This window comes from Rosa rugosa, chromosome 2 (assembly GCF_958449725.1).
Source record: "Rosa rugosa chromosome 2, drRosRugo1.1, whole genome shotgun sequence".
Taxonomy (NCBI): domain Eukaryota; kingdom Viridiplantae; phylum Streptophyta; class Magnoliopsida; order Rosales; family Rosaceae; genus Rosa; species Rosa rugosa.
Window position 1 is genome coordinate 32,614,651 of NC_084821.1, and position 66,028 is coordinate 32,680,678.

The window sequence follows — 66,028 nt, forward strand, 5'->3', positions numbered from 1 at the left end:
ACACTGTCTCTTCAAAAGTTGCCACCTTCTCATGGCCAATGCGCTTCCTACTAAAACGGTTATTACCATCTAGCCCCACCTTGTCAATGCTCGTTTGAGAATTCTGACTTTCTTGCCTCGGTAAAGATGAAATTTGAACTTCCTTTCTCAAATCCGCAGAAACTTCAGCAAGTTTGTTCACTATAAAGATACGATGATCGGGCTAAGGAGATTTCTTAGTGAAAGTCTTCGATACCGAAAGCCCTAAATAAGGTATACAAGCTTTCAACCACCACTTGCAATACCACCAAGTGCATTCCCCTTCACGTGTTGATCTCGGGATATAAAAACGAGCAGTTGTACTCCTCCTGGAAAGAATAGTCTGAGCTCTTGCTAAGTCCTCAACAAAACACTGCTTCCTCTTTGACACGCTAAAAGAGAAGCGGTTTGAGGGAACACTCTGATCATTGTCGAATTGACGAGCAAATCTATTGGGATAATACGACTCCAAAATAAGCTGGCCATCTGCTCTCATAGGAAGGCATGTAGAGCGTAGGCCAAAAAGAAACTCAAACCTCTCGTCTGATAGTGTCTCATCGTCTAACAGAAAATAGCCCTTGGTCTCAAGAAAAGCATGGGGACGATAAATTACAGACTTGTTATCCCGGAAGACCATTCTAGCGGAAGTAATGGACAAATCTTTTCTTGCAACATAAGCATACCTCGCTAGACGCGGATAATCTACTGGAAACTCACTATCCGCTCGTCATTTACACAACTGCAGAAAATATTCCCCAAGCCAGCCAACTACATAATGTATGGGTAAGCATACTTTGAGGGGGGGGGGGGGGGCATCCCCTACCGGATGAGAAGCAACCTCTCCAAGACGATGATAAATATACCCTAATGTCATCGGCGCAATGGAAACTTTAACTCCTTTTGCCATCAAACACACCATACAAAATGTCTCTGACCTTATTGTTTTATCCCATGTGGGTAAGACAAATCAAAAAAGAAGTGTCAAGAAAATGTATCCAATACAAACTTGCAAAAGACTGAAATGGAGAGGGGACAAACCTGCACAACCAAAATACAAGAAAAGCAGCAAGCTTCCCTTCCTCAGAAATTCTCAATGGTAGCCTAGGGGTCCTTGGCTTGGGTAGCACTGCCTTGCCTTCGCCAGGTGAAGCATATATGAGTTCCCCTCAGAAGAAATGGGTAAGCCATTGATCCCAGTAAATGTCATCGTACCCATATTCGATACACAATGCAGAATGTATTTGTAAAAGCTCCAAGACTGTGGGAGGATATAGATCTTTATTTCGCAAATCCTTATTAGTTGGAAGAAATTCTTCATAAGGAACACCAGAAATGGGCAGACCTCCGATAACTCAAGTCAGATAAAGAAATGCTCATCTCACCATCGGCAAAATGTAATGTGTTGGACAAAGGGCCCTATAATTCACAAAATGCCCTCCAAACATTCTTTGAAGACTCGTAAGGATAACGAGACACAGCAACAGCTCCATATATTCCTGCTTCATATAAGGTATCCTTGAAGGTCTCCAAGACATTTTCGGTCCATTCTAATACGCCGAAGCCAAAGATGGATCGATCTCGAAAGTTAAAATCGTTCCCCCATTCTTGCTTACTCTGCAACATCCAGTGTAGTGTCGAATAAAAGTTCGCTCCGACCAACATCTTATCATCACCATGCTCATCATTGTTCACCTTTTCCAGAGTATAAGCCTGAAACAGGTTGCCATAACTAGGGCATGGTTTGATGACCTCATCTTCTGCGTGAGGGTCGAATCTAAGAATGCCAAAACGAACATTGGCCTGAGTAGCCCATGTTGGTCGACTCTCAAACGACATGGTAAGTTTGATCAAACTTAAGGGAAGAGATCTCTCGTATTCCCGACCGCTTTTAGACACACGTTCGCCCCTTCCGGGAGCTCGTTCAGTGCAAAGTTCTCCATGTAGGTTCATTCTCTGAAAATAGAAAGCATGACAGAATGGTCAAGCCTCGTACGCATAAAGACATTACATACACGATGCTTGAGGGGGCAACTGTTGAATAATAAAAAAATATCCACTATGAAGCATGTAGTTATCGCAACATTATTAAAAAAAAAAGAAGAAGAAGAGGATAATGGCAACAAAAACAAATGCTTTAGTTACAAATTATCTCTTTCAAATTCAAAAAAAATGAATGTTGACCTACTTTCAACGTGGAAAAGCTACAAAACAGAAAACAAAAGGAAGCTTTCAAATTTTGAATCAAATATCTCAAAACGAGATAAGAATGAGGTGGAAGAAGGCGTCCAAATTCAATTTCGAATGAGGTGGAAGTCCTTGATCAGCAGCTTATCTTCGTGTGCTTCGGGAAATTCAAATTTCTAACAAGCGTTATCTAGCCCTCCAAAATCCTCATTGCCTCCTATATAAAGAACACAAAGCTGCACAAGAAACAGACGGAGGAATAGAGAAGAAAAAGTGAGTCAAGTTTCTGCATCAAAGCAAGGTAGTGTTAGAGAAGAAGAGAGTGAAGAGTTGGTAGTTACCTGGAGACGACAATCCGACGACAGGAGAGCTTTATATTCAGGTATCCTGCTGGTCATATGTTTATGGTCTTCCTTGCTTTTTTTTTTCCTTTACCATTGCTGACGTCTCCATGAGTGCAAAAGACTTGCTTCTTCTTTTCACATGAGCTCTATAACCTTTCTTAAACAGCCCCGAAAGCAAATCCCTCAATACTAAAAGGCTCAAAAGGAACCTGAGACCAAATACACCAACAGCAAAGCCACAAAACCTCAAAAACACTACTGTTGCCCACCAGAAATAAAAAAAAAAAGAACCAACCAAAAACATTGTCGAAACACTTTCGTGTTCACAAAAAGCTGTAGGTCCAAAGAATGGAAGAAGCACACTTACGGAGGAGAGATATTGACAACTTTCTGAAGGGAAAAGAAGTAAGCAGAGGGCTCACCTGTGTATTTTGCTGCACTTGCTTTCGATGCCTATATTGTGCTGCATCCTGTGTATAGGTGGCGGAAGCGAGGTTGAAAAGGTTGAAGGGGGGTTCACTGCACTTGTTTTTTATGCCTGTATCGCGGTGCGTCCTGCATATGGGTGGCAAAACTGGGTGTTAAGTGAAAGCCTGGGGATGCCAGTTCACACCAAGCACGAATCTGCAAAGTTCTTAGGCTTACAAAGTGAAGAAACTCTCCGGAGGGATCTTTGTGCAGCACCAAAGTCAAGATGTTACTCCGCCTGCATCAAAGAAGTCGACAAAATCATGTTTGGAAGCAAAGTGGCTCACAATATGCAAGTTAAGACTGCAGCAGCCAACAAAAAGTACAGAGAAGATGACAATTGTTCAGTACCTGCACAAGATGATTGCAAGGGTGCCCAAGTAATGGAGACAACGAATGCCGAAGCTTATAACCCGCCGTGAATGGAGGGGGCTAGTTGACACAAAGGATTGTACGAACCAGAGTAGTCCCAGAAAAATATGTCAAAGCTTCTGCCTTTTGTGGAGCCACAACTTGTATGGTGTCTGCAAGGCAATACTATAATCAAAGCAAAGAAAAATGAAGCATCTGCAAGTTTACAATATCAGTGGCAAGAAGACCGGCAAGGAAATTCTCTTGGCTTGTCTATTGTGGTACTGTACAAAGCATAGATGAAAAATGAACTTTGGCAAGTCAACATCAAACATACATGGCAGCAAGTCACTTCTCAAGTAGCCACGTTCAAGACTTGCACATAAGAACAAAAGAGTTTAAATATGTATAATTGAATATATTGGTTATGTGATTGCCAACTTTGCTGCAAGCTTTGCTTTGATTACGAGTCAGACAATAAAGAAACCATGCAAGTTTTGTTCTTCTCCCCCACTTTAATCATAAGGCTGTGGCATAGTTTGACATTGCATGAAGACAAAATAATGGTTTGATAAAAGAAGACCAACTAGCAGCCATGCCAAAGTGATAAAGCCTCTTGTTTGACGGTGGAGAACCGATCAGCACACATCAAAGACAAAAAAAATTCATATGCAATTAAGCATAATTGTCAAACCATGTGCTACTGCATCTTTGAGCTAAAGACAAAGGCTTTCAAAAACATGTAATTCAATAAAATTCAGGTACCGTCCCCAAACTATTCTGCCAAGGCTAAAATGATACCCGAACTCTCAAAAGTATCAATGTGATACCCAAAGTCTTATATTGGAATCAACGTGATACTTCCGTCAAAAATCTCTAACATCTCCGTTTGTTTAGTGACGTGGCAAGCACGTGGGCCCCAAAGAAAAGGGCATAATGGACTTTTTACGTAATAGTTAACCCTAATCGAACAAAACCACATTTCGCTCCCATTTCCGTCATTTTCGATACTTCTCTCTTCTCAGTCTTCTGAAATTGATCCAAAACATACCCAATCCCTCCCAAAATCAAGATTTGACCTTTATCTCCAAAAGATTCGAAAAGTGAGAATTCCACAGTAACAGTCTGATCAAAGCAGGTCACGGACTTGATTCTGGAATCTACGACAGTGGAGGATCACTATCATGGCGAAAATGTGGGGGATATTTAGGGAGTATGGACCACCAGGCGAAAGTGAGTCCTCCAATCTATATCTTCTGTTCTATATTCGTATCCTATGTAAACGCACTCTGTCCAAAAGTTGAAAACGAGTTTGTCTCTATTCTGGGTTTCACTGATGAACATATTAAAATGGGTTTCATTGTGCTACTTTAATAAAGAAAAGAGAAGAAAGCTTCCACCGATGAACATATTAAAATGGGTTTCATTGTGCTACTTTAATAAAGAAAAGAGAAGAAAACTTCCACCTGCTTGAAGATATTAAAAGAGAAGAAAGCTTCCACCGATGAACGTATTAAAATGGGTTTCATTGTGCTAGTTTAATAAAGAAAAGAGAAGAAAGCAAATTGATTTGTCTGTTATGAGTTTTTAAACAGTGCTTTGGACTGTAGTTGAATCATCATTGAACATAAACTGGGGTTTTTAAATGTTGAAATCCCCATCTGTTTTCCAGAAAATTAAATGTTGAATATTTTAAGTTATCTGAAATTTGAGTTGAAGGCACATGAAATTGCATCTCCATAGTCTGTTTTGTTGCGTGATGAAGTCATCCTTGAACATGTAACTGATGATTGAACAATGGGTTTCGAAAACTGAAGATAGGTGCTGACTTTTGTTCTTGTTTTTTTTTCTTCCAGTTCCAGAAAACTTGTATACAATGGAGATTTTTCATGGTGGTTATTTTGACAAGAAGTTGGATGGCACATGGAAGTATAAGGTTCCCAAGTTTAACAAGTTGGGGGGGAAGATATACCTTGATGGTCTAGATCTTGATTTGATCTCATGGGTGGAGATGAATAATATTGCTCATGCATTGGGGTACAGGGAGAAGCCAATCTCTTACCACTTCAAGATACCTCGGATACCACCCAATGAAGGATTCATACAGATCAAGAGTGATGGAGATGCCATAGAGATGGTGAAGATGGTACCATTGAAGAAGAGGCAGATAACTGTGTACATTACAGGTGGGGGTCCTAGGAAAAAAGAAGAAGCATATGCTGAGTTTGCATTGCCACCCGATGAAGATTTTGTCAATCCTTTAAACAATCAGACTTTCAGAGAGAAGGAAAGGGCTTTTTTTGAAGCAAACTTGATGGCTAACCAGTTATACAGTGAACGATATGGAGTAAATGCAGTTGGTGGCTCAGCTAGAGTAAATGCAGAAGTAGAGGCAGAAATTATTGATCTTGCAAATGATAGTGGTTCTGCTGGCAATATTGTGGGTGCGGATGGGAGTGGAGTAAATGTGGAAGGTGGACCAAGTCAGTCCACTTTTGCTGGTTTATCTGATATTGTACCAGACATCATGGGTTCACAAGCATGTGTCGGCCAAGGTGAGGTGGGGCAGGGTGGTAATACAGCAATAAGACATGGGCATATGGGTAACTTGCAGCCCCCTAAAGCCAAACCTAGAAGGGTGAAACACACTGCTAAAAGATTGTGGCCTACATCTGCCAGGAATGCTTTGAACAAAAAACTAGAGGATATAGAGAAGAGGGCTAGAGAGGACGGTGAGAAAAGGGAAAGAGAGGAGTTTGAGAGAGCTGAGAGAGAGGCTTCCGAATTCAGAGAGAGTCAAGCTTCTTCTGCAGTTAGTGTTGAAGAAGTTGAGCAAAGGGAAAGAGAAAAAGCAGAAAAAAAAAAGGGAGGCAGCTGAGCAGAAGGCAAGGGAAGAAGCAAAGCTAAGAGAAAGGGAGGCTTCTGAGAAGAGAGCAAGAGATGCATTGGCTGTGAGGCAACAGTTGGCTGCTAAATTAGAGAAGAGGCAAGCAGAGAAGCAAAAATCTAAGGCTGTTGGGAAGCAAACATCTAAGGCTGCACAAAACAAGGGGAAGGAGCCCATTCATCATAAGGCTAAGTCAAACAGAAAGGGGAAGAAGCCTAGAGAGCCAAGATATAACACAAGGCATAAAGGGCAGAAGAAGTTTGAAGCACAAGTTGAGGAGGATGACGATAGCAGTGATGGGTCTGACTTCTATGTTGATTCAGACTATGACATTGAGAATGATGAGTGTGATGATGTTCAATTTGAAGAAAATGTCACAGAGCCGAGAGTTGTACCAGAGTATGAAGAGATGGGTTTCACTGGCTACTGTTCTGAAGAAGCTGTAGATTCAGATGACTTGCAGAGCTTGAGTGGGAGTGAATCAGAAAAGGATGAAGATGGGAATCCAATTCCTAAGAGGAGGAAGAAGGGGTTGAGGGTTAGACCTTGGATTAGGTCAGTAGATCTGAAAAATCCAAAGTTCAGGTTAGGTCTTGCATTTCCAAATTCTGCACAATTAAAGGAAGCTGTTAGGGAGTGTGCCATTAGAAACCAACTTGGGTTGTGGTTTGAGAAAAATTCCAAGAAGAAGATAGAGGTGAACTGTCAATGGGACTGTCCTTTTAGGTTGTATGCTAGCACTTCCAAGGGTGAGGGTGATACACTCATAATCAAGACACTGAACAACAAGCATACCTACTCTCTAGTTGAAACAAGTCATTTCTTGACTTACAGAAGAATAGCTCAAGAGGTTGCTGAGGATCTTATGGTTGATGAGAATTGGTCCAGGAAAGGGATCCACAATCATATTGAAAAGAAGTACAAGTTAGACGTTGGTGTGCAGACGATCACAAGAGCAAAAAGGGCAGCAAAGAGGATGAATGAAGGACACTATATTGATCAATACAACATGTTAGCTGCATACAGGAAGGAATTGCTTAGGAGCAATCCTGGATCCATAATTGACATAAAGACGCAAATGGATGGTCCTGTAAGGAGGTTCCACAGGATGTACATCTGTTTTGCAGCATGCAAGGAGGGCTGGATGAGGGGTTGCAGGCCTATTGTTTGTTTGGATGGTTGTCATGTCAAAGGGCAGCATCCTGAACAGCTTCTAACTGCAGTTGGTATAGATGCAAATAATGGGATGTTCCCAGTTGCATATGCCTTGTGTGAGGTTGAGAACCAAGAGACATGGACCTGGTTCCTTGACTATCTGAAATGTGATCTAAGAATGGAAAGGGATAGTGCCTATGTGTTTATGACAGATAAACAGAAGGGGCTGGGAAATGCAATTGCTAGTAAGTTGGTTTCGAAAAAACTTCTTTCATTCATGTGTTTTACATTATTTCAATAACTTTTTTTTTTTTGGTAAGTTAACTAACTGTTTCTTAATGCATTTGGACAGATTTGTTCCCCAATGCTGAGCATAGGCACTGTGTTAGGCATCTCTACAATAATTTCAAGTCAAAACATCCAGGAGAAGGCCTCAAGCAGTTGGTTTGGAATGCAGCTCGTTCTAGTACTCAAGTTTGGTATAACAAACACATGGATGCCTTGAGGGAGCTAGATGAGGATGCCTGGCTGTGGTTTCAAGACAAGAGTCCAGCACAATGGTCAAGGGCCTTTTTCAGAGATGAATCTAAGTGTGACATTTTGCTGAACAATATGTGTGAGTCTTTTAATTCAGCTATTCTACCTGCTAGGGATAAGCCTATATTGACTATGTTGGAGAAGATTAGGATGGACATGATGGTTAGGAATGCAAATAGAAGGGTGGCATGTGAGAAGTGGAAGGACTTGGTTGGTCCTAAGATAAAGAAGATAATTGATAAGATAGGGCAGAGAGCTACACAATACCGAGCACATAGAAGTGGGGAGTTTATTTTTCAAATAATTGGAACTGGTGAGGGTGGCAGCAAGCATGCTGTGGATTTGGGACTCCACACTTGCACATGCAAGAGGTGGCAGCTTAGTGGGATCCCTTGTGTGCATGCAATTTGTGCAATCAGATTCAAGAAACAGGAAGCAGCCTTGTATTGTGATGATTACCTCATGCCTAGCTCATATATGGAGGCCTATAACCCCATCATCTATCCCATTGCAGGGGAGGATGATTGGGAACTTGTTGACTATCCCATTGCACCTCCACCTTACAAGCAGCAAGCTGGAAGACCTAAGATGAAGAGGCATAAAGAACCAGGAGAGAAAGAAAATCATCCACCACCACCTGCTCCTAAAGAAGGGAAACTCTCTAAAGCTGGGATTAAGATGTCCTGCAAAATATGTGGCCAGCAAGGACACAACAAATTGGGTTGTCCTATAACAAAGGCCAAAAAGGCAGCAGCAATAAGTTGTTTTCATCAACATTCTCTTCTTATTATCATCCAATTCATGTTCACAAGTTATGTTTTGTTATACTAATCCAACCAACTAATTGGAATAGGGAGAAGGAACATCAAGTGGAGCAACTCCAAACAAGAGGCAGAGAAATGAGGTTTGTGTGGTTTGAACTGCTTATGCACATGCCTAGTACTTGGTTGTGTGAATTAGGTGTTTTTGTTGACTGAAATGTTGCAATGGTTGTCTGAAATTGGTATATGTGTCAACTGGTATTGAAATTGGTTGGTTGTGTTGCCTGTGTGAAATTGGTATTAAAATTGGTTGGTTCTGTTGGTTGTGTCAAATTGGTTGGTTGTAATTGGTTGTTTTGGTTGTGTGAATTGGTATTAAAATTGGTTGGTTCTGTTGGTTGTGTCAAATTGGTTGGTTGTAATTGGTTGTGTGCGTCAACTGAACTTGCAGCATTGTTGGTTGTGTTGTTGAAATGAGGCAAAGTAAGTAATTTGGTCCTTTCTTTCATTCATTTGTAGGTCAACAGAGCAGCTGCACCAAAGGGGTCTACTAACGTCAAGGACCAAGTTATCAAGTCTAGGAAAACATGGAAGAAAATCAAGCAAACTGTGGAGAGTATTTCGGGTCCCAATGTTGGTGCCTCAACATCACAATCAAATCAGCAGCCTCCCACTCAAAGTAGCCAGAATCCGGCAGCTGGGAGTGCTCAATGGAAAGCATCAGAGCCTATGCAACCAAGCCAAGCTTCATCTGAATATGCAGCATTTTAATCCAATTTGAACTATTGGTTTTTGTTATTGCTTAACGCTTACCTTTTGCTAAACTATCAGTCAACATTAAGCACTTGTTGCTTATGCATTTTGCTGGATAAATTATGTATGAGTCATTTGTCAATGGATGATTCAATTCTTATGATCTTTTTCATATTAAAGTGATTGATTGAATTAGCTTTTATGTTCATATTTGTTGTTGCTTGTTCAATTTGAATTTATGTATACTGATCTTGATGGACATGGAAATAGATGGTGAATTGAGTTTGTTATAATGGTCAACATCGAGTCAAATTAGGTATAGTCATTTTGCTTCAATTTGGAGGCAAAACGGTTAAGGAACAGCAAAAAAATGGAGGGAAGAGGCGTGGGACCGGTCAAATAGGGAGGCAAAGGTACGGTTGACTGAACTGAGGGTTGTTTCTGGTATTTGCTCTTTTCTTTGGGGCCCACGTGCTTGCCACGTCACTAAACAAACGGAGATGTTAGTGATTTTTGACGGAAGTATCACGTTGATGCCAATATAAGACTTTGGGTATCACATTGATACTTTTGAGAGTTCAGGTATCATTTTGGCCTTGGCAGAATAGTTTAGGGACCGTACCTGAATTTTTCTCTTCAATAAATATGCAACAAGTTTTTTTTTTTTTTGTTTTTTTTTTTTTTTTTGTGTGGATGTAATTCAAACAACAAAGGGCAGACACTAAGAAGCAAAGGCTAGCTACGTGTTTCTTTGTCAATCAAGAGAAAACCATGCAAGAATCAATATTCAAAATGACCTCTGCACATTGCAGAACAGACAAAGCAATTGAGTCATGGTGGACATCGGTTGAAAGTAAAGGGAGCAATCAGTGGTATATTTAAATAAAGCATAAATTGGAGTGCAGTACGATACCCAGTAAATTCAATTGGTTTGAAAGGATGATTTCTCACCAATTTTGGGTTCCACACGAGGAACTCTGCGAGTGGGGGTGTGATGTTAAGGCCTCTGCAAAGAAGGAAACAAGAAAGATTGGTCAGAATGAATGCTTCCAAATCATGGGATAAAAAGGGAGGAATGTAAACTGATACCCAATCTAGTGCGTAAAGAAGAGCGAATGTGGGGATCCAAGCATCTGAGCCAACCCATTTATACTCGCCTCTGTTGTATTTCTCCTTCTCCTAATCTAACTACAAGAGTCGGTCTCCACCGTGAAGAGAGTCTCAATCTTATGCTGATCACGCTACAGATAATCTTCAAGGGAGATGAAGCTTATCAAGTCTGGGGATGATGTCTACGGTCTACCACAGTTTGTCGTCTTTTGGGTTTCAATCTCTTTTCCAAGACGTGAGGTTTGATCCCTTCACAGGGTAAGTAGGCAGTCTGGATTTAAATCTGGATGCAACCGCGACCTTAACCGAATCCCTGGTTTTCTCCAGATCAAATTCACCAAATCCATATGACCACAAAAGTCATCCAAATCCCCAACTCCAAATGACCTTAAAGTCACTCAAACACTTAACCAAATTTCTTTGGTGGGTCATTTATCCATCAAAGCATCCAAACCTTCCCAAAATCTGAACTACGAGTGGCTTGATCCCTTCTGGCGTACGTAGGTAGCCTGACAAACATTCTGGGTGCAGTCGCAAAATCAAACAAACACACTCCTCTCCTTTCGATTTTTGTCTTTGTATTTGGAATCAAAGGGTCTTCCCTTGAAGCAAGGGATTTTAATTAAGGGATACTTTTCATCTCGAATCGGTCTGAACTTAACATAATAAAAACTCTATTTCCGTTAATGAAATAGAGTGAGATTGTGTTGAGTACATTTATTTACTATTTTTGCTCAAAATTTAGTCCTATTGTTTACTTATCTGAACAATTATTTCTGCTCATGACTAAGTGGTGTTAGTTCAGTGGTTAGAGCACCCACTACCTAATGACGAAGTCATAGGTTCGAGTCACCATGGGGGTAAGAGTGAAATCCTTTGATCGTCTTTTTGAAAATAAAGAAAAAAAAAAGACTATAGAAAAAAAGGGAGGAAAAGAAGGTAGCAACAAATGCATTAAGTGCTAGAGTTGCAACCAACAAGAGTAAAGCTGCTGCTGGAACCAGCAAGGTTAAAGCAACTGCTTCTGCAACTGGATCAACATGGTCATCTGTCAGAATCAGGAAGAATGCAAAGGATGGAAAATAGAGGAATTAGATTATGTGATTAGCATCTAAGGTCAGGATATTAGAGATGCATATTGCCCACTTTTGTGCAACCTTGTGCAGTGTCACAAGGTTGCTAGTTCTAATCTTTTGCAAAGATGATTAGGGCTAATCTTTTGTGGACCTTCTTCCAAACTGAGATTTTTTGGGTAGTTTGGATGTAAAACAGATTTATGCATCTATAGGGGTGCTAATTATGAACATGATTTCCATTTCTATTGAAGATCTTATTTTGGTACAAATGTGATATTTTCCAGGTTTTTGGCATACCCATTTAATTTTTGGTTTTGGGCATACCCTTTTTGGTGGATGCATGCTGATTTTTTGGATTCATCAAACCATTGGGATAATTATAAAATTTGGAGGGAAAGTCCTTCAAATGTCCATTGTGCCCCTTCTTTTGAGTTTCAGCAGCCAAAGGTGGGGCCATGTGTCGGTGCCACGTCATGAGTTAATGTCTGAAATGGATGGAGGCCTCGGGATTGGACACGGAAGAGGAATCTTGAGATACAGGGGTGTTCTTGATGAATTTTAAAGATCAGGGACTAACATGATTTTCGACTCTAAGTTGGACGAGGCAAAGTGAAATTAGTCCTTAATCAAATCAGTAAACATATGGATTTTGTTGATGAAATTAAAATATTAGGGACTGACATGATTTTCGGTGTAAAATACAGGCTAGTAAACTGAATTTACTCATAATAATAATAATAAAATCTAATGAAATAGGTCCCTAAAGTACTAGACGACAGATATTCTTATCCTTTCATGTTTTCTGTGTTCCCTCATTCTCTTTATCTCTTTTCAATCCTCAATTTCTCATTGATCTATTGCACTAAAAAATCCCAAGTAATCAAAGAAGTCAAGCTGTCAAGAAGTGAGGGAATTCAGAGTCTGATAATACTTTGATATGAGGGAATCAAGTTCTCTCATTCACATTTATTTGCTTGAATTGTCTAGGAATGTTGTGTGAAAGAAAACTTAGAAGAATGCCTCTTAAAAGAAAGAAAGACGCAGAGTTAATTAAATCTTTAAGGAGAAGTCTTGATAGGTTCATTACTAGAGAATTAGAAGGCTTAGGTGAACATTTAGTAAATGAAGAACACACTGATAGAGAGGAATTGGTTGATGATACTGGAGAGAATGGGAATTACAATGAGGGTGTTGATAATGTACATCATGATGAAAATGATAATGATGCTGGACATAATAATAATGGGAATAATGCAGATCACTATGCCAAAAAATGCTTCAGACGACAGATATGATCTGTCGTCTGATGAAGTAAAAATCTGTTGTCTAAGTGGCTGCCGTCTCTAAGCCATTCAGACGACAGATATTCTCCGTCGTTTCTAAGCTACTCAGACGACAGATTCAGTTTAAGTTCTGTCGTCTGAAGTACCTAATATTGAAGAATCGGAGTCTATCTGTCGTCTGAAACATCATACCACTACGTATTAATGTTGTTGGAAATTCACTTCATCAACAGATTCAAAAAATAACTGTCGATGTAGTTAATGTAAGATGACGGAGTTTTTGTTGTTTCTGTCGTTTGAATGGCTTAGAAACAACATATCAACACCTACTTCTGTTGTCTGAGAGCCATTTGAACTCTACTTTTCTGTTGTTTGAACGTGGTAGAAACAACATATCAATCACCTACTTCTGTTGTCTGAGAGCTGTTTGAACTCTACTTTTCTGTTGTTTGAATTTGGTAGAAACAACATATCAACCACCTATTTCTGTTGTCTGAGAGCTCTTTGAACTCTACTTTTCTGTTGTTTGAACTTGGTAGAAACAATAGATGATCATTTGTTTCTATTTTCTTGATACAACATAAATTGTGCTGTATTTTCTTGATACAACATAAACCTGCATATATCTGTTGCCTTTCAACCATTTCAACATCAGTCATTTACAATCATCAAAACCATAAAATTGGACTAAAATCAGCATTGAAAATGATGGCTACGTTTCATTAATTGCATCAACATCATCCAAAATACAATCCATAGTTCCAACTCTAAACCTAGCCAACAGTTACATTATGATCGAGAGAACCAAAAAACCATCTTATCTCGATCATTTACCTAGTGCACCAAGTCAAAAACCTATAAGGTAAAGAAAGAGTAGCCAGACAGAGCAACTGCATGCATAATTTAAGTTCATCAACACTTTCCATCAGTTATATATAAATGCACAAAAGCAGTTCCAAGTGCTACTCATCTACCTTAAAAAGAACCAAAGTTAGAACTGTATAACATGATTTGCCCATTCAACTCGAACCATATCATGATGCTTATTCTTCTTTTGAGCATTCTTTTGCAATTTCCTTAAGGCCTTGTTAGTTTGTTCATCAAAGATCGACTTCATCATTGTTGAAACCATCTGTACATTCACAAAATGGAAAGAAACAACGAATGACTTTTATGAAATATATAACAAAAAAGGCCAACTCAGTTATAGGAAAAAGGAAACAAAACAAGAGTTAATCACCACGAACATTGAGTAGCAAATAGAGCGTCATCTTCTAATGATCTTTTGATCCTAGTTTGAAAATTAAATTTGCTTCCAGGTGCTAAATGAACCTATAATTTGCTTCCAGGTGCTAAATTAAATTTGCTTCCAGGTGCTAAATGAACCTACATCAGCTCTACATGCGCTATTAAATGAGTGCTCTACTACCAATTGAAATGGCTCCCAAGCTACATTCAAACATGAATAAAAAGAAACCCAGTTCCTTATCATTTTCCTACTGTCAATTTAACATTGAATGTGAGAAAACTGTCACTTACACAGAACAGAAGTGAAATCTAGAACTTGAAATCGAGCAAGCTATTAATCTACAGTTTCTGGATCATCATAACCAATATATCACAACTACAAGTATTTCAGATATAGAAGCTAACACAATTGGAAAGTAAAGACTTGCATCAAGAAATGTGCAAGTGAAACTTCCAAAGCTTATTCATGAAACCATGCTGCTTTGTGAAACATAATACCTTTATGGAATCAAACATTCTTGAGCTGAACTCCTGTGCTGCTCTCATTGAAGAAATAGATAGCATCAGGTCAAGCATTTCCCCAATGACAAAGCAAGAAGAAATAGTTAATAGTTACATTATGAAGCTTTAATCTTTTCATCAAAGAATCAAACACTCAGATCATATATACTACTAGGAATTCAGCCATTTTATAACTCCCAATTATCTTTTAGTTCAAGAACTAACACACAATACCAAAGATTTCAACTTTGGTCTTGTTTTAACTTCAAAGTTCAAACCAACACACCCCCTGACAAACCTGTTCAAAAATTCACAATGGAAAGGAAAAAATAGAACCTCAAAAATGGTCTACAAATCCAAAAACATGTATTTTAACCCTTATTAGCTCACATACTATAACGAATGATATCAACAAAGTGGGTAGCATAGGATCTGAAACAAGAAGATTCATTCACATGAACTATAAGCATAAGAAACAAAAGAGACATGTACACATTTAAACGCAGCCTGAGGAATGCAGACATTATTAAGCTATCAAATTTATCCATTTGTCCATTACAGCAAGCTTCGACTAATGTCCATTACATCAGCTCAGAAAGAACTAGAAGATGATCTTTATATTGATGGAAATCCTCGAATGTCTAGTTTCCAGAGCTTTTTACAGCTTATCAATATCATTTTTCTAAAAGAAGTTATGGTCGATTTAGTACAGGAATGTCAAGCCGTGCTTGAATCGGACTTTTAACAGGAATTTCTGTTTTGAGGCCCAAATCACATCGGGAAGCCCATGGCTGAATTTATGCTTTATATTTAAGATAATATTGCACATGTGATGTCCTAGAGGCTTCCAGAAGGGTTTAGCATCATCCTTGGAGAGTTTTAAGAGATTACAACATGCAGAAAGGATGGAATCAAGTCTAGATACGTTGCTTGTTGCTCACACCCCTATTTGGCCGAATTTTAGGAGATTAAATCAGAAAATATATTTATAAATTCAACAATATTATCTCCTTTAAAGACTCATGGTGCAAATCTACTTAATTTTGGAGGCTTCTTATTGGTTGGACAACGCAAAAAAGCTGACATGGATTTATTTGATTGGTTGGAGCTGTGTGGATCAATCAGATAATTCCTAGAAATTAAAAGAAGGATCCAGAAGGCTTGGAGACTAAGTTTTCCATCCCCTATATATAGATGCATCCTTGGGACGTTTTCATTCACCAATTCTTTCATTCTTTTCACTCACAAATTCATAATTCCATTCTCTAGGCTTCATAGTCTGCGTTATCAACCAAGAAGGAGAAGAAGCCATGCAATATATCAAGATCCTAGCCGCCATCCACCCTTGTGTCATCCCTAGAAGATTGCTTGCTTTCAAGGATCTTCAAGTTCTTCGTCTAAAGGCTTTGTCATTCATCTTTCACGGTGTATCTCATCTTTTTCTTTGTAAACTCTTATGTTTTCCTTGGTTTGATTTCATAAACTATGAATTCTAGTTAACAAATAACGTTAAGGGTAAATTTTAAAGCCCGTTTATATGTTTTGAAATAAAGTTGTGATTTCTATGTTGCTTATCTGAGATTACTTAATTGATTTTGGATTATAGAAAACTATTATATGTATGTGTTCTTTGGTGGCCAACTTAGGATATATGCATGTAATTGGAGCTAGATTTAGGTAAACAATTCACCTAATAATTTTGTGAACCTATTTCATAAGTAGTAAAGGCTTTGGACAAAAGTTGAAATCAATTCAGGAGGATTGCAAATAGATGAACTTTTTCATACTAGGTTGTGCATTTTGGTTGACATCATTTCTTTGTTCTTCATGCGTTGAATGTGTTCTTGATTAGCTAGCTTTCTAAACTATGATTGCATGTTCAATAGGTTTAATTTAGGTGCTTTCACTTAGATTAAATATTCAAGGAAAGTAAAATATGGGAAATCGTTTGCTTATTAACGTTTCACATGGTCAACTTCTTTCTCATGACATAGAAAATCAACTATAGAATTTGTAATTGGATTTCGTGCATATGACTGTGGTTTTGATCTTTGTTCCTTGCGTTCCACCCTTGTATATGTATTTTAAGTATTTATTTTTATTTATTTTTATTTTTAATTTTATAATCCGGCCTAAAACACCCCTAATTTCGATCTCATGAACTTTGTTTATTTTTGTCAATAGTACTTTATACTTTTTATTGATTCTTTATTTGTTTATGCAATTACAGGTGTACACTCAATCCCAGGCTTGATCGATCCCAACTTATTCTATACTGGCAACTACATTTTGTAGGGTTAAATTGTGTGCTACTTTTAGCATGTCACTCCACATATTTCACTAGAGAGATAATTCGTAAAATAACTAAAATCATGCTTTTTCACCATTTTTACAAAAAAAGAGTAATATTTCAAACATATTACACAACGACCCACTCATGAATTGCCTCCCAAAATGTCGATCGTAAACCGAACCTCCTAATACGAGCCTTCTAGAAATAATCACTTGATCTAAGTCAAACTCATTGATAGAAAGAGGGCATTAAGATGAATCCGTAACTTTTCGTGGATCCTGAATCGGAGTTACGAATCAATTTATAGAGGAGAGGGAATAATTTCTAGAGGAGAAAGTATTTTTTTCAATTTGATTCCAATAGCTTTTGTGTTTTCATTGATATTGAAAATAGAAGCTGATTGTTCTTCTTCTAATGTGAAAGTATAGTAACTTAGCCACGGATGCAGAACCTTACACGAGGTGTATGTATATGTCTGGGACAATCATCTTCTTTCTTGATATGAAGCATACATTCGATGATATTGTGAGGGAGGTTTGTAGGGGTTTTAAGCATTTGAAACTTGGTTCATTCGACTTGAGGTATTCTTTCCCGTGATATAAAAGTTGTGTGTTATCAAGTAATATGAATGTAAAACTGATGTTTAAGTGTAGGTTTGATTTTATATCATTTTGAATTCTGTTGATATTTGGGTCAGGGATTCAAATGGGAGCACTATTTCGGTGTCTTATTCTGGAACATCTTTGGATGATGTTTCTTGTACTTCTTCATCTTTTTCAGTGGATTCAAGCAATACTATTGATTCTTGAATTCTTTTGACATCCTTCTTCAATTCCTCAAATGTTTCGGCATACTCCTTTAGTTCCTGAGATCTTACAATCTCATCTTCATGGGATATGAAATACTCTTCATGGGATATGAAATACTACGACAAAGCATTGTGGTGATATATCAAATACAACTTCTTGTTAGCATTCTGTGAATTGATAAAAAAAGTATGACAAATCAAATGATTATTTTTGGATACATCCCTTCAATTTATCTTATTAATCAAAGCTAAGAAAAATATATGAATAAATTGGTGTACAATCTACAAACATATCAAGTTGTCATTAGAAAAAAGAAAAAGAAAAACACCAACAAATGATACCTTTAACTCTACACTAGAAAAACGAGTATAGAGAAAATCCCATTCTACTTGAGTTTAAACTGCTTTAGGCTTGTTTTTCTCGTGCTTCATCCACTGTCTAAATGTGATGCCCCGGAAATTCGTATTTATTTTCCGAGGATTTTCCGGAATCTAATTTGTGGTTATTGGACGATTTCGTGGCTCGTGGATGGAGTGGAAGTGTTTCGGACGAATTATAAGTTGAAGAATATGACTTTAGGGGTGGCGCTAAGGTTGACTTTTGATATGTTGAGATTCTCCGAAAACTTCCTTCACGAAAGTTGTAGAGCGTGTCGATACGAGTTCGTGGATATGTGGAACGCGTCAATCGGAGTTCATTTGAGGAAGTTATGGCCATTGGAAGAAGTTTCCATTTTGGTATAAATAGAGGATTTCCAGAAATTATTTCATAAATTCCATTTCCTTTTCCAGAAGGTTTCTCTTTTCTCTCTCTTCTCTCTCGGCTGCACATTCAATATCTGAGTTTTGCGTCTGAAACCGACCCGAACCCGGTGACCCAACCCAGATTTTCCGGCGATCTTCGGCGACGGCAGACCACCAGACGAGCCCAGATCAGTTCGCCTCCTCCGTGCGCTCCTCCCTGTGGTATTGATCTCTAGCGTCGATTCTCACTGTGTGAGGCGCTGGAAGTCAGTGAACCTTGAGGTTTTCGGACCCGACCGGAAATCCGATCTCCGACGTCGGCGAGGCTTCAAGTCTTCTTGGTTGAGCTCAGAGCAGCCTCCTTGATTTATCTGTGGTGGTTGTTTGGATCGATTTACGTGGACGTTGGTTCAACTCGGAGTGAATAGTGATCCACGACTTGTGAGGTAGTTTTCGACCCTTTATGCTTGTTTTCTGACTTCGAGCTAGTTATGAAAATTCACAAGCATGCTTAGATGAATCTCTTTGATGTTGGAAGTTTTGTGAAATATTGAGTTTTGGCCGGCGGCTGTGCGCCACAGCCTGTGGCGGCATTCTGGCGACGTTCTGGCCATATTGGGAACTATTTCTGGTATTATATATGTTCTACTCGTTGATACGAGCGTTTCAATATATAAAAAGCAAATTTTGGAGTTCGTATGGATTTGTTATGATTTTTACCGTTTCATACCGGTGGATTTATTCGATCCGTGGAGATTCGAGCGTCCGATCGACTTGTGGTTTGGTCATAGCGATCGTGAACGTATTCCGGAGACTTTGGGAGGTCTCGGATGTGGTTTTGCCTCGATTGGCGCCACTTTGGGAATTTTGGTTCGATTTAGGGTTTCGAACGTTATTCATTGTGATTTGTTGACTGAATCAGAGTTGTACTTCCTTAGGTACTTGATGAAGTATTTTGGACGGTTATTTGGCGGATTGGCTGCTTTGTTCTAGATTGAAGACGCAGCGGGAGTTTCGAGGTGAGTAATCTCACAAGGTTCATTTACGAACGGAGTTACCATTATTGTTTTGGCGTTATTGATTTAATTGCAAACTATAGTTGATATTAGTAGGCATTCCTGAGTGAATGACTATGTATATATATATATTTACGTGATATATATATATATATTCTTGTGAGTAATGTGTGATGAATAATATGCATGGTTGTGTTCATATTATTGTTGAAGGCGACTTTTCAGGAAACAATATTGTGGAAAAAGATGTTTTCTATTGTTTGAAAAGTATTGAGTTTGATGTTACAATTTCGAGTCAAGCGTGACTTATTGTAAGTGTATTGGTCCTTGTACCAAGTGTCACAGATGGTGAGCAGGGATGGGGAAAGCCGAATCTAGATGTTTGTAATGTTTTTAGGTCAGGTGCGACTTACTTAACGTTTGATTTTGAGACCAGATGGGGTCTGAAAAACCATATGTCACAGATGGTGACAGGTCGCAGATGGTGACCAATGGTTGATTCCTAGATTAGATGGGTTCTGAAGATAATATGTCACAGATGGTGACAGGTCGCTGATAGTGACCAAGGCAAGAAATAGAGAATCACGCAGTTGGCCGGGCGAGTGGTTATGATCAGCTTAGAGTGCTAGTCTGTCTGCCATGGTACCTCATGGATCTAAGTAGGTTACTTATGACTCCTAGGTATGTAATTTGTCCAGGTTGGACTAAGAATCATATTCTATTTGTTAGGTTAACGATAGATATGGTTGATATGTGTTTTGTCCAGGTTGGACCAATTTGATGTGTTTTGTCCAGGTTGGACTGAGTTGTTGTTTTATCTAGGTTGGACCGATTTATCATATTTGAATTGTTAGGTTAACGATTTATATGATTTTGTCACGGTGTGACTTTCGTTGTTTCTTTTGGGAAAGGAATATTGTTTTGGGAAGCATGGTGTGTTTTCCTTATTCTCGATTTCCTCGTTTTGGTGTGAGTTGTATGGTGTTTGTTTTGAGTTACTCATACGGACTTGCAAAAGCTTACCGGGTTTGTTGTGTGACAACCCGGTATACTATTCAAACGGTGTAGGGGTTAATCCTGCAGGTCAGGGTAATCGTGGCTGAAGCTGAGGTAGCTTGTTGGCAGCAGAACAGGTAGGAAGCAAATTTGGTTGGCTTTGTCATTGTTATGACTTCCGCTATGTAGTAAGCTATGAGGAGCATTTACGTTTTATCTTGTTGTTGACAATTTAATTCGTAAGCTTGTGTAATATATAACTCTTTGGAGCGAGTGTATATTGACATTGTGGGTTCAGAGCATCAATATGTATTTAGTTTAAAGGGAAAAAGTTTTCAGGTATTTTGTATTGATGACGGAACGTTCACGCATGTATAATTATGTGATTATATATCGATTTTTATTTGTGTTAAAAATCAGGGGCGTGACACTAGAATTTCTCAAAATACTTCTTTAGCTTATAATAGAAGTTAAAAATTACTGCCATACACATCTGTTTACAAATCTTTTGTCTCAAAGGAAAGACATGTTAATGTTGAACTTGCTCTATATATTAGTAAACTCATGTCAAAGAAAATATTTTATTAATATAAAAATGTAAAACTTTGAAGAAATAACAAATTATCACTCATAGTTATTCTTTTAATCATCTTAGTAACATCAGCTGATTCAATGTCATTCCATTTTTCCACACTCATAGGTGCAGCGTTCCTAACTATTAAGCTAATATCAGTCACGAACAATTCTGTATATGGAACTGTGGGTCTTCCATTATGTTGTATCAAAATGATGGGTACTTTGGCATTAAGCTGGGAATGCACATTTGTAATACTCCGGAAATTCGTTATTATTTTTCGAGGATTTTTCAAACTTTATTAGGTGGTTATTGGTATGAGTACGTAGTTTGAGGATGATGTGGAAATATTTCGGATGAATAATCACTCGAAACGTTTTATTTTCAAGGGGTCAAAAGGTTGATTGTTTATTTATGGGGTTTCTCCGGAAACTTCTTTCATGAAAGTCGTAGAACACATCGATACGAGTTCGTGGACATGTGAAATGCAAAAATCAGAGTTCGTATGAAAAAGTTATAGTCAGTGGAAAAACTTACTATTTTTGGAAATTTGCTATAAATACCAATTTTTCTAAAATCATTTTCAGAAAATCAGATTTCCATTTTTGGAAACCGGAAACCCTAATTTTCTCTCCCTTTTCCGCCGCCGACCCGACCCGGATCCACGAAACAAGATCCGTTGATTCTAACGCTGTCTGGCGTCCTCCGATCGCGGTTCTCTTCCTCTCTCTCTCTCTCCTCTAGCGACCCCAACCACTCACTCACCTCAACAACCATCTTTCGCGGCGCAGCAAGGCCTGAAAAGTGGAGGCGCCGGCCTTTTTCCTGCGATGATAGGGCTCGAACCATACATGGTTTTGAAACTCTCCTCCTTCTGGTCACATCCATACCGGCCTTGCAACACGATTCGTCGTGGTTTGACCAGAATCTGGAATTGAAGCTCAACGGCGAAAATCGCCGATCTAGCTTTCGAGCTTGATCTCGGCTGATCAAGGCCAAATCGACCTTAGCTCCAGGTATAAAGTTTGATCCTCTTATTGTGCTCTACATTATGTACAGTTGGATTAGCATGGAATGGAAGTCGGAGTGGCGGCGCGTGGTGGCGCGTCCGGCCTCCTTTCGGGGCAAATGTTTGTCATATTATCATCTACTCATCTATATGAACGTTTTGATATATGATTTGTAGCATTTGGAGATCGTTTGAAATGTTAGGGTTTTTCTATAATTTTGATTATCTTGGTTTTCGATCCGTGAGGATCCAACCGTTCGATCAACTTGAAGTTTTGTCTTTTCGATCGTAGAAGTAGTCCGGAGACTTTGGGTGGTCTCGGATAAAGTTTTGCCTCGATTGGTGTTACTTTCAGGGTTTTAGTTCAATTGAGGGATCCGATCTTTAATCGCTTTGTGATTCGTGTACTTAGGTGATTGACAAAGTGTACTTTATCTCTGCTGTAAGAGAAGACGCAACGAGATTTAAAGGTGAGTAAATCTCACGAGGTTTATTTATGAACGGAGTTACTTTATTTTTAGAATTAATTGTTAAAGTGTGAAATTGTTTTCAGAAATAAATATTTGTTTTAAATTATATGAACTTGATCATATACGGTTCATGGGGAAGTAAAAATAAGGTTTTATTATAAAAATAATTTTTACGGGTTTTGTATTTGTGAATTATAGTTGGTATTAGTAGCATTCCTAAGCGGATGACTACGTATATATATTTATGTGAAATATATATATTGGTGCCATTGTGAAATGAAGTGGAATTAGTATGTGTTGTGAATTGATTTTCTAGGGAAATAAATGAGTTGGGATGAAAATAATTATATTATTGACTTTTCTTATTTAAGATTTTTACAAATCAATATTTTGAATGTTGATTTCTATATGGTTTTTGGAGATTGGAGTTGAGATTCGAAAACAATATTTTGTTGAAGTCAAGTATATTCTTTTGAAGAGCATGTGAGGTTATGTAACATTTTGAGTCTTGAGTGACTTTTTAAATGTTTTGGTATACGGATCGAGGGTCACAGTAGTGATCGAGGTTGGGTTATCGGAACCATGCCCTTGGCCGAGGTATGGTTACGATTCAGTTAGAGCTCCAGTCTGTCTGCTATTGTATGTCATGGGGGGTAACAAGTAGGTTACTTGTGACTCATGAGTACGTGTTTTTAAAAGAGAGTTTGGGGTGTATTCTTTCTTTTAATTGTCCGAGGAGGGACTTGATTTCATATTTAAATGGGTGAGTTACAGTAATATGATTTTGTCACTTTAGTGATGTATGTGATCCATAAGAGGTAAGGATGTCGTGTTTGAAAATGAACCATTTTATGTGATCGTTTTAGCTGAGTTAAAGGGGTGATTTCATGGCTTCAGCGTGAGTCGTTTGATTTCCTTATTTATTTTCCTTTTCCATTTCTATTGTTTGCATTTAATGTAGTCTCCTGAACTAAACTATATGCAGGGATTACTATGATTTCTATTGTTTGATTTTAATGTAATCTCCTAAACTAATTTTCTATGCAGGGATTACTAATTTTTACCTTGTGTGATTGTAAGTTCGGTTGTATTTTGTGGAGTTAATTGTTGTTGATTTGATTTTCCCCATGAGTTGGGAAATTATAATCATGCGTTTGAGTCTTTTTATTTGAGTTTACTCATACGACCTTAAAAAGCTTACCGGGTTTGCTGTTGCAAGCCCGTGCACTATTTCATGGTGTAAGGGTTTTTCCTGCAGGTCAGAGTAACCAGGGTTGAGGCCGCAGCTTGTTGTTGTAGCAGTATTAGGTTTAGAACGTATTTTGTTTATTTTATTTACTGCTGTTTATAGTGTGCTTCTGGTGAGCGTTTACATTTACTTTGATTCTTTCGAGTTTATGTAAATACGTGGTGATGTAATATGTGACTCTAGAGAACAAGTCGGTATTGACATTTGTGGGCTCAGTTGTTTTATTGCTTAGATTAAATTGAAAAATTTCTTTGTTTTTCTGGGCATTTGATTGAGTCATCTCGTTTCGGATTTTGAATTTCTTTATCCCAAATTCGGGGCGTGACAACATTCTTAGAATTCAGTTGTCTTGTCTTTCGTTGCACTTCTCTTTTTGGACCTTTAATACAAAATTAATCACATCATTTATGTAATACCCTGAAAAATCATTACTAATTTCTTGGAATTAATAAGTGCTCATTTGTACGACTCGTGGTCCGAGGGTGGAGTTGAATTATTTTTGGACGAATAATTATTCGAAATGCACGTTTTAGGGGGTTACGAAGTTTGACTTTTTATACGTTTAAATTCTGTGAAAACTTCCTCCACGAAAATCGTAGAGCGCGTCGATATGAGTTCGTGGACATGAGGAACGCGGAAATCGGAGTTCGTATGAAGAAGTTATGGCCTTCGGAAAAAGTTTCCATTTTGGTTAAATAGCAAAAAAATCTGAAAATATCATAAAAAATCAGAAGTTTCCAAAAAGGGAAACTTTTCTCTCTCTTCGGTCCCGAGCCCAGTTCCGCCCAGCCAACTTCGGCGGCTTCGTTCTCCGCCGTCCGGCCACCATAGACAGTGTTTTTTGTCCCTATTTCTTCGCCTCACTCCCATCTAGCACCATGTGAAGTTTCACTGTGTGGGTAGACCTGTGCATGACGCTACAAGGCCGAGAAGTCGCAAGATGGAGCTGCAAATCGCCCAGATCGGAGATCACGTTTCCGGCCACCATAGCCTGTGATCCTTGGGGGCTTTTGAAGCCCAGAGGATGTAGATACTCTCCACAAAACGGCTTGCAACAATTTGATCTGTGGAGATCGAATTCTGAAGTTTTTGAAACTAGGGTTCATCGGATCTGTCGACTTCCAAGGTAAAATTCGATCTTTTGGCTTATCATCTGACTTTGGTGTAGTTATGAAAAGTGAAATTGGAGTCGAAATGAAGAACTTTCATGTTGTGAGTTTTGTCAAATTTTGACTTTGGATGGGCGGCGGTGCCCCTGTGGTGGTGTTTTCCGGTGGTTTCCAGCCACCTCAGGGATAGTTTCTATTCCTGATTTCAATCTACTCGTCGATACGAGCATTTCGATATACAATACGTAATTTTTGGAGATCGTATGAGCATGTTAGGGTTTTTGTGATTTCGATTCGATCGGTTTTCGGTCCGTGAGGATTCGGCCGTTCGATTGACTTGTAGTTTTGTTTTATTGATCGTAGAAGTGTTCCGAAGATGTTGGATGGTCTTGAATGAGGATCTGACTGTTGGATCGTCGTATAATTGTGTTTTGTGAATTGTGTGCTTTGTGTTGTATTGAGTGTGACCTTGATGTGATTAGGTGATTGACGGAATTATGTGAGCGGAGTATGGATGATTTTGTGCTTGTCTTGGTTTGTGAGAAGACGCAGCAGGAGTTAGAGGTGAGTACATCTCACGGTGTTTCGGTTGATAAAGTAGTTATGTTTTAATTTAGTATATTTAATTGTTAGCATGAAAAATCGTATTTATCGAAACAAATTATTTGTTTTAAAATATATGAACTTGATCGACAACAGTTCATGGGTAAGTTAAAACAATGTTTTGATATAAAATGATTTTCGAGAAGTATAATTTTTAAAACTATAGTTGGTATTAGTGGCATCCCTGAGTGGATGACTACGTATATATATATATTTACGTGAAATATATATCTTGGTGGAATTGAGTGTGTAGTTTACTATTGTTGTGCAATGTGATGTTGAGGAAAATATATGGTTTGGGAAATAAAAGATGATTTTGTGATATGAGTGAATTGTGATTTATTCAGAATATCGTTTTGAACTGTTGCTTATTGTGTTGAATGAGTAGTCGAGTTCGGTAAAGTTTTGAGTCACGTGGGACTTTAAATGTTTTCGGGTCTACGGATCCGGGTCACAAGTAGTGACAGAGGCAATCATTATCGTAGGTTTGAACCTCGACCGAGGTGACAGGCTTCAATTCAGTTAGAGCTCTAGTCTGTCTGCCATTGTATATTCAGGGGAGTAACACGAGGGTTACATGAAGCCTTTGAATATACGTCTTTATTTGTATTTCAGGGGAGTAACACGAGGGTTACATGAAGCCTTTGAATACATGTTTTTAATTGAGAGTGTCGTGTGGGTTCTTTCTTTTATTGTCCAAGAGGGACTTGATTTTCATATGGGTGAGTTGGGATAATATGATTTTTTATCACTTTTGTGATGTATGTTACCTTAAGGGGTAAGGATGTCGAGTTTTGAAAACGAGTCATGTTGTGAGATGATTTATTTGGAGTTGATGGGTGATCATCGACTCTGGTGTGAAAATGTAATCTCCTGAACTAAGTTATATACAGGGATTACCGCTTTTTGAATTGTTTGTTTTAATGTAAATTCCTGAACTAAACTCTATGCAGGGATTTATATGATTTCTATTGTTTGTTTTTAATGTAAATTCCTGAACTAAGTTTCTATGCAGGGATTACTGATTTTACTTAATTCAATTGTAAGTGCGGTTGTGGTTTGAGATTTGTAGTGAGTTATGAAATGAGTTGTGAGGTCATCGTTTCGACAAATGCTTTATGTTGAGGGGAGGTAAGTGTGATTTTCGTAGATTTGTTGTTGAGATGGAAAATGATTTGAAACGTCACTATGGTGACAACTACTTTTGTTGAGACAAATAAAGGTTGATTTTGTAGTTCGTTGTGTTTTAAAATGTTTAAAACATAATTGAGTTTAATTGTTTAGTTGAAGTATTGTGAAATTGGATGCATGGGTCGAGAGTTAGAGCATGTTGATTTTGATATGAGTTAACTTACGTAAGCATGATATGATATGATATGATATGAACTTGATGTTTGGTTGTGTTTTGTGGAACTAAATATTGTTGCTTTAATTCATCTCACGAATTGAGAAATTATAACCATGCGTGACGTGAGTCACTTTAATTAAGTTTACTCATACGGGCTTAAAAAGCTTACCGGGTTTGTTGTTTACAATCCCGGTGCACTATTCTATGGTGTAGGGGTTTTTGTGGAGGTTAGAATATCGATTAATCGTCGTCGAAGCTGAGGTATATGTTGGGTAGCGCGGACGTCGAATGGTACTCTTAGTTTTAAGTCTTCCGCTGTGTAGTGAGTTGTGGTGGGTGTGTTTACTTATTGAATTGTCATTCAGTTTAATTTGTAAACTATCTGTAATATAATATGTGACTCTAAAGAACGAGTCGATATTGACATTGTGAGCTCAGTTTGTTTAGTTGCTTAATTTAAATGAAAAAATTTATATGTGTTTTTCTTGTGCTTGTTAAGTTATCGCGTTTCGGATTTTGAATTTATTTATTGCAAATTCGAGGCGTGACAATTTATTCTCTAATTATAGAAAATATAATACAATGCGTACCTATAGTACGCCCTGGGATATTTGCTGACATTGCAATATCACTTAGCTCATTCATTATAGCAATAGTCAAACACTTATTGAAAAATTGAAAAATTACACAGTAGCACTTGACTAAAGATGTAAACACAAAAAAAGCCACTTATAAATAGATTTGTGCAAATAAGGACATGAGACTAAGCCCAAAAACCAAATGGAGCAGTCCTGCCTCCGAATTTTAATGGAAAATGACCAAAAAACTCAATTTGATGAAAAATTTACATGCATGCCATTGGGTGAATCAAATACCCAAAATGCGGGCATTTATTAAATCAGAAACCCCAAAACAATAGCAGAGTGTTTCATTCCCAAATCCGAAACCCTACAATTTCGAAACAGTCAAATTCAAATTAGTAGCAGAAGTCAAATTCGACGAAAACTGACACAAGAAATGACGTCAACATCTTGATTTCCAGCAAAACAATCGGTAAGTTTGGTTAGATTTTGAACGTCGTTCATTGTTTTTGCTTCAATTTCATGAAAAATCAGTTGCGAACTGTTAAAAGTATGACCTCAAAACTACAGGTTTTCATCTTTGAATCAATAACAGCTTGTGTGAAAAAACTTTTCTCAAGGTTTTGCTATCCAGCGAAAGCAACTATAAGATTTTTTTGATTTTGAAAATTTTGTCATCAATTCCATGTGAAACCAATAGCAAAGTGTTTAAATAGAGCTAGTTTTTTTGTTAATATTGCAGTAGCAACCTAATACATGATTGATCCTTTGATTTATTCATTCTTGATTTGGAGGCAGTAGCAGTTGAAATGAGGGAAACTATCAATGCTCAAACAGGAACAAAGATAGCCAAAAATCAAGAGGTATTTGTTAATGTTGACGTTGTGAAATTTGTGATGATGTTGTTTTGACATTGATGTTGTGAAACATTTGTTGCAGAGGATTGTTGACTGTAAGATTGCATTTAGAATTATTGTTAGCGAGTAATCTATACTATGATACTACCCAATTTCGATGAAATTTGATTATTAAAACTTAGGTTATTTTTTGTTCTTCATTTTTTTTATTTAATTTTTCTTCTGAAAGTGTGATAACCCAATCTTGTTTAACTAAGTGTATTATGCTCATAAATTGGAGTAGCACTGTCTTACATTTAAGCACTTATGTTTTCAATTGTTGTGCATGATGTAAAATGAGATCTGAAATTTGTTTCGATGTTCTCTTATTTTTGGCAACTTTGATGTTAGTAAAATGGTAGTTTGATGTTGATGAAGCTAAAGCTGTAGATGTCTTTTTGTGTTGATGGTTGGATTGTGGTAATGGAGTACTTTTGAATTGAACACATTTGTTCTACAGTTTGAGAAATAACGCTTTATGCTACCGTGTAGAAGTGGGAAAGGGTGATGGCACAAGTAATAATCGAACAAAACCAGTGAGAAGAAAAGCTAGACGAAAATAGCCAAAACAGAAGCGAAAGAAAGAGAGGAAAGTGGCGAATGTCACGCTCCGATTTTAAAATATAATTAAAAGTCAAGATATTCTTACAATTATACCGGATATGATGGTTTAGCCATCAATATAAAATACCTAAAAAATTTCCTTTTAAACCAAGTACATACTTATGCCTTGAACACACAATGTCAATATTGACTCGCTCCGTAGAGTCATATATTATATTAAATAAGTTTATGAATTAAGTTGCATAACAAAATAATAAGTAAATGCTCCTCACAGCTCACTACATAGCGGAAGTCTTAACAACAGCTAAACCACAAAATTAGATTCCTACCCGTACAGCGGTCACAACTAGATCTCAGTTTCGCCCGCAATTACCCTGACCTGCAGGATTAACCCTTACACCACCGAATAGTGCACCGGGATGAAACAACAAACTCAGTAAGCTTATGAAATCTTGTATGAGTAAACTCAAATACATCAATCGAAACAACTCACACAAATCACGAGAAATTCACCCATTCAACTTAAGGAAACAACTCACACAAATCGCGAGAAATCCACTAATTCACTTAAGGAAGCAACTCATGCCTTGATTCTTTCAAAACTTCCCATCCTTTACTCAGAAGGAAAAACACGTGTCACTCTGGGACAAAATCGTATTAATTGAAATCTCGACAATTAAAATATGAAAAGCCCAAGTCCCTCGTGGACAATAAAAGAAAGAATACTCTCGAGACTCTTTTAAGAAAACCCGTACTCATGAGTCCCAAGTAACCTCGACTGTTACCCCCATAAGATACAATGGCAGAGAGATTAGAGCTCTAACTGATCGTATCCAATCACCCGGCCAAAGGCTTCTTTCCCAATAACATGCCTTGACCCCCGATCTTCAGACCCCCAACACAAAGACCAAAACATTTAAAGAAGTCATGCAGGACTCAAAAATATATGTTACCCAAATCTAATAAAAGATTTCCCAATATTAATCACCATCTATGACCACCGATACAAAGACCAAAACATTAAGCAAGTCGCACAAGACCCAAAATATACACAAACCTAAATAAAATATTTTCGAATCTTGATCACCTTATGTGAGAATGAAGAGGGCGATGAAGCTGTTATTGAGACTAGATTGAGTGGGGTTGAGAATGAAGAAGGTGAAGCTGCTACTAAGACTCAAAAGTGTGAAGCTAGGGATAAAGAAGGTGTTGCTGGGAATGAAGAGGGCGATGAAGCTGCTACTGAGACTAGATTGAGTGGGGCTGGGAATGAATTTGTCACTGGACCAAGGACACATTCGGCGATAAAGAGGATCAAATGAAGAACTGACCGAAAGGTTTCGAGGTGTAGAAACCATCAAAGAAACAGAGGAAGAATGGCAATTAAATGACTTCACAAACATATTAGTAGTGTATTTTTGGTGCATCAATCTTACGGGATTTCGGTATTATGTAATTTGATTAAGTATGTGAACATATGACTATCTGTGAATCTGAATTGTCTAATATTGTTCAATGTTCTATGATGCTAGTACTACTTATATAATTAGTTGTAGCATTTTCATATATTTTTCACTTTGACAGTCGAAATAAATTGTTAATTTGATGAATCATGTAATGTTTTGGAGATTATGTCAAAACATAACAGATAACAAGGACCACAAAAGCAGACTCAACAATTTTTAGTTCGAATACCATAAACAATCATTTTAGTACAATCAACAATTTTATGCTTAAGTGGAATAGTGCTATTGCTACATACTGTTATTTCATATAACAAATATGAATGAAAATTAAGTTTCACGGTTAAGAGGAGGAATAATGTTTTGCTTTGCAAAACTAAAAGTAATTAAATGTAAAAGATTGAACATAAAAAATAATAATAATAATAATAAATAAATAAAAGGCAGCGTGTCGCTGCACCGCCAAAATGCCCTGCTACTACACTAAAACAATTCTGCTACTACACCATATGAAAACAAAAACAACTTTAAAAAATGATACTTTAATACTACCAAAACTAAACACGAAAGAAAAAAGCCACGACTATAAACACAAAAATGAAAAATATTGAACATAAGAATTGCAGCATGCCGCTGCACCGAAAAGATCCTGCTACTACACTGAAAAGATAAAACATACACAACTCTGGTACAAAGAACACATAAATCATTAAAACCAGAAGGACTATATAGCTGCTACTACAAAACTGAAACATTGAACAAAATAAAATAAAATAAACTGATACTTCATTGCTGGAAACCAAAGAAATATAAAAAATATCAATCACTGAAATTAAACTTTTTCCTATAAATTTTGAAAATTTTTAATTTGCTACAACGAAACAATGTCATCTGCTACTGTTGAATATGCTACTGCTTGAAAACAGTCATACATGACCATTTATCCCTACAATACTCAGTTCCTCATGACATAAAAACTTCTCAAGAGCTCAAAAAGTTAATCTAAGGCACTGCTACAATATAAAATTGGAGTTTAAACATATATGATAAAAAAAGTTTCAGAGATCTATTAAGATTGAATGTAATGCCATATGCTACTGTTACTGTTGAATATGCTAATGCTACTACTAAATATGCTACTACTTCGATAGCCACATTGCATAACCTGTGGTTATGGTGGTCAAGTTGATCACACCGTGTGCATCTCACTGGTCTGGACTCTTCCCCAAACAACTTGATCCTCCTTCTCCGTGGTCTTCTGGGATGTTTTCAAGTCTTGGGAGGCTGTAAAGCCCACCAAAACTACTAGGATCAAGCTTATCAAGATCCGGGACTGGAGAAATAGAAAGATCATGCGCACTTCTAAAGGATGTGGTCTTCCAGTAATCTTTAATGTAATGGTAAGGGATGTGGTTCGCCTTCTGCATTACTTGAACTGCATGAGAACATGGGAAACACCTAAATTGCCACCAAGCACTCCCTCTCAGCAAAGTTCACCATGACGGTGCTATCCTCCATACAAACTTCAAAAATATCATTATTAGATTGGCTAACTCTCCAATTTCTCCCCATTTCTATCCTCTTCGATAATTTTTTCTCAAACTTAGGACATAGCACATTCTTCCAAGTAGAAGATTCAATCTTCCTTTCACAAAACATCTTCATAACCTTGACACGAATGCCTTCAAGTAATTGAGGCAGCGACATTGCTCATTTCACCATATCTCTTGGCAGGGAAGCAAGCAATAGCACAATTTTCTAGTGGGGAAAATCGTCCAAACAGTGTCTGAACTTTTCCAGACTATTAATTTTCATACTTATACTTCAAAAAATATCAAAATGGTACCTGAGTGTTTGAGCTCGACCCAATTTCCGTACCTAGCAACAGTAAAATCGTCAACGCCGTTAACTTTTCACGGGTAAAAGCGGTACTTCTGAAACTTTTTTTTTTTTTGGAGTTAACCCTCTGCTTTCATCTGTTTTCGGATTCTTCTCTCTCATTCTTGATTGATTGATTCACTTTCTTTAGAGGAAGAAAGAAAGAAGGACGAGAAATTGATTTTGATGTAGAGCGGGGGTTTATAATCAATAGCATGCGAAGCAAGTCGGAGGAGGAGCAAGTGTGAAGGCCAAGATTAGGAAGCTATTTCCGATTCCGGCCAAATCGAGGCATCTCACCGGTATGGATGGTTTCGTCTTGATGTTCCCTTCGTGCTTGTGGTCTCGGTTTCTTCAGAAAAGCTTCCTAGAGAGAGAATCGAATGAAATAAGATTTTGACTTTTTCGGCGAGTTTCCATCTTTTCCGACGACCTTCGATTTCAAGTCAGGTATGAAAGTTGGTCAGTTCGTCGAGCTCTACCTCTCTGTATACTTGAAATTGAATTTGGTTCCGACTTCGAACGACGGTTCCGGTGTGTTTGAGTGTGTTTGAAACGGTCACCCATTCTCTAATCCCCACAGCAGTCAATTCTTCTTCCATGTTCTTTGCTGAAGCCAACACCTCACAATCACAAACGACCCAATCCGCTCAGTACACCTAATCCTTTCCACTAGACACCCACAAACACTTGGTCCTTGAGGAGAAGTTCTGACAAAGGGGGAAGAACCTGTGGCTTTGGTTTTCTAACTCTGAGCCATTTCAGCCTTAATTTCTTTGATCCTTTTAATGATCCCCATTGTCGCTCGATTCTTTCAGCTGCTACCATTGAAAAACAACACAAGAAAAGTCGAGAAAGATGGTGATTGAGATTTCAATAGAAAGCTAAGAGAATGGTTGATTGAGGTGCGATGTCGCAGAAATCAAACGAAGAGTGAATTAGAGAGCTGAAGATAGAGGATTAGCTTAATTATCGTAATGGGTTCCGGAAGTGTTTGTGTAATGGGTTCTGGAAGAGTTTGTGTTTGTGTAATGGGTTTTGGAAGAGTTTGTCTGTTAAATGGGTAATGGGTTTGTGTGTTGCTTCGGGAAGTTATTAGAATTCTTGATTGTGGTATTTTAGTTGTTGATACATATGAGATTTTGTGGAATTATGATGAGGCCATTGGATGAGTTTCATGGGAAATACCTCTTCCAAACGCAGAGAGAGAGAGAGAGAAACGAACCAGTTAGATGTAGAAGATGCCAAGTTTTTTTTTTATATTTTGGAGAAGATGAATACTGAAAGGATGAATATATCCTTAAAAAGTTAACGGCGTTGACGATTTTACTGTTGCTAGGTACAGAAATTGGGTCGGGCTCAAACACTCACTTGGAATTTTCAAGTGGTTAGTCCTCGATCAGGCAATCCAAACTTGAAGGTTAGTGACTTATTTGATCAGCATGGAATGTGGAATGTGCCATTGATTGAATCCCTTTTCCTTCCTCATAAAGTGGAAACGATTCTCTCCATTCTGTTGATGGGTGCAAGGCATCAAGATTCAATAGTTTAGGTGCTATAGTGTAAAATCTAGTGTGTGGCTTGCAATGGAACTAAAAAACAAAGAAGCTGGCAGTCCTGGGGGCAGTGGTGGCCTCAATAAAGTTACGACTGTGTGGGATAAAATGTGGAAGATCAATGTTGCATCAAAAATTAAGATTTTTCTATGGCGTGCTTTCAACAATTTTCTCCCTTGTACTTCCAACTTGAAACATCGACATATGAAGGTGGATGACAGTTGCTTTAGATGTGGTGCTCCAAGAGAGGATACTATGCATTCCTTGTGGGATTGTAAATATGCAAAACAAGTATGGAAACATAGCTTCCTGGCAGATGTCTACAAAAAATGGCATGACCCTTGCTTCATTAGTTTATTTGATCGTGTTATCACAGTGGCCTCTCAGGGGGAGTTGGCTCTTTTTAGTGTTTATTGCTTGGCTGATATGGAAGAATAGGAATGCATGCCGATTTGGAGAGAAAGTCACTATTGGGGAACAAATTGTCATTCAAGCTAGGGAGTGGCTCTCTGTTTCCGCAGTGCAAACATCAGGTCTGTCTCTACTAATTCAACTTCTGCTTCCTCCTCTACTCTCCCTAATGGTCTGCGCACCAACAATGAGAAATGGGCTCTACCCAAACCTCCTTTCTCGAAACTAAACGTGGATGTTGCATGTGATTCTAAGAGAAGTAGGCTGAGTTAGGAGCAGTAGCAGGCCCGGCCCTGGGAAATTTAAGGCCCAGGGCGAAAAATAAAATTGGGCCCTTTATATAAAAAAAAAATCAAAAATATTTTATATTGATAAAAAAAAATGATACAACGGGGGGGGGGGGGGGGGACAAAAAACCAATACCCCGAAAAATAAACATTACATCACTTTATATCAATCAAATCTCATCTAAAATGATTTCTTCTATATATTGTAAACAATTGCCCATCAATGCATACTTTGGGGCCCAAAGATCGCACTCTTGCTGTTCCTTTTCTCATATTCCTAACATAAATACATTTTTTTTTACCCATCTACTGCTTCAATTTGGGCCCTAGGCCGTCACCCTTCAAAACTTGGGCCCTGGGCTATCGCCCTGCCTGCCTTAGGCCAGGGCCGGGCCTGAGCAGTAGTAAGAGATGATTTGAGAAGGGTAAAAGGTGATCTGATGCACAATGTTCGTGGGGGCCTGTCCGCACACTCTAGCAAGGCTCTTCCAGTCCCCTCTTTGGTATGAGATTCTGTTTAGTGGAAGGCTTCAAGAAGATTGAAGTCGAGTATGATGCTTTGAACGTTATCAAGGCTATAAATAGTATTGAAAGTGATCTTAGCTTGGAAGGTCCAATTTTTGTTGAAGTGAGATATCTCAAACAGGCCTTTGAAGACATAAGTTGGAAGAAAGTTCATAGAAGCTGTAACAGGGTTGCACATTGCCTTGCTAAGGAAGTAGTCAACTTCATTGGGATTCAGTTTTGGAAGGAAGCTGGGCCTCCTTGGCTCAACGAGGTTGTAATAGAAGATATGTCTAGATGATGTTATTTCTAGTTGATTTAGGGGTGTGGTACTCTTTTTTACTTGCATAAATCGGGCAGAGATTTTGATGAGACCACATCTAGTTCCTAGGATTTAATATCTGCAAGAATTAATGAAATTCCTTTATTCTGATTAAAAAAAATATACATACCAGGGGTCAGAAAACTCCCAAACTGGTATATGGCATAATAGGAACGGGATGAAATCACCTGTCCCAAATTTCTGTGTCTCAATTGTGTCCGCTCAACATGATTGGTCCACAAAGATTAAAAAATATTAAGAAAATATTTTTTTAATCTACGTAAACCAATCATGATGAGGGGACAGAATAGGGATAGAATAATGTGGACATGTGATTTCATCTCTACGAGGAATGGCGTGGGTTGGATTCCGTAAATTTTGTAACGTGGTCCAATCCAGTGTCCACAACGTACTAGGAACTCGTACGGCTCACTCTCATAGCAGCCGTTGGATCCCATGTCCAATGAATGATTGGTGATTAAACCGTGTGTTGTTCCACTCTCCTTCTCCAAACCGACTCATTCTCTTGTATCTTCAATTCCTCATAACCCAACTGAGCCTCTCTTTCCTTATATTCAAGCTCTTGTGTTCTTAAAGGTTCCTCCTTTAAATCAAAGGTACTCTTGAAACTCAGTATTCATCAACAATCTCCTATCTCCTATCTCGGTACCATTCTCGATTTGTTTATTTGATCCAATATCTCTCTCTTCTCTTTGGTACCATTCTCAATTTGTTTATTTGATCCAATATCTCTCAGGGATTCATCTCTGGTAACTTTATTTTCATTTAATTTGTATTAACCATCCCATATTCTTCTTTCTCCTGTTCCCATTTTGATCTGTTACCTATTGCAATTACAACTTGATTTCTAGGGCTCTTAGTTTCTAGGTTTTCAGTTTTGGGTTCTTAGATTCACTCTACTTTTCCTAAGGTCTACGATTTTGGTTTTAAAATTCAATTAAAGACAAAAGAAAATTTGGGTTTGTGTAGTTTAAGGTGTTAGATTTAAAGGGGTTTCCGTTGGTCATATTCAAGTTAGTGTCTTTTTATCTTTTTATGGCATTTGAATGCCAAGTGAATACTGAGGTTTCTAAGAATTTGATCGACTCTCTAGACAATCCGCTCGGACAGTTAGCTGAATCTAATCAATTTCATTCTCAAATTGAAGCTGAAAATTTTGGTGTTTCAAAAGTAGCTTCAGATTCATATACTAAAAAAGAAAAAGGTGTAATTTCAAAACCCAAACCAGTTTCTAGTTCCAAGAAAGCAAATCCGGACTCTTGTGGTTCGAAACACCTTTTGTCAACTGATCGGTCAATCACTGACCTTCCTCCAGCTTTGATATCCGAAATTCTGAATTGCCTTGACCCGAAAGAGCTAGGCATAGTTTCATGTGCATCGACATATCTCTGTAGGCTCGCATCTGAGCACCATGTTTGGAAGGAGTTTTATTGTGAGAGATGGGGACTTTCAGCGGCTCCAGCATCCTTAGGTTCAGGACTTTCTGATGACAAGTCATGGAAGGATTTTTTTGTCGAAAGGGAGTTTAGGAGTAAGACTTTTATGGGACGGTATAGCATGGAAATTTTGTATGGTCATACTGAACCTGTTCGAACAGTTTTCCTTTTGGCCTCGGCAAAGCTCTTATTTACATCAGGTTATGACCAAACCGTAAAAATGTGGAACATGGAAGAAGGGCTGTTGATTGCTTCTTCAAGGTCTCTTGGTTGCACTATCCGTGCAGTTGCTGCAGATACAAAACTCTTGGTTGCGGGTGGCACTGATGGTTTTATCCACTGTTGGAAGGCAATAGAAGGGAGTCCACACTTGTTTAATATCAGGGGTCCTCAAAATGAGACTACTGAGTTTCGTCTGTGGGAGCATCAGGGTCCTATAACATCTCTTGCGTTGGATTTTACAAGGATTTATAGTGGTTCGTGGGATATGACTGTTCGTGTATGGGATCGACTTTCACTGAAGTGTGTTAAGGTCCTGCGCCATAGTGATTGGGTTGGGGGACTTGCACCTCATGATACTACACTTGCTAGCACAGCTGGTTCGGATGTCTATGTTTGGGACACTAGCAGTGGGAATCTGATGACCATTATTCATAATGCTCATGTTGGCAAAACTTGCTCCTTGGCCAGAAACCACAAAGGGGATTTTCTATTTACCGGAGGGGAAGATGGTGCAATTCACATGTATGAAATTCTGAGTCATGGGCTTGAGACTAATGAATATTTGGTTGCAACATGGATCCCTCACTCGGGCCCTGTGCATTCCCTTGCGTTTGAGTTTCCATGGCTTGTTTCTGCTTCTGGTGATGGGAAGCTATCACTAATTGATGTGAGAAAGCTTTTAAAAACTAGAAAGCGTGCTTCAGGGACAAGTGCTTCATGTGTTAAGCATGGAGACCGGAGTAGTGTAGAAGCCCCACAGAGAATGCTACATGGATTTGCAAAGAATCTCCTCTCAGTCAACATTGGTGCTGATCGTATTGTATGTGGGGGTGAGGAAGGTGTTGTTAGGATCTGGAACTTCACACAAGCTCTGGAGATTGAGCGAAGGGCTAATGCTTTAAGAGGAATACGATTAGAGAATAGGATGAGGCGGCGTAAGCTCCATGTAGAGAATAGCAGCAAAGGTGGTCGCACTGATCAATGCTCAGTTGCAGCCAAGAAGAATCCAGTCACTGGTGAAAGGAGTGGTTGGCACAGTAAACGTGGGGCGAGTGGCAAGCTGAGAGTGTAGTAGCAGATAAGTGTTTGATGTACGCTTCTAAATAGTAGTACCTTTCTACTCTTAGGATGATTATTTGATTTTGTACAACTTATGGCTTAAGCAGGTCAGCTAACTAATTGGAGATTTCTCTCTGTATTTGGATTTACGATTCTCTGGCGATCTCATTCATTGACTTTTTGTTCAGACCAAAGAATTGAAAGAATTTTTGTTTCTTGCCTTTCAAAGATCTCTTATTGTTAGAGAATTTATACTGAAACTGATGTTACTTCCAGTCTGATGCCAATGTGTGAGAAGGTTGGGGATAAACTGTACCCAAAATCAGACGGATTACACAACATTTTGTCAATGAATAAACTGTTCAACATTTTTAACATTTTGTCAATGAATAAACTGTTCAACATTTTTCCCTGAAGTTACTTGCGTTAGCAGAAATGCTTGCTCCTCATGCTGTTGGACTTGGTTGCTAATGTAACTGTTTCAGATTGGATTTTAGTGATGAAGGCATCTCATCTTCTTTTCTGAAAGGAGGCCATCTCATCTTCTTAAGTTCTTGAAGAAGTGCTGTGTTGGTGCAGCTAACTTAGGACTAGAGGCTGCACTTCACTAAATCGAGGGATGATACCTGTGAATAAGGTCTGCATGAAGATTGAACCATAATTTTAAGCAAAAATTATGCAAGGAAAAAAAAAATTCAAAGTTACCTAGTGAGATCTAGATATCATCAATATAGGAGTTGTCCTCTTTAAATACAAATTCCAGTGGGTGAGATGCAAGATACTCGAACCAAATCCCAAATTCCACCTGCTTCTCCCGATGACCTTATATAAGTCTTTTGGTTCTCAAAGTGACATTGTTGTCCTTACTGGTTATTTCAGTTTCTAAAATTTTTTTAATATTAGAGGGTAATATTCGTCAAATTTTGCGGTTTGGGAGAGCATCTCGTGATAATAGTATAGATTATTATTGATGTTTAACCTGTTAGTACAATTGAAATAATAGTTTGACAGCTAATGTTAGAATTTGTATTGTTTTGTCGATAGATTCCATTCTGGTGATTACCATAACCAAAAACCAATTTATTTTTCAATGTTTGTTGTTTCGATTTTTCTGTTGATGAAAATCCTAGTTTCAGTACAAAGAGGCGGGGGCACCCTAGTTTCAATTCTTAAATGAATCATGAGAATATACATACAAAGACAAACTTCCCCCCCAGAACACAGAAAGATACAGTGAGATATATTAGTATCATAATAAACAAATTGAACAAAACATTCTTAATACCCGCTAAGCACATTGAAAGAGCAGTTGCCGCAGTGGTCAATACATATGGGAGCAACAATCTCCAACCGTAATCTGTAGGCCCAACATACACGTTGAAAGGTGACAAGAACCTTCAGTGAACAATGATTTTCCTATGCAAAAATGCTCTCCAGTGGATCCTCCTGCTCCATCATGATCATGATCATGAAAAATAAGTGTCAAAATTCCCACCAAACAGAGCGAAAATCCTACAAGAAGTTTGTCATATCGCTCCACCCAGTGAAATTTGAACTGGCTGGCACCAAAGAATGAGAGAGCAACCAATGAAGTCATCACTGTTATGGTACTGTAATTCCAGAATACAATGTGAGGAGATTTGTGTCGGTGAAACAAGTTGCCAGAATATTTATCAATTGCAAAACTAATGGGAAACCACTCAGAATAGCATTTCAGCGGTTAAATAATGTCAATCCCCAATTAAACGACGTGCTAGGTTTACCAGAAAGCATTTAACATTAGTATCATGGTTAGCAGCAATAAGTACTAAATGATCTCGTAAACTTACAAAATCCAGTTAGGCAAACAGTTCATCTAAAACATCAAAATCAAAACATAATATTTGTCTCAATCGCCTTTCTTATTCACACCGGCTGTCACAGAGTGCTGAGAAGATTATTACCCTAGGCTAAGAAGAAGCTCATAAAAAGACTGGAAGTAGGAAAAGAGGAGGTGGCGATCACTCCTTTGCAATGAGCAGATGACTTCACCAACAAATCTAATTTGGTCCATTATACTGTCAAAACAATAGATTGTTTTTGTGCTTGTCGGGACTCGGGAGTCAGGGCTGCAAATTGATACAGCTAAATGCTATTTTCAAGAAAGCAAGGTGGAAAGGCTAACAAATTCATTGGGGTTATTTGACTGAAAGAACTAAGCGATTCTTTGGGGTAGAGAACTGTGGGACAGAGTTAAATTCTGATACTAACCTAGGACTCGCTTCAGAAATCAGAGATCTCCCAGCTATTCAGATTGACTGGAAGGCTGCTGCGTGCTAACTTGTCTAGGTTGTAAGTTTTAATTGTATTGACTTGGTGCTTGTAATACTCTGTGCTACTAGTACTATATTTGATTGTTTCAAGCTTTCTTTTATTTTAGGACTTCACTTCTGGCCCACTGCTATATTGTTTCACATGCTCAGCATTTCTGCTCGAAATAAATATATCCAGTTCATGCTATTACATATAATTAATCTGTGATGGCTGACAAATTTTTATTTTAACATTGCAAAAGCTCGTAGGGGATCAATAAGATTTCAAACTGATGGAAACAACAATGCATACTGAGTTGATATGTTGCCTAAGATAAAGGGTGATATAATTAACTAGTACGAAATGTAGCCTGTATGTTTCCAATAGGGGAGGCACAGATAGTTAAACTTATCTTGTTTATCTCTGCTTCCCTCAGTGTAATGTGGATAGAGAGCACTTATCAAAATAAATGTTTTTTGTACTCATGTACTTGCAGAAAAAAAGAAAAAAAAAGAAATACTAGTTAACACTAAACCATGTAACAATTCAGTACTGAAAGAGATAAACCAGAAAAACAGATCTGAATCCATAAATTAATACCTGAATATCAGCTACAACAAGAACAGGACCAAAGCTTTTCACTTTCAACAAGATGACATAGCTAGTGTCTCATGGTGAGATACTCACTTTCTCCTTTTCTTTTTCCCTAAAGGTGGGGTGAGTGGATTAGCTGCTCTCTTTTTCTTCTCGAACGCACTGGTTCTGCTGTCTTCATTATCTTCATCGTCACCATCACCATCTGCAGCAGCTGGTGCCAACTCCTCTGCAATTTTGGCAGCTTTTCTCTTTTGAGCATTCAACTTGTAATATAGCTTTCTTTCAAGGGGATCATCTGAAGGCACAAATGTGGATGCACGGGGAACTTTAGCACCTAGTCCAAGCCTGCAAAAAATAATGGTGTTCAACAAAGACCATATAAATATAATTATACACTCTAAAAACCCAATATAACACAACTGAACTCACCTAGCAGGTCGACTCTGTGTCTCAAAAGACTCATCTTCTGCTGGTAATTTACTCATGTTACTAACCCATTTTTCAGCCTGCACATCAGTGGGTGTTCATTCATAAAGTTAGATTTTGAACATCAACTACAGGACTGATTAAGCCAACATCAACGCAGTGGAGGAATACTACGTACTTGGACACCACTGTGTCCCAGTCATAAGAATCATCTACCACATCAATATAACACCATTAGCACCATAAATTCTGTTCAAATGCAACTTATGATAGCACAAAGTGATGGCTCTTTATCTGCATTATTAACCTTACAAGATTTTCCTAGAGTCAACATGTCGCATTACAACCTTGTTCAAGCACCTTGGTGAGGATGCTTCATACATAAGATTAAATTGAACAGCCAGCACCCCATATTCAAAAACGATTATTTCAAAAGAAAACTTCTCTTTCAAGCTCATTCACTTTGCACAAGATTCAAACAAGCAAAATACACACACACACAACTCCTCCGAGAACAATATCTCTTCATATCAAAACCGATTCTTTTAAAACAGGGCTTCTCTTTTAAGCTCATTACAAGACTGAAGCAACAAAACACACACCTCTCTTCAATATACTATCTTTTCACACCATCAAATCTCAAATGCAATTCATTGTTGTATATAACATGGATAAACCAGTTCATAGTTGAAAGAAAAATGAGGGAAAATCATCATACCAATGCCAAAGCTTTATTCAATTTAACAATTTGAGGATGACCCTTCTTCTCCTTCTTGGTGTCAGTCGTGTTGGAGCTCATTGAATCTTCCTACAGCAGCCTCAGGCACCTGTTTCGATGATTTTACTTGAAAGTTGAAACTGCGAGAAGCTCAAAGCAGCCAAGATTGATACTTTGCTTTGAAATTGAAGAGACTGAACGAGAAAGAAGAAGAAGAATACTAGCGAAGAGCGATTAAAAGCTTACCTTTGAGAGATTGAAAGCTGCACCGAGGGCCGAGTGGCAAGGCAGTAGGCACCGGCCGCAAGTCCGCAACGGAGACTGATGAGTCGAAGAGAGCAATACGTCGGGCAACGGGGCTGAATGGATTTTGGCCAGGGGTGGGCGTCCGGACCCGAAAAACCGAAGACCCGACCCGAACGGGTCCGATTCGGTTCGGTTTTGACTTTGAAATTCTCAGTTCGATCTAGGACCCGACCCGAATATATTTTCTCGGTTCGGTCTCGGGCCTTAAATATGCAAAGACCGAAAGCCCGAACAAGCCCAAACTGACCCATTTTCCCATCATTTGTCACTTTTCCTTCTATTATTGGGTGTTATTATAATATGTTAAATATATAAAAATAAAAAAACCCAAAGCAGTCAGACCAAGCCCACACTTCGTCCCCACTTTGTCTCATGAAATAAGAATCTTGTTTTCCCCTTTTTGATTTGTCTTCCACTCTCTAATTATTAAATAATGGGCTTATTATATAGCTTATCAGTATGCCACATGATCGAACCATCTCTGGCTCTCAGCCTCTCTCTCTCTAAACCATCTTAGGCCCTAGCTCTTCCCAAATCCCCGAAAACCTAAAACCCAGTTCATTTCATCCCAAATTTAATGGCATCAACACAAACTTCTTCCCAAAGTTCAAGTTCTGAATCCGATTCTGATTCCATTCATTTCAATTCGATGATGAGACCCAATACGAGGAAGACGAAGAGGATGAAGAAGATGAAGTCATCATGAACCCACTAAAAAGCCCACCACATTTGACACTCTCGGCGCCGTTGCGAGGATGATGATGAATGTTTGGCTTGCTTTCTCTTTGAGACTCGACCCTTCTAAGAGTGCAATCGCCGAAACCAGTTGAAAGTCGCCGGAGAAGCTCCGGTTACTGCAGCCGACAGATCTGCTCGAACGAAGAAGCTGAAGCAGTGGCTTGGCTTTGGGACTGCTGTCGTCTTCAACCTCACCCACTAAGGTTTCAGACCGAAAACCCGACACTAAACATAACGGGTCGGCCTCCTGTCGGTTCTCACATTTTAAATAGACCAGACCGATTACTTTGGGCTCGGTCTCGGTTCTGGCAAAATCCGGGCCCGGCCCGACCCGAGCCCAGGCCTAATTTTTGGTTTACCAAGTCCTCAAAACTACGCCGTTCTTCCATAAGTTCAACTCTCGGTTCGGTTTCTGACGGACCGAAATTGAAAATCAATCGATGCTGTTTTTTCATTTCGGTTCAGTTTTATTTTTTCCTTCAATTTGGTTTTTTGGCTTTAGTTCGAGTTTCGGTGTAAGTTTTTTTGGTTTTCGATTTCGCAAACCCACCCTTACCTTATCCAAAACCCAAAACCCTTCTGAAAAAAAAAAATTAAAATAAAATAACGCCTCAAATCATTTAGAGATGTTAGTTGCTTTGCCAAAGGTTTGGTCAGCAAGTATGATTGCCTGGGGCGGCGCTGTGCACCCCCGGTCCTTCGCAAGAGATCAATGATCTCGTTACTAGCCAAAGCAAGAGATGCAGCAAAGGATGATGTAACATCCTCAATGGAAGCCATGGAGATGGTATTCGTAGGAAGAGGTACAGCTGGAAGCCGTCGGCGTCTTTAGGGTTTGGTTGTGTGCAAGAGGCGCGCTTAGGGTTTGATTGTTCGATTATAATTATGCAGTTGAAATGTAGTTAATTTATACCTGTTAGTACAATTTTTTTTTTTTTTTTTTTTTTTGAAGAATAGATCAGTTCATTACTTATTCATGGCCAAAAGGCACGTACATCAGATGCTGTCTCATACCAAAATCATAAATGACACAAGCTGCCAAGCAAAAGACAGATGTCCCTCACCATTAACACATACGCTCACTTATTAAGCCTAACAACAAAGAAACAAAATCCTCACTACCAACCTCTCATGGAATAGTAACTGAGTCACCTAGAGACCTCAATTTGTGTACAACTAGAGAAACTAAGATGAAAGTAGTAGAAGACCCAGCTTCTAGTATTAGGCAAGGAGACAGGAAAACCTAAAGCTTTCCTTTGCCCTTGTCTCTCGAGCTGGGAACAGAGCCAGCGGCTGCAGGATAGGTGAGCCTCAGAGGGGCACCACTAGACTTCTTGTTGGGACGCTGGTTCTTGTTCTTACTTTCAAGAGGCTTGCCCGTCATCTTCTTCAGAGTTACAAGAGTAACATCATTGTCATCTGCAATCAACCCCAGAGCATCAGTCTGCAAAGTTGGAATCTTGCCACCTAAGATGATTTTGAACTTCTTGGGAGAGGGATTGCAGCCACCACTACGATCTCGTTTCTTGAAAGACAACCCCTCCTGCTGCACCACCTGTATCATACCTGCATAATCATTTAGGCCAAAACCAGACTCAATAGTAGACTCCAAACCAGGAACCCGATCATGCTCCAACCCTTATTCCACCGACGAATCAGCAACCACAGTTTTGTCTACTGCAGGTGCCGAACTGGTAGGTGAAGATGGGTTGGCAATGGGGTGCTCCACTCGGCAAATAATGGGCTTCTTCTTGTTTGGGATGGAGGAGGAAGCAGTGAAGAAATCACGATTATTTGGAGCAGAGAAGGAAAACGAGCCTCCTGAGGTCGAGGGTCCAGGAAAGTTTAAAACCCTAAGCGCAGAGATTGTCATGTTTGGCTCTTCACAAGGAATTCCAGCATGTGTGATGAGACCACACTGTGGGCATCTCCCTTTCAGGTCTCAAATTGAAAATGCAGAACGGGTTCAACACCAACATCCAGAAAAACTTTATGTTCAAGTAAGACCGGTTTAGAGATATCATAAATAAATAAAATCCTAATTGATCCCTTCTTGAATTCCTTCTTATCATAATCCAAGAAACCATCCAAGAGATTATCGATGAGAGTGAAGTTCTCAGGTTCTTCATACAAGGGAGAGATCCCAAAAACCCTAACCTAAACTTGAACATGCTTGAACTGGCCTTCATGAGACGCCACGCCGTCATACTCTTCAAAGCAAACCGGGGCTCGATCAAAGCACTAGACTCCCCCCCCCCCCCCTCAGAGTACCTTGTTACGATCATGTACTGATTCAAAGGAGAACAAGAACAAATCTCCAGCCCGTTCCTGAACCCTAAAATCTTTATCCACCATCCAAGTGCGATGGAAGTGACCTTTGAATGCCTTAGGATCAACCAGCTTGTGGGTCAGAGGTTTGCCAATCAGAAAAGATCAGGGGCACTGCCGCCTTCAGCGAGGGCAAGGGAGGCAGCGAATTGAAACTTGATGTGACAGCATCAATGGAGGCCATGGAATCGATGGAGAGGAGTCGAGGAGAAAAGATACGATAGCAGGAGGCTAGGGCGCTGTAGAAGACTACGTTGAGAAAAAAAAAAAAAAAAAACTCTCCTAATGATTTTTGTTCTAGATTAAATTAAAGTAATAGATAAATAGAAGGGGCGTGTGAATAGAGAAAATATACCTCTTAGGACAATTGAAATAATACTTTGACAGCAAATGTTAGAATTTGTAAATGTTTCAGTTTTGTCGATAGATTCCATTCTGGTGATTACCATAACCACACCAATTTATTTTTCAATATTTTTTTTTATCAAGAAGAAACTTCATTAATAATGAACTGGTTACAATGATTTTAGGCAACATCTCTTACACAGAAATGGTCACTAGACTTCACACTGGAACTCTATAAAGACTGACTGAAGGAGCCAAAGAGGCTTCGACTAAAAGAAAACTTGCACAACAACTAAATGACAAGGACAACAAGCGCAGAAGCAGTGACTCTTTGACACTCAACTTTGTCAACACTAACTCGCCAACCAGAGCCCACCCGGCCTGCCTTCGATCGACCAAGCCTACACTCGTTGTGACTTCGAACCAGACCAAATTGAATAGCTGGACCGTCAGACCTGGGACTAAAGTAAACCCAACACCGTCACCACCGTAATGTCAACACCGTCAATCCACTACTGCTCCAAATCGCCATCACCTCTGACCCGAAACCAAACAGGAACGACCCACTAGAAGGCCAAGGATGATTGTCTATGCCACAGCCAGACATTTTCGCCATCGATGCTGACCCAACTCCAGAACAGGAACGACCCGCTAGAAGGCCAAAAGAAATATTGTCTCTGTCACAACCTACAGTGCGTCCTAACCAAACCTTGGTAGGAACTTATTACCAACAAAACAAAACAAAAAAACCAAGCTCTAAAACACCACCGACAAGGGCCCAACAACAAATACCCAGCCCAACTGCAGCTCCGTCTCCCCTACTCCGATCACCGGCCATTTCTCCTGCCCTCCATCTTCCCTTTTTGCGCCAACAAGCGCCACCATCACAATTCCGTCTTCCCTACGGCGCCACGGAAATGCACCGTCCCTATCCAACATGCTTATCACCAGGACAGATCGAACAGAGCCAATCCGGATCTGACTGATCAGAGCAAATTGGAGCCGCGCTGCCATTACTGATGTGCTCATATTTTCCTATATTGTTGTACCTCTTAATCTTGATATTTATGTTTAGTTCTCCTTGTTTATAGTCTATTTACTTAGTTTAGTGTGTTTATAGGTATGAAGAGCAAGGATGAGAAAAAGAAGGAAAAAGAGAGGAAAAGGATTGAAGGTGCTTTGCAATCCTAAAAACTGAAGCAGCCTCTGCAGAATGGCTAACTTTGAGGATTAAACTGTACTGATCCAGAGATAACCAGAAGACGAGCCTTATATGCACGGAAAGCCCTGAATGTCTAGTTTCTGGAGAATTTTACGGTTCGTGATTTCGATATTCCTAGAGAGAGATAAGGCCGTTTAAGTACTGGCAGTTCAGTCGATACGCGGATCTGCGACGTGTTTCCAAGAGCTCGAGTTTTCAAGGCCTGAATGACTTAGCAAAATTCTGAGAAGATTGATCTAGCATTATGGACCATTTGAGAGCCCAACATATGTTTCCTTGGAATTTTAGGGTGCCACATCACCTTTCTTTTATGCTAAGTTATTAAGGAGTTCCAGAGGCCTAAAGCAAGAAGGAAAAGTTGCACCTTATAAAAGGAGAATGTGTCAAGATAGAGGATTCACCATTCAATATCAGATTTTCATCAAAGAAAGCTGCTGCCATCACGTGTTCACCTTCCATCTCCATTCAACAAGTTCTTTTATGTTTTTAAGATTTTCTATTATGTTTTCTTTGAACATGAGTAGCTAAACTCCTTTTCTAGGGCTAGGATGAGGCCCTAGCATGATTGTTTACATGTTTTGATATTCAATTGATGGATTAATAGTTTCTTTTTGATAAGTTCTTAATCTCTGCTTGAATTGTTGCTTATGTTAAAGTTCTATTGATTCGCTGTAATACCCCGGAAAATCCAAATTAAATTCCGTGGATTTTTAGAAATGATTTCACGATAGTAGGAGCGAGTACGAAGCTTGGAGAAGTTGTGGAATTAGTTCGAACGATTTTATTTTCGAAAACGAACGTTTTTAGGGGGTCAACAAAGTTGACTTTTTATACGTTCAAAATTTGGGAAAACTCCCTTCATGAAAGTTGTAGAGCTCGTCGATACGAGTTCGTGGACATGTGGAACGCAATATTCGGAGTTCGTATGATTAAGTTATGAATATTTGAAAATTGGGAATTTTCTATAAATAGGAAAAATATCAGATTTATTCATTAAGGACGAAAAAATGCAAATTTTGCATTTTGGCCCCCGGTTTCCTCCGTTCTCTCTCCTCCCTACGCAGCCGACCCGACTGACCCGACCCGGACCCATCTCCCTCCTCCGGCGTCCTCCGGCCACGACCCGGCCCTCTCCGGACTCGCCGTGCCACGCCCAGCCGCCTGGTGGCCTCCCCTTGCACCGCCGCTGTCCCCAGACGTGGATCGAAGCCCCCCAGAGCCTAGCATTCGACCCGACCGGATCTTGGCCGTGCCGGCGTTGCACGGGCCGATCCTCCCCATTTTCGTGATCTCCTCCTCCCCCTGATCATCCCCATATAGGCCTTGCTTGACGATTTGGAGTGTGGAGTGAAAGATCACGAGTTGAAGATTTCGACGTCCCTGATTCAATCTGGAATCTGATCAGACGCACGAGATTAATCCAACTTCAACGCTTGATTTAGGACGATCTAGGCCGAACCAGGCTTAGCTCCAGGTATGAAAGTCGACCACCCTTTCATTTTGAACCAGTTTGTAGTTGGTCACTTTGCCATCTGAGGTGGTTGACCGGCGTTGACCGCCGCGTTGACCGCCCACTGACCACCGCTTGTGGCGGCGCATCAGACCATATTTCGAGTTTTCATTATCTAGGCGATGATCTATGCATCCATACGAGCGTTTTGATATATAACATGGTCATGTTAAAAAAAGTTGATAAATAGTGGATTTTCGTTTTGACGTTACTATTTAACGTTTTTACGTTTATCTTCGGTTTACGATCTGTGAAGATCTGACCATCGGTTTTGCTTCAATTTTGGATATGTTGATCGTATGACTGTCCCGGTGACTTTGTGAGGTCACGGGCGAAGATCCGACCGTTGGATCTTCGTATAATTGAGAAATAGTGATTCGGAAGGCGATTCGTGAGAATCTGACCGTCGGATTTTCATATAATTTTATGGAGATGTTTGTTAGAGTGATTCAAGAAGATCTGAGTCTTTAATGATAATTTTGGAGGATGATCCTAAGGGCGATCCGTGAGGATCCGACCGTTGGATCATCGTATAAATTCGATCTGACCGTTGGATCATCATTAAATTAGAATCCGACCGTTGGATTTCCGTATATGTGTGCTTTTGAGTTGTTGGCTAAGTTAAGATCATTATTGGATTAGGTGATCGATGGATTTATTTGGCGGACGATTCGTGAGATTGTTAATGGAGCTGTTAAGAAGACGCAGCTGGATTAGAGGTGAGTAAACCTCACGTGGTTCATATTACGAACCCAATATATTTAATTGCTTTATTTTGCAATCATATGAACTATTGTTGGTGTATTAGACATTCCTGTGTGAATGTCTGTATATATATTATTACGTGAAATAATATGTATTGTTGGAGTTGTGTTGAGTTTATTGTTGAGAAACAATATATTGTGAGAGGTATTGAGTTTATTGTTGAGAAACAATATATTGTGAGAGGTGTTGAGTTTTATTGTTGAGGAACAATAAATTGTTGTGATCTGTGGAGATCACTAGGTCACGAGGTGACCATGGCATCTATTAGTGAATCACGCTCTCGTACCGGGCTGGTGGTTATTAATAGTATTAAATCGTAATCACGTCTGTGGCCGGACGAGTGGTTACGTTCAGTTAGAGCTCTAGTCTGTCTGCCAAATGTGGAGTGACCTTATGAGTGAAATTGAGAGTAACTCATAAGTGTCAATATATATATGGTAACCTTATGAGGGAAATTGAGAGTAACTCATAAGGGTCTATATATATATATGAGTCTGTCTACCAAATGTTGGGAAATCTTATGAGCGAATTTGAGAGTAACTCATAAGTGTCTATATGTATATATGAGAGTGAGTGATCTTATGAGCTAAATTGAGAGTAACTCATAAGTGTCTACATATATATATGAGAGTGAGTGATCTTATGAGCTAAATTGAGAGTAACTCATAAGTGTCTATATATATATATGAGAGTGAGAAAGTAACGTGGGTTTGTGGTAGTCTTGAAATCTAATAAATCAACAGTTCTTTCTTGTTTACTCATACTGGCTGTAAAAAGCTTACCGGGTTTTGTGTTGTTGCAACTCCCGGTACACTATTCAAATTGTGTAGCGGGTAATCCTACAGGACAGGAGAACCAGGACGGTGATCGTGCGGTTAGAGCAATTGTTAGAGTTTTACAACAATTGTAAGTTGTGAGGTGTGTTATGCTCATTTGAGCTTTATAATATATTGTGAGAGTGAATTGTAATAATGAACTCGAAGTTTCGAGATTTGGTTTTTTTGTAATTGTAATTATTCAGGTTTCGGATTTGAATTTATCATTCAAAATCCGGGGCGTGACAGTTTGGTATCAGAGCGTAAGGTACATATTTGGTGATAATCAGTACCTCCCGAGTGATGGCCCGTCTGCAGCGGATCCCCATCATATACTCTTCGGTACTGGTAAAATCATTGGGTATGTCTTAGTATGGGGTCTAGACAACGTGTAAGTCCGTAGGACGGTAGAGTTGTCTACTAAGTTCGTATTAGAATAAGTTTAGTTTCCGCGAGTTGTGATCTTCGAGGAATAGGAACCTCTGGATTTAACTCTGATGAGTCGGTGAGGTAGAGGTCGAGTCTGATGTAGGGACAGGACCTTTCTATGGAGACAGTTGAGGATGAGGTGGAGGCATTAGAGGTTGAGTTGCCTAGTCTACCTGTAGTTGATGTGATGGATGTTATTCTTGGGTTGAAATGGTGAAAGAGATTGAGACCCTAGGAATAGTTGAAAAGAGAATTGATCTCACCAACTCAAGATGATAGGAGTGTGAGAGATTATGAGACAGAATTCTCAAGACTATATTGGTGTTCGAGTGTAGTGATGTAATTTGGGAGATACTTATGTTACCTTTAATAAGGGTAGTATGTCAAGTGATCATGGCATAGGTTGACTTTGTAAGTGAAGTGGTGGAGCTTGTGTAGCTTCTTTGAGTTATCACCTTTGAGGAATGGGAACCTTTGGATTAAACTCTGGTGGAGTTATTGAGGATGGTTTTCACGAAAAACAGTATCCTTATGTGCATTGTAGTCGTTGGTTGTTGGGGTCATGGTGTTTGACCAATGCTTGTATCTAAAGTCGTTACGAGTATTTGACTAGTAGTTGTGATACTTTCCATTAGTTGGATATGCAGATGTTTTGAGTTGAAGAATACTTAGCAGTTATTGGTTGCTTAGTGATGGAATTGTGTTATAATGGAGCATTCATTCATGCACAGTTGTTTGGTGTTTAGGATAGCTACTATATATTAGCTAAATGTCGGGGTGTGGTTTGAGATCTGCGGATGGTATTGGAAATTATTGTGGAGTGCTGGTTCACTGACTATTGTTGAGTAGTAATGCATAATTCGTTGTTACTATGATGGATTTTGTGTATGGTTGACTTATGGAAAGATTGATATGACCTCGTGATAGGATTGACTGTGAAGAGACATTGTGTTGATGTATGAGCTTAGGTAATAACGTTGTTTTTCAACTCTAGGAGTGCTAGGGTTGTATAACTAATTTATGAGGCCAGATACTGTTGTGAGGACAGATTATGGATTATGACGTGGTTAGTGTGAAGTGCTATAATCACAGAATTTTGACCCACTAGATGTTGACTTACCACCAAATGAGCAGTGAGGTGATTCGTTGGTGAGATACTGAGTGTGGTACCAGTATCGATTAGTGGATGCTAAGATGGTACATATTGCTTGTTGAAGCAATTGATAGATGGAGTGATCGAGATTTTTTTTAGAGTTGTAAGTGTGACTCTAAAGATGTGGGTTTTTCCTAGCTAACTCAGGAAGTGTTTAGCTTTATTAATCCCTAATTCTAGCGACGAAATTATTGTGTTTGGTTTGACTCAGAGGATACTAGCTTGACCTCTGTGTGACTTAATTGATTGCTAGGTTTTGAATGATTGTTTGTGATAAATCATTTTGAAAGATGTGTGCAGCAGAGTCTCGATGGTTTTGAAAAGAGTATTAAGTGACCAAGGTTCGATCCTTGGTGTTGTTGTGGTTAAACAAAACAAGAAAAAGAAAACATGCACACAATCTTATTGATTTTATATTACAAAAAGGGAAACGAGGACTATGCTATACTAAGCCTAGTCAGCAGCTCCGGATGGGTTGAGGCTGAGCTCAAGAGAAACGTTTGAGCCACTGTGGTAACCGCCTGAGCCACCAGAATAGTAACCAAAAGCGCTACCTTCCTCGGAAGTAGCCTTCAGGTTACCAAAGACGTCCTCGCCGTGCACGGGGAACAGAGGAAGAGTTTGAACCTCCTGGTGATCTCCTCCTCGTTGTTGCAGGGATGTTTGTCCTCCTGTTGTGCCAAAAGAGTTGTACTAGTATTAGTGTTGAAGTGTGAGGAAGAATATGAAACAGAATTTAAATCAAGAAATCCTTCATTACCAGTAGAATAGGTGGAACCAAAGTTGAGATCAATGGATCTACCATCATCCGTAGAACTAGTGGACCCAAAATTGATGTCAATGGATCCACCAGCTGGCCCAAAATTGATGTCGATGGATCCACCAGCACCAGTAGAACCAGTGGACCCAAAATTGAGATCAATGGATCTACCAGTACCAAGAGAACTAGTTCTCATGGGCACTGGAGCAGCCTGATTACACCTATTCATCTGCTTCTCTCGAGCCCTGACGTTCTGGAACCAAAAGTAAATGTTCTTACCCTCAACATACCCATACTGGTTCAGCTGGAGACAGATCTCGTGAATCTGCTCTGTAGTTGGGCACTTAAATCCCTTGACGTAGTAAAGATCCTTGAGGATTCTTATTTGTTCTGGAGTAGGAATCCACCTGGTACGGCTTCGCCAGAAATCCATGTTGGCACTACTTCCAGCTGCTTGGGTGTTTCCTCCCTCCTCTGTTGGTTGCTGTTGTTGTGGTTCCATTTGTTGCGGGGTTTGGAGCTCCATTAGTTGCAGAGTTCGTGGCTCTTGGGTCATGGGGTGAGAGGATGTGGAAATCGAGGAATACATGGTTTAGTGTTTGAGGGAGATTTTGTTAGAAGGATTGGAGTTGTTGAACTGGTGATTGGAGATCTGAGATTCTCAGAGGAAAGATGAGATCGAATCTTCAAATGGAAGAAAAGATCTGAGAAAGAAGGATTGAAGATTTGGAGGAAAAGATTGAAGATCTGAAAGTTCAGAGGAAAGATGGGATTGAATCAACTAGATGGGAGAGAAGATCAGAAGAGAAGGATTGAAATTGATGAAGAAAGGATTTGAGAAGAGAAAGGCTGAAGAGTTGAGAGAGAAAGGCTTGAGCTCGGAAGAAAATTTCTTTTCTTTTGGAGTGAACAGTTTTTCCCCAGAATGCACCTATTTATAGAACAAGGTGAGCAGATCTCCACCGTTGGATGAACGATCTCAGAATTTGAATCCACGCGTTGGATTAAAGTCATCCGAAAACCCGGAAAAGTTGTTGGCGCGTGGAGAGCGTGTAAGGGGACAGGCCGAACCTCGAGATGCTGTGGCAGACAGCTTTAGCCGAAAGCAGATTTGACTGCCGTAAATCACGGAAGGGATAAGCCGTGACACAAGTGGGCCGTACTTGGGCCTGTCTCGGATCAAGGCATCACTGTAGCTGTGGGTGGAGGCCTGATGGGCCGAGTTTCAGAAACAGTTTTGGACATGATGGGCCGAGTTTCTGAAACAGTTTTGGATGAGTTGGGCCGGATTTCTGTAACAGTTTTGGATACGTTGGGCTGGGTTTCTGCAACAGTCTTGGATGTTTTGGGCCGAATTGTTGAAACAGTTGGTTTAAATAAAAGGATTGGTATGGATAATAACGTGAGCAGCCGTGCTCGAGTGGTTGAGTGTACAGTTCGTGTACAAGAGGTCTGAGGTTCGAACCTCGCCTCTTGTTTATTTTTATTATGTTCGTTTATGACATAATAAGTATAAAATTTGTACACATTATATTAAGCACAGCTTGTGCTCCAGTGGTTGGGGGACAAAGGTTTCGTGCGGCAGGTTGAGGTTTCGAACCTTGCCTCCCCCGTTATTTTATTTATGTCGCTTATGACATAATAAATATAACACGTGAGCATATATTAATGAAGGCAGCTCTTGCTTCAGTGGTTGGGAGCAAAACCTTCGTGTTTGAGGTCGGGAGTTCGAACCCTACCTCTTACAAATATTTTTGGGTCTCGTATATGCTTGATATACGGACGTATATACGGTATGTACGGTATACATACGTATATACGGTCTGTACAGTATGCATACGTATATACAGTTGTACGGTATGCATACGTATACACGATCTGTACGGTATGTATACGTATATACGGTATGTACAATTTCATACCGTAGCCGAGCTGGAAGTTGGTGGGCCGATTGGTAGGCCCAAATAGTAAGCCCAATTGTTCGGCCCGAATAGTAGGCCCAAATGTTAAACCCAAAGTGGTTTGGGCCGGTTCGAAATTTGGATGGTTCGGTTTCTTCGGCCCAATTGGCCAGCCCTAGTGCTTAACCCAAGGATTGAGCAAGCCCAAGTCATCATCATTGGATGACATAATTTATTGGCGTGCTTTTGGGGATGATTTGTTTTGAGTGATGCATCTTAAGTTTTACTATGGAGATTTACCGTGATGCTAATTGAGTAGCGAAACACTTTGTGAGAGTGTTTACTGTGCTTGTATGCCAGTACAGAGTGATGATCTATGTGAAGATCTATGTGATGATCTATGTGAAGATCTATGTGAGGATCTATGAGATGATCCATGTGATGATTTTGTGTAATTGATGTGGATTGATGTTGAACAATTGTGTTGTGCGTTTACGTTTGTGATGAAAGGATTTAGTGGCCATAGGAATGTATTTTTATACAAGGGTTGAGGCTTTGTAGATTACTACAGCTTTGGGAAAGATGGATATTCGATGGTTAGGTCAACCTTAATCGAGAGGAATTGACTTACGCTCAAATTTCGGGACGAAATTTCTTTAAGGAGGGTAGACTGTAATACCCCGGAAAATCCAAATTAAATTCCGTGGATTTTTAGAAATGATTTCACGATAGTAGGAGCGAGTACGAAGCTTGGAGAAGTTGTGGAATTAGTTCGAACGATTTTATTTTCGAAAACGAACGTTTTTAGGGGGTCAACAAAGTTGACTTTTTATACGTTCAAAATTTGGGAAAACTCCCTTCATGAAAGTTGTAGAGCTCGTCGATACGAGTTCGTGGACATGTGGAACGCAATATTCGGAGTTCGTATGATTAAGTTATGAATATTTGAAAATTGGGAATTTTCTATAAATAGGAAAAATATCAGATTTATTCATTAAGGACGAAAAAATGCAAATTTTGCATTTTGGCCCCCGGTTTCCTCCGTTCTCTCTCCTCCCTACGCAGCCGACCCGACTGACCCGACCCGGACCCATCTCCCTCCTCCGGCGTCCTCCGGCCACGACCCGGCCCTCTCCGGACTCGCCGTGCCACGCCCAGCCGCCTGGTGGCCTCCCCTTGCACCGCCGCTGTCCCCAGACGTGGATCGAAGCCCCCCAGAGCCTAGCATTCGACCCGACCGGATCTTGGCCGTGCCGGCGTTGCACGGGCCGATCCTCCCCATTTTCGTGATCTCCTCCTCCCCCTGATCATCCCCATATAGGCCTTGCTTGACGATTTGGAGTGTGGAGTGAAAGATCACGAGTTGAAGATTTCGACGTCCCTGATTCAATCTGGAATCTGATCAGACGCACGAGATTAATCCAACTTCAACGCTTGATTTAGGACGATCTAGGCCGAACCAGGCTTAGCTCCAGGTATGAAAGTCGACCACCCTTTCATTTTGAACCAGTTTGTAGTTGGTCACTTTGCCATCTGAGGTGGTTGACCGGCGTTGACCGCCGCGTTGACCGCCCACTGACCACCGCTTGTGGCGGCGCATCAGACCATATTTCGAGTTTTCATTATCTAGGCGATGATCTATGCATCCATACGAGCGTTTTGATATATAACATGGTCATGTTAAAAAAAGTTGATAAATAGTGGATTTTCGTTTTGACGTTACTATTTAACGTTTTTACGTTTATCTTCGGTTTACGATCTGTGAAGATCTGACCATCGGTTTTGCTTCAATTTTGGATATGTTGATCGTATGACTGTCCCGGTGACTTTGTGAGGTCACGGGCGAAGATCCGACCGTTGGATCTTCGTATAATTGAGAAATAGTGATTCGGAAGGCGATTCGTGAGAATCTGACCGTCGGATTTTCATATAATTTTATGGAGATGTTTGTTAGAGTGATTCAAGAAGATCTGAGTCTTTAATGATAATTTTGGAGGATGATCCTAAGGGCGATCCGTGAGGATCCGACCGTTGGATCATCGTATAAATTCGATCTGACCGTTGGATCATCATTAAATTAGAATCCGACCGTTGGATTTCCGTATATGTGTGCTTTTGAGTTGTTGGCTAAGTTAAGATCATTATTGGATTAGGTGATCGATGGATTTATTTGGCGGACGATTCGTGATAGGAGCATTTTAATGTGGTATTTTAATAGTTAATTCCTCACATTTTGCTTAGTTAATTCCTTAACGAATCGATTTTTAACTCAATTTCTATTTTCTTAGGTACATTGGAGTAAATGATGGTGAAATGAGCATTAGGTCCACACTTACCTATAAATGGTGGAGAAAAATGGAAATGTACTAAAATGTCAATTTTACACATTTTCCTACTCCGGCTAGGAGAAACCAAGCCAAGCAAGGAAGAAGGAGCGGCCGCCTGACCAAATGAACTCCAAATGAGCTGAAACTTTCCAGATCCATTCTAGACATCCTAAGGATCGTTTCTTATGAAGAGTGCCAGAGCTAGAATTGAGTGGAAGGCCTTCAAACAATCAGCCCAATTTCCTGCAGAAGCAAAACTGGAAAACTGGACCCGTAAGGAGTCCAGCAGCATTTTCGGCCCAACCACATGGAATAAAAATCTGAAATTTTACCAGGGTGATCTACACTCATAATGGAACATTTTTTATGAAGAGGTCATAGTGAAATTGGGAATGCTTGTTGGAGAAATAATTGAAGGAATAAAGGGGCAGAAACTGATCTAAAAACAGCTCAACACCACATGTTCAAGTTTCCTACCCACATGAAGAAAGCTAGATGCTTTTCTCTTTTTCCTTGGATATATTTTTCTGCTCCAATAGATCATCATCACTTCCATACTTCTACACCTTCATGCCTTGCTTTCATTTCATCATTACTCCATCTTTTCCATATTTTACAAACCACTTTCATTATTTTTCTTCCATTTATCATTTCACTCTTCTTTTTCTTCCCTATATAAACACCTTCTCCTCTCACTCTAAAAATATTCCTTCATCCATTTCATCTTCTTTGTCTCTCCATTTCCATTCCATTTTTCTCTCCATTCTCTAGTTGCAAAATTCTGCGTTTTCAAGTAAGAAGAAGAAGAAGAAGAAGGAGCCGGGAATATCATATCCTCCATCGTCCACCTTGAAGGCTTGCTTCCAAGATTCAAGATTTCAACGTTTCAAGCACTCCATCTCCATCTCCATCTCCAACTCACGGTGTAATTCATTCTTTTTCCTTATTTAATTTCGTAGGAATTTGTTTCTAGTTAACAATAACATTAAGGGCAAAGTTTAAGCCCAATTTCTATGTTTGAATAAAAATTGTGATTTCTTTATGTTGATTTTTATGTTGCTTATGTGAGATTGCTTAATTGATTTTGGATTATGGAAAACTTTTATATGTATGTGTTCTTTGATGGCCAACTTAGGATATATGCATGTAATTGGTGCTAGATTTAAGTAGTAAAGGCTTTGGACAAAAGTCGAAATCAATTAAGGAGGATTGCAAATAGATGGACTTTTTCATACTAGGTTGTGCACTTTGGTTGACATCCTTTCTTTGTTCTTCATGCATTGAATGTGTTCTTGATTAGCTAGTTTTCTAGACTATGATTGCATGTTCAATAGGTTTAATTTAGGTGCTTTCACTTAGATTAAATATTCAAGGAAAGTAAAATATGGGAAATCATTTGCTTCGAATGTTTCACATGGTCAACTTATTTCTCATGACATAGATAATCAACTATAGGAATTGTAATTGGATTTCATTCATATGATTGTAGTTTTGATCTTTGTTTCTTGTGTTCCACCCTTGTATATGTGTTTTTACACTTTCTTTATTTCATTTAATTTTAATTCCAATTCTATAATCTCAAAACCCCCCTTTTTATATTAACTTGTATATATTTTTATTCTTTATTTTATTTTTGTACATAATACTTTTTACTTTATTATTTTAATTCTTTATTTATTTTTTGACAATGACAGGTGTACCCTCAATCCCCGGAATAGAACGATCCCTATTTGCTTATACTACTAACGATGTTTTCAGGGTTAAATTATGCGCTTGCTTTGAGCGTATCAATTTTTGGCGCCGTTGCCGGGGATTGAAAAATCACTTGTTTTTGTTTATAATTGTTGTATATAAACTGTTTGATACTTAGTTTAAATTAACTAGGTTGTTTTTTTTATTGTTGAATACGAGTTTAATTGTGAGTTGTAAATTAAAGAAGGAATAGGTGAAGTCGTGTTTATTAATATTGGCCTAAACCCCTTATTGGTACCTAGTTCAGGTCCCTTAAGGTTGAGGGCGGCCTTTATTAACATTCATTGAACTGTCTTACACACTTAGGACCTTTTACATCCTAGTAAGAATATCCTATGTGAGATGGTGTCTAGGAAGGGGATAACGTTCATGACGGGTTTTTGAATCCAGAAGTGCTTATAAATGGGCTTAGCTCATGCCAAAATGGATTTTTCCTCTCGTGTTCACCCTCCCCTACCTGGCCATTTCAGTAAGGTTGCCCAACGGATGTAGGAGGGACTTTGTGTCTAGACGACTATACTTGGGCCGCACGTCCACTTGATTTACCGCTTGGAATTAGATTTGATATCAATAATGTTTATAACAAAAGAAATACTTGTGCATACTCTTTACGTGTAAATTATTTTGTTGTTTCACACTTTATACTTGTAAAAATACTTTTTACGTTTTATACTCACTTGTGTACTTAACTTGTGTCTTATGTACAAAATACTTGTTAATTATACTTGTAGTTTGTAATTCATAGTTACTTGTTTATTTTTTTTGTATTTGTTTGTTAATATTAAGTTACTAACTTTATTTAATGTAGGTACCGTCTGGCTGCAAGACGTAAAATACAAGCGCTGCTTGGGAGGCAACCCAATTCAGAATATAATCAGATTTGCTTTCTCTTCCCCTTTTACTCCTCCATTTTCTTTTTGTTTTAGTAGTTATTTTCGTAAATTCCATCCCTATATGCTTACTTATTTCATTGCATGCTTTTAATTGATTACATTGAGGATAATGCAATATTTAAGTGTGGGGGAAGGGATTTATATTTTTGTCTTTCATTTTGAATCCTATAAATATTTTTGTCTTTCATTTTGTGTCCTATAAATATTTTTGAGTCCTATATTTTTTAATAATAATAAAAAAAAATAAAAAAAAATAAAAATAAAAATAAAATAAAAATAAAATAAAATGCATTCATTCAGTCTTATTAAATTCAGCTTTTTTACAAAAAAAATAAAAAATAAAAAAAATAATAATAAAAAAAATAAAAAAAAATAAAAAAATATCTCCCAAATTGTATATTTTGTATTTCTTAGTTAATTATAGTTACTAACTTTCTAATTTCTATTCTGTCTGGCTGAAAGACGTTAAACTCAAGCGCTGCTTGGGAGGCAACCCAATTCAGAAGTAGCTGTGAAGGAGTCTACCTACACAGATTTGCTTTCTCTTTCCCTATCTCTTTTTATTTTTTAATTTTTTATCTTTTGTTTTTATTTTAGGATTTATTTTCATAAATGTCTTCTATCTATGCTTATTTGTTTCATTGCATGCTTATGATTGATTACATTGAGGACAATGCAATATTTAAGTGTGGGGGAAGGGATTTATATTTGAGTCTTTTATTTTGAGTCATATATATTGGAAAATACAAAAAAATCGAAAAATGTCAAAAATTAAAAAAATTTCGTTGATTTTATTTATTGAGTCTTAGTCCTTTGTTTTTATTTTTGAGTCATAGGATGCCCTTTTAACTGTCTAGGATGAGCTTATATCTCTGAAATTAAGGCTAAAAGAGGATCACAAGATTGGGATAATATTTGATGATATTCTTTGGTTAATTATGATTTATGAAAAGCATATGAATGTGTAGTAGATATGGTGCATGCGTAACTTTGGTACAGAATATGAACATGTGGATGATAAGTTATGATTCATAATAACCCTTGTGAGAATTTGAGCCATGTGCCCTTTCTTTGTTGAGTGATTAATGAAAAAAAAAAAATGAATTATACTCTTATTTTCTTGGCGATGATTCTGTTGATCTCATTATTCTTTCATCTTGATTGATTACATGCCATAGATTAAGTTTAATGGACTAGAGAATGCTAGAATTCGCTCTTGTGCTTGTTGAGACGTTTTGTCAATACATGGCCCTGATTCTGGAAAGGATAGAGGCACCTAGGAACTAACATCATTGCCAAATAAGCATGTGTCCCTATTTGTGCCCGTCGTGGGACCCCCTTAGATAAACCCCTTTGAGCCTACATTAAGCCTTTTCTTTCATCACCCTAAAAATCCTTAACCCCTGAACCTTAGTATAGTTATAATCCTACCCTTTGTTCTAAAAACTTAGTGGAGCTATCTTTTGAGACTTACTACATGATGGTGACAAGGATTGAGAAGAGGTGAAAATTCAAGTGTGGGGGTAGACTTGTCCATGAAAAAAAAAAAAAAATATGTATGTATTGCCGTGAAAAAAAAAAAAAAAAAAAAAAAAAAAAAAGAATGTTTATGGATTTTAGTCCCCCATACTTGGTGAGTTTGGAGATTGTTTTGAATTGAAGGCCCACTATCGAAAAATTTGGTCTTTGTCCAATTCACTAGAATCAAAGGGAGTTTAGAATGAAGATGAAGACATTAAGCCCTTTTATAAAGCCTCATGGGTATGACGTTATGCCTTGGTGGATTTCTAGAAGTCTCTCTACATCAACATGAGCTCTGCTAGGTTTTTAGGATACTTTGTTAAAATTCCTTACCCTTTCATTTCTTAAAACCTTGAGCCTTAGCCCCATTACAACCTTTGAGAAGACCTTCTTGATCCTTAAGATGGGACAGCCTTTGATGTGGAGATGAGTTACAAGAGTTGAACATATGGCTTGGGTCCATTCGTGCAAGTAGTTGATATCTTTCATGAGATCTTTTAAAAAAATTATATTCACAAAGTGCTTTTTGTTTCTTATATATGTGAGCTATTTGATTGCCTCAAAATATTTTCTCTCACATATAATTGAGTGATTATAAGCTTTTAAGCATGAGCCTTGAATCTGAGAGAAGAAAGAGTGATATATCCATGTGAGGTTTGAATCATGACTTGTTTGAAATATGTTGAGCTCCACTCACCACCATTGTTTACTCCCAAGTCTTACATGCTTATATGTGGATTATATTTTGTAATTAGCTCTTGAATATCTTGATGATGTGATTCTTGGTTAAGTGCTAATCTTGGTGACTTGAAAGTATGAGATTTCTGAGACAATATGTTAAAGGGCAATAGAGGTCTTTGTGATGTCAACATCATGGTCTTTGTCTTTGAATTTACTCTTTTATGTGTGACGTTTTTTTTTTCTTTGTGTTTTGCTTTGTGTTTTACGTTTTTGGTTTCTTTGAGTCTTTGTGTTTTTGTTTCCATACTTAGTCATTTTTTTCGTTGGTTTCTTTGTTTTGTGTCATAGTCTTTTTGGTTTGTTAGTTTTTGATTTTGCTAAGGGACTAGCAAAAGCTAAGTGTGGGGGAATTTGATAGGAGCATTTTAATGTGGTATTTTAATAGTTAATTCCTCACATTTTGCTTAGTTAATTCCTTAACGAATCGATTTTTAACTCAATTTCTATTTTCTTAGGTACATTGGAGTAAATGATGGTGAAATGAGCATTAGGTCCACACTTACCTATAAATGGTGGAGAAAAATGGAAATGTACTAAAATGTCAATTTTACACATTTTCCTACTCCGGCTAGGAGAAACCAAGCCAAGCAAGGAAGAAGGAGCGGCCGCCTGACCAAATGAACTCCAAATGAGCTGAAACTTTCCAGATCCATTCTAGACATCCTAAGGATCGTTTCTTATGAAGAGTGCCAGAGCTAGAATTGAGTGGAAGGCCTTCAAACAATCAGCCCAATTTCCTGCAGAAGCAAAACTGGAAAACTGGACCCGTAAGGAGTCCAGCAGCATTTTCGGCCCAACCACATGGAATAAAAATCTGAAATTTTACCAGGGTGATCTACACTCATAATGGAACATTTTTTATGAAGAGGTCATAGTGAAATTGGGAATGCTTGTTGGAGAAATAATTGAAGGAATAAAGGGGCAGAAACTGATCTAAAAACAGCTCAACACCACATGTTCAAGTTTCCTACCCACATGAAGAAAGCTAGATGCTTTTCTCTTTTTCCTTGGATATATTTTTCTGCTCCAATAGATCATCATCACTTCCATACTTCTACACCTTCATGCCTTGCTTTCATTTCATCATTACTCCATCTTTTCCATATTTTACAAACCACTTTCATTATTTTTCTTCCATTTATCATTTCACTCTTCTTTTTCTTCCCTATATAAACACCTTCTCCTCTCACTCTAAAAATATTCCTTCATCCATTTCATCTTCTTTGTCTCTCCATTTCCATTCCATTTTTCTCTCCATTCTCTAGTTGCAAAATTCTGCGTTTTCAAGTAAGAAGAAGAAGAAGAAGAAGGAGCCGGGAATATCATATCCTCCATCGTCCACCTTGAAGGCTTGCTTCCAAGATTCAAGATTTCAACGTTTCAAGCACTCCATCTCCATCTCCATCTCCAACTCACGGTGTAATTCATTCTTTTTCCTTATTTAATTTCGTAGGAATTTGTTTCTAGTTAACAATAACATTAAGGGCAAAGTTTAAGCCCAATTTCTATGTTTGAATAAAAATTGTGATTTCTTTATGTTGATTTTTATGTTGCTTATGTGAGATTGCTTAATTGATTTTGGATTATGGAAAACTTTTATATGTATGTGTTCTTTGATGGCCAACTTAGGATATATGCATGTAATTGGTGCTAGATTTAAGTAGTAAAGGCTTTGGACAAAAGTCGAAATCAATTAAGGAGGATTGCAAATAGATGGACTTTTTCATACTAGGTTGTGCACTTTGGTTGACATCCTTTCTTTGTTCTTCATGCATTGAATGTGTTCTTGATTAGCTAGTTTTCTAGACTATGATTGCATGTTCAATAGGTTTAATTTAGGTGCTTTCACTTAGATTAAATATTCAAGGAAAGTAAAATATGGGAAATCATTTGCTTCGAATGTTTCACATGGTCAACTTATTTCTCATGACATAGATAATCAACTATAGGAATTGTAATTGGATTTCATTCATATGATTGTAGTTTTGATCTTTGTTTCTTGTGTTCCACCCTTGTATATGTGTTTTTACACTTTCTTTATTTCATTTAATTTTAATTCCAATTCTATAATCTCAAAACCCCCCTTTTTATATTAACTTGTATATATTTTTATTCTTTATTTTATTTTTGTACATAATACTTTTTACTTTATTATTTTAATTCTTTATTTATTTTTTGACAATGACAGGTGTACCCTCAATCCCCGGAATAGAACGATCCCTATTTGCTTATACTACTAACGATGTTTTCAGGGTTAAATTATGCGCTTGCTTTGAGCGTATCAATTCGTGAGATTGTTAATGGAGCTGTTAAGAAGACGCAGCTGGATTAGAGGTGAGTAAACCTCACGTGGTTCATATTACGAACCCAATATATTTAATTGCTTTATTTTGCAATCATATGAACTATTGTTGGTGTATTAGACATTCCTGTGTGAATGTCTGTATATATATTATTACGTGAAATAATATGTATTGTTGGAGTTGTGTTGAGTTTATTGTTGAGAAACAATATATTGTGAGAGGTATTGAGTTTATTGTTGAGAAACAATATATTGTGAGAGGTGTTGAGTTTTATTGTTGAGGAACAATAAATTGTTGTGATCTGTGGAGATCACTAGGTCACGAGGTGACCATGGCATCTATTAGTGAATCACGCTCTCGTACCGGGCTGGTGGTTATTAATAGTATTAAATCGTAATCACGTCTGTGGCCGGACGAGTGGTTACGTTCAGTTAGAGCTCTAGTCTGTCTGCCAAATGTGGAGTGACCTTATGAGTGAAATTGAGAGTAACTCATAAGTGTCAATATATATATGGTAACCTTATGAGGGAAATTGAGAGTAACTCATAAGGGTCTATATATATATATGAGTCTGTCTACCAAATGTTGGGAAATCTTATGAGCGAATTTGAGAGTAACTCATAAGTGTCTATATGTATATATGAGAGTGAGTGATCTTATGAGCTAAATTGAGAGTAACTCATAAGTGTCTACATATATATATGAGAGTGAGTGATCTTATGAGCTAAATTGAGAGTAACTCATAAGTGTCTATATATATATATGAGAGTGAGAAAGTAACGTGGGTTTGTGGTAGTCTTGAAATCTAATAAATCAACAGTTCTTTCTTGTTTACTCATACTGGCTGTAAAAAGCTTACCGGGTTTTGTGTTGTTGCAACTCCCGGTACACTATTCAAATTGTGTAGCGGGTAATCCTACAGGACAGGAGAACCAGGACGGTGATCGTGCGGTTAGAGCAATTGTTAGAGTTTTACAACAATTGTAAGTTGTGAGGTGTGTTATGCTCATTTGAGCTTTATAATATATTGTGAGAGTGAATTGTAATAATGAACTCGAAGTTTCGAGATTTGGTTTTTTTGTAATTGTAATTATTCAGGTTTCGGATTTGAATTTATCATTCAAAATCCGGGGCGTGACATTCGCGACCTTTAGGGCTTTGCATCTAGTTATCAAAAGATGAATTTGAGGCGTACCTGCAATATAATTCAAATTAGCTTCATGAGATAAAGAATTGTGAATTACATTATTGTCGTACCTGAAGTAATGGTTTGCATGATTCCCTTGTTTTCTAGAATGTAATGAGTCCTATATGTTAAATTTATGCCGTACCTGGATAGACTGCATGCTAGGATATACGACCTCTGCCGTACCTGGAGAGAATCATACACACTTAAGGAAAACTATGGTCTAAGTGTCGTACCTGAACTTAGATACGGGAATTGTTATCAAAAGAAACGAAAGAATCCATTGGTTGGTTCAAAACGTAGATAAGATTGCTTGTGGTTGATTCCGACACCCTAGGCTCATCATCATCATATTCTTACTTTCAATCATTATAGACTCTTTTCAATTTCAGTTTATTTAGATTCACTTTTTAAGTTTCTGTTTTCAAGTTATTTTCCCATTATCAACAACTATTTTCAAAACCATGAAAATCATAAGTCTTAGTTTGAGTCATTGTGTGTGTCTTAGTCGATTTGTGCTTATTGTTTTGTGTGTTTTTCGTTTAATTAACGTAGGTTTTCATATTGTGAAGTGAACTAATATCCTCGTGGGAACGACAACCCCTTTTCTTCCATTACTATACTACATCCACCCTGTATACTTGCAGGAATTTCATCAATTACCACAGCACCACCCAACATCATGTCGCCATCCCTACCACGCCCTGGAAAAGCGCCGCCCCTGCACCACAACTCCGTCCCCAGATCAGATCGAATAGACCCCATCCAGATCGGATTGATATGAGCAGATCCAGACCACGCCGCCACGAGCACGGTACCACCCAGCAGTCTCCAACCTCGCGCCACCAAGCCAGCAAGGGACAAACCACACTCTGGGCGCCGCCTCGATCTCCCCCTTCCTCACC

At 38.6% G+C, this 66,028-nt stretch overlaps 2 protein-coding genes and 2 long non-coding RNA genes across 9 annotated transcripts; 2 read left to right on the forward strand and 2 right to left on the reverse strand.

The window, feature by feature from the left end:
* Positions 1 to 2,328: 2,328 nt before the first annotated feature.
* Positions 2,329 to 3,960, reverse strand: LOC133728514 (uncharacterized). The gene is made up of 5 exons (XR_009855876.1): positions 3,366 to 3,960; positions 3,192 to 3,252; positions 2,969 to 3,101; positions 2,544 to 2,755; positions 2,329 to 2,438 (listed from the first exon to the last, which is right to left on the reverse strand). It is a non-coding gene; the product is annotated as an uncharacterized LOC133728514 (long non-coding RNA).
* A 4,790-nt stretch (positions 3,961 to 8,750) lies between these two features.
* On the forward strand, positions 8,751 to 9,666 carry LOC133730118 (uncharacterized). Its single transcript, XR_009856606.1, has 2 exons — positions 8,751 to 8,848; positions 9,225 to 9,666. It is a non-coding gene; the product is annotated as an uncharacterized LOC133730118 (long non-coding RNA).
* A 26,203-nt stretch (positions 9,667 to 35,869) lies between these two features.
* LOC133732025 (F-box/WD-40 repeat-containing protein At5g21040) lies at positions 35,870 to 38,511 on the forward strand. The gene has a single exon (XM_062159482.1). The coding sequence runs from the start codon at positions 36,414 to 36,416 to the stop codon at positions 38,106 to 38,108; it is 1,695 nt and encodes a 564-aa protein (XP_062015466.1). The 5' UTR covers positions 35,870 to 36,413; the 3' UTR covers positions 38,109 to 38,511.
* Positions 38,512 to 38,740: 229 nt separating this feature from the next.
* LOC133732026 (uncharacterized protein PB1E7.01c-like) lies at positions 38,741 to 42,573 on the reverse strand. Of its 6 annotated transcripts, none has more exons than XR_009856908.1 (5): positions 42,375 to 42,573; positions 42,129 to 42,322; positions 41,414 to 41,490; positions 40,988 to 41,329; positions 38,741 to 39,705 (listed from the first exon to the last, which is right to left on the reverse strand). XR_009856908.1 is itself a non-coding variant. In XM_062159483.1 (4 exons), the coding sequence occupies exons 2-4, from the start codon at positions 42,207 to 42,209 to the stop codon at positions 41,071 to 41,073; spliced, it is 417 nt and encodes a 138-aa protein (XP_062015467.1). In that variant the 5' UTR covers positions 42,210 to 42,268; positions 42,375 to 42,570; the 3' UTR covers positions 40,950 to 41,070. The 6 variants fall into 6 exon arrangements, 1 of the variants encoding a protein (XP_062015467.1); XR_009856910.1 differs by having other exon boundaries at positions 38,741 to 39,541; positions 42,129 to 42,268; positions 42,375 to 42,570; XR_009856909.1 differs by having other exon boundaries at positions 38,741 to 39,654; positions 42,129 to 42,268; positions 42,375 to 42,570.
* Between the last annotated feature and the right edge of the window lie 23,455 nt (positions 42,574 to 66,028).

Coding starts and splice junctions, on each gene's coding strand:
- LOC133732025 (XM_062159482.1), top strand. CDS start 36,414: ATGGCATTTGAATGCCAAGTGAATACTGAGGTTTCTAAGAATTTGATC.
- LOC133732026 (XM_062159483.1), bottom strand. CDS start 42,209: ATGAGCTCCAACACGACTGACACCAAGAAGGAGAAGAAGGGTCATCCT. Junction 41,491..42,128: donor TGAATAAAGCTTTGGCATTG/GTATGATGATTT, acceptor ACTGATGTGCAG/GCTGAAAAATGGGTTAGTAA. Junction 41,330..41,413: donor ACACAGAGTCGACCTGCTAG/GTGAGTTCAGTT, acceptor TATTTTTTGCAG/GCTTGGACTAGGTGCTAAAG.